The following is a 70721-nucleotide window of genomic DNA, read 5'->3' as shown; positions in this document are numbered from 1 at the left end:
TGTCTAGCTATCAAATATAAGATTTAAACTTTTAAACAATTCCTTAGGATCTTAATGAATCAAACCACCTTCTCGTCCTTTGCTAACATTAACATTTTTGATATTTATATTTATATTTATATTCATATTTATTCTTTTGACGATTAACAATTCTGGAGAAAAAAAATCGAGAAAAAAAAGAGAATCTTCTGCTTTTTGCACTATAAAAGTTACTGATTCTGTAAATCCTTTAAATGTGCAGCCCAAAAACAAGGATTTCTGTGCTAGCAGCACACTAGCAGCACAATAGCAGCACATTAGCAGCACACTAGCAGCACATTAGCAGCACACTAGCAGCACACTAGCAGCACATTAGCAGCAGGCTTGTTGATGCTAGGTGAATGAAAACTTAGCCTAAGTCAGTACACATGTTCTTTTTGATGATCAGACTCTTTAAATAATCAGACAGTAAAACGTCTGATTATTGTAGAAGAAACAAATCTACAGAAACGTTTTTAATTCCAAACAAACCCTACGTGAGCTAATGCAGCCTGCTAATACGTTTCAGTTAGCTTCAATTGAGCTAGCTGATGTTAAAGCATTAGCATACATGCTTGGACTTGTACTGTACATGAGCAGTATTTAAATAGAACAGTGCTAATAAACCTGTTCTACTGAATGCTAACTAGATTAGTTATCAGTGCCCGATCATGCATAAAGAAATGGCACCCCTTCAATACATGGAAAATAGTCGTACAAAGCGATACATTCACAGCATCAAGTTCGATGCATCATTTTCTTCATTTTTGCTGTATTTCATTAGGGAATAAAACTTTAACGCTGTGATTTTCTGATTCCGTTCTCAGAATCAAACACCTCTGCCACCTAGCTCGATCCGTCTGGCTGATGTCACCGTACAGCCGTGCGGCCAACCCGAGACCAACGGCAAAGTCCAGCAGGATCAAAGGAAATCCCGGGGCTTTCCTGAAGGAAAAAGTCCTCTGGACCCTCTGTCTATCAGCCCTGTGAAGCTGAAAAGAAATCAGAAAGAGAAGCAGAGGTACCGCTCTGGCAAGCTGTTCGTTTTGTTTTTTTCGTTTGTTTTTTTAATGAAAGGTCATTGCGTGCACTTTTCTGTAAATATCCATCACGCCATCGCAGACTTCGGAGAAGCCTGAAGTTACACAGGCGGTGATGCTGAGATCACACGGCGTCTAATTAAGGTGCTACGTTACCAGACGGCGTGTTGTGATAACAGACTGAGCCAGTCACAGCTGATCCGCCAGAACAGACCGCTCGCGAGGAAACGCTTCCCAGAGGTCCGTCATCCGCCGTGAATAGATCTAACGGCGAGGGATCTCTAGAGAGCAAACGCTTCAGGCTGCGGGTTAAACAGCGGATTAAAGGAATATGATTAGAGATATGAACGGATAAAGTGGAGGTCCTGTGGACCCCTGTTGTGGAAACAATCTACACTGGCCTACACACACACACACACATACACACGCTAGCATTCAGTTTATAGAATGAACTGACAGAAAGATTCCAAATGGCTCTATAGTTTTATATACTAGTGATGGCCAGTTTGTGAACGAATCGTTCTTTTGAACCGGTTCTTTTTAGTGAACTGGATGAACCGGTTCACCAAATCGGACTGATTCGTTCTAAACAGTTCACTTCTTGAGTCAGCGCTGATCCACAAGTTACAAAAGTTACTCACTTTCGGTCATGCCTGACAGCCCCTCCGACTCTAAATAAACTAATATCCCGGAGTATATGTAACTCCTGTACACTGAACTGAGACATGTTGTGCTGAGAGAACTGTGAGCTCGAGCTGTTGTTACTGCGCATGCGTGAATCACTGAACCAATACAGAGAATCATAGGTACAGAACTGAGAACTGTTTCTGTCGGACGCGTCTGAGGACCGATGAGCTGTTGATACTGCGCATGCTTGAATCACTGAACCGATACAGCGAATCATCAGTACACTGAACTGAGAACTGTTTCTTTCGGACGCATCCAACATACTGAGAACCGATGAGCTGTTGTTACTGCGCATGCGTAAATCACTGAACTGATACAGCAACAAATGTAAATGGTTATGATTGCATTAGTTGCATTAGTTTTTGAAACAACTTATGGAGCGAAAGAAACATTTCAAAATTATGCTTTTTCTTGTAAGTTTTTGTAAATTGATGAAGATTAGTTTATTAACTTTATATCTTTAAGACACGTAAAACACCCACGTTTGCACATCAATGCCTGTACTGGGTGTTTTAGTTGACGCATTCAACTAAAGTTATGATTACAAAGAACTTTCCAAATGCGTTAAATTGATTGTATTAATATCTGCCGGCAGCGGCGGGATGAAGGAATTTACGTCATTACGTCATTGTGAATTACGTCATTACGTCAGGACATAAAAGAACTGGTAAACTGGATTATTGAACTGGTTCATTAAAACGAACTGCCCGAAAGAACCGGTTCGTGGAAAAGAACCGAACTTCCCATCACTATTATATACAACCAGAAACTGCTTCTTATAATTTCTTCAACTGAGCTGCTGAATTGTGGATTCTGATTGGTTAGAAGAGATTGAACAATTAATCCTCTCTATCAACAGCTCTGACTTTACCACAGTTACAAACTGCTGGTTTATATTAATGCACTTGTTCTAACATGTTATGGTTCCCATAGTAACCACTCGTCCGTAGGAACTCGTACACTGAGTTATTAACACTTAAAAGAATGGACTAGCAGTGAGATATTTCATATATTGTATACACAGTGGGGGCACGGTGGCTTAGTGGTTAGCACGTTCGCCTCACACCTCCAGGGTTGGGGGTTCGATTCCCGCCTCCACCTTGTGTGTGTGGAGTTTGCATGTTCTCCCCGTGCCTCGGGGGTTTCCTCCAGGTACTCCGATTTCCTCCCCCGGTCCAAAGACATGCATGGTAGGTTGATTGGCATCTCTGGAAAATTGTCCGTAGTGTTTGATTGTGAGAGTGAATGAGAGTGTGTGTGTGTACCGTGTGATGGGTTGGCACTCCGTCCAGGGTGTATCCTGCCTTGATGCCCAATGACGCCTGAGAGAGGCACAGGCTCCCCGTGACCCGAGGTAGTTCGGATAAGCGGTAGAAGATGAATGAATGAATGAATGAATGTATACGCAGTGTCCCATATGATGTCCTACGCACTTCCAATATGCCATACGTAATCTATCGCCTAGCATACGAATGTTAGAAGAGTCGTATCGTATCGAATCGTCTCTAATGCCTGTAACACTGAGGTCTTCTTTCTAACATGATGTATACAATGTTTTCAAGTCGTTGGTGAATTATGTCCAATGCACATAATGTGTAGCTTGGGATCATTTCAAAGTTTGTAAGACGTCTCGTCCACTGGCGTGTTGTCGGCCATCTTGAAATTTTCTCAACTACCATCAGCACCTGGTAGCCAATGGTGTAGGGTGTAAGTTTATAATTTGGGACACAACCCTAGATTCCAACGCCACACGACTCCACTTGTGTCCGGTTTCTCTCAAGGTTTTGTCATCATATCATTTCTTCACCGTTGCCTCAGGCTTGTTTTTTTAGATTAATAAAAATGTGTGTTTATTCTTTATTTTTATATTTCTATAAAGCTGCTTTGTGACCCTTTGTCCATTGTTAAATGCGATAGAATAATCAAAGCGTATCAAATCGAACATTGGTTTAAAATATTTACCCAATGCTTTTACGACTATCTTCGACATTCAAACATTAAATAATTTCTATATATAGATTTTTATTCGCCAAACCAAATCAAATCATCTATAGAGAGAGAGATAGAACTGATGACCATATTGAACAATATAGCCATGTATTAATAAATCATCACACAGCTAAATCCATGCTAACTGCATTTATTCCCCCAGCAGGCGGCCCAAGGGCTCTCAGAAAAGGCGAGGAGGAGCCGGTTCACTTCAGATCACGAGCGGGAAAAACGCTTCGTTCACCGAGTTCAGATCTGAGCAGAGCGCGTCTGTAGATCCAACTGAAAAGACCAACAACACCGCCACCATAACTACCACCAGAAGCAGCCAGCAGCGTTTGGAGACATCCGGAGCCACGTCCATCACGAACACGGAGAAAAATCCATCTGGCAAAACGAGAACTTCCAAACCGGGGTCCAGGACCGGCTTCGTTCTTCCAATCGATCGCATCGGGCTCGGACGCCTACCAAGTGGAAGACGCTAGAAAATCAAACTTTTTTTTTTTTTTAGTTGTTTAGTTTATGTCTAAATGCTAAACTTTTAGGAGTTTCAGATTGTTTGCAGTGGAAAATCTGTTTATTGTCTGAGAAATCACTGTAATATCGTGTTGCACTGAGTATCCAATACAGGAAGGGTTTGATTTCATGCACGAGTAACATTGCACGAGTAGATCTCTGGGTGGATTTTCTGGTTTATTTAATGCAGATAAAAAACTATTTTCAAAAAACGAAACAAATAAATAAAAGTGGAATCTGTCAGAGAACGGGCGCCTTTACGAGAAAACAGAATCCAGACCCAAACGCAGGGACGGAAGACAGATGGGGTTTTATTAATAACAGCAAACAGTAATAAACTGGGAGAAAAAAATGAGCAACTAAAATAAAAATTAAAATACAAGAAAACAAAAAAAACAACATAAAACCGAGAACACCGGATAACAAACGAGGGAACTGTCCAAACCAACACCACCAAATCGACCATTTTTAAAAGAAAAGAATGTAGTGTTCATTAAATGGAATTAAAAGACTTTTTTCAATTGTGGTATTTATTTCTCTCACTCATTTTCTACCGCTTATCTGAACTACCTCGGGTCACGGGGAGCCTGTGCCTATCTCAGGCGTCATCGGGCATCAAGGCAGGATACACCCTGGACGGAGTGCCAACCCATCGCAGGGCACACACACATTCATTCACTCACGCAATCACACACTACGGACAATTTTTCCAGAGACCTACCATGCATGTCTTTGGACTGGGGGAGGAAACCGGAGTACCCGGAGGAAACCCCCGAGGCACGGGGAGAACATGCAAACTCCACACACACAAGGCGGAGGCGGGAATCGAACCCCCAACCCTGGAGGTGTGAGGCGAACGTGCTAACCACTAAGCCACCGTGCCCCTGGTATTTATTTCTCTCTATAACAAAAACTTTTTTATTCTTTTTCTAAGCCTATTGATAGTATTTACACTTTACTCTTTATGAAGACTCCATACCGACATGGAGAGTCATTGTCATTAGAATTCTTTTAACCTAAATGTTGTAGTTTGAAGCTAAATCTGAAAAACAAACGTATAAATGTATAAGTTTCATAAATCAGCTTCATATTGATAAGAATTCTTAATTTACAGCAAAATTTAGTTGTAAAAACAAACCAAAAAAAAAGATCAAGGCCAAAATCAGGTAAACTATAAAATTACTTTACTAAAAGTAAACTTTCAGACTTTCGTTTCTGTATTCAACTGTAAATCCCATCACAGAATAATCCACTTTTTAAAAAGAAGAAAAGAAACTTATTCATTTTTTAATCCTGGGATAACTTTGTACATCAACAAAAAGAAATAAAGTGATATCCTGCACCTCTTATATCATCTTCACTATATGTAAAAAAAGGTTTTCTATAGGCAACTGTTACATCCCAGCTGTGATATACTTATAGTTTAATTATACAACACACCTAAATTATAAAATACATCTTGGGCTTGATAGCAGAGGTAGTTTTAACAGAGAGGAAGCAAGAACCAGAAAACCAGCAAAGATTCAGGAAAAAAATGGACAGAAAAGGAACAGAAACATCAAGATCCTGAACTGTATTTACTGTAGTCTAACCGATGAGAAAAAAACACACCAGCGACTTCCCTACATGACTCAGCAGGAGGTGTAAAGCAATAAAATCCATTTAGCAAGATGTAGATGTTTCTACATCAGCGTTAGGTGTTTTCTATAAGATGTTCAATGACCATTTCGTATGAAATAAAATGAGGCTTAAAATATCCAAGCTTTGGAGAAGTGTGATGTTTTAAGGACCCTGGAGAGCTCCACACAGCAGCGAAGTTTCTAGCGACGCTTCATCCTGATCAGGGTCACGGAGATCCAGAGGAGAAGTGATGATACTGCCTGGAAGCGACACCAGTTTGTCACGAAGCAACCTGAACTTTCATTAGAAATGCTATGAATGTGAAGCGTGGATCTTTTCAACAAAAGTGCACGTTTAATTCACTAAGACTAGCTCCTGTGTTAGAGGATTTTATAGGTTTCAGCAATGTGGTATTCTTTGACCTTGGTGAAGTTTTTCACAAAGAAAATTATTAAAATTAAAAATCACTAATAAAGAATTTTTTTTCCAGCAAATACTGAAATATATTACCAGAAATATATTTATCTAACAATATGTTTTAGGATGTCTTTTGTACCATTGTAAGAGTAATAATGAGATCAGCAAAACTACATACATGTTAATGACATAATGAGGCTTCGTTTGCTTGAGGAAAATGGGACGTGTCACAAGCAAACGAGTCGGCTCATTGATTTTTGGGCTCATTTCTTTTTTATTTTCTGTCCGTTCTTTATTCTTTCTTTTTTCTTTTCTTTTCTTTCATTCTAGGCAATCTTGTTTTTCTTGTAGTGTAAGTTAATCAAGTTGTTTTTAAATGGTTGTTTTTCTTTCTTTCTTCTCTTCCTTTCTTGCACAGACACAGCAGCACAATGTTATGATGATGATGATGATGATGATTATTATTATTATTATTATTATTATTATTATTATTATTATATATTTTTTTTCCTTCTTCTTCTTCTTATTCTTCTTCTTCTTCTTCTTATCATTATTATTATTATTATTATTATTATTACTTGTTTGTAGTGCCATTCTGGCTGATTTTGTTTTCTAATTTATATAACTTAATATAGAAATTTAAAAAAAACAACATCACCGGTGGGGGCACGGTGGCTTAGTGGTTAGTACGTTCGCCTCACACCTCCAGGGTTGGGGGTTCGATTCCCGCCTCCGCCTTGTGTGTGTGGAGTTTGCATGTTCTCCCAGTGCCTCGGGGGTTTCCTCCGGGTACTCCGGTTTCCTCCCCCGGTCCAAAGACATGCATGGTAGGTTGATTGGCATCTCTGGAATATTGTGTGAGTGAATGAGAGTGTGTGTGTGTGTGTGTGCCCTGCGATGGGTTGGCACTCCGTCCAGGGTGTATCCTGCCTTGATGCCCGATGACGCCTGAGATAGGCACAGGCTCCCCGTGACCCGAGGTAGTTCGGATAAGCGGTAGAAGATGAATGAATGAATGAACATCACCGGTTACCCTTTCAGTAAGCCGTTTATGTCGACTAAGCTGAATCAAATGAGTCGACTCTCTGTAAAGAGCCAAATGAGTTTTCTCTCTGTTAAGAGCCAAAAGAGTCGACTCTCTTTAAAGGGCCTATCAATAAGACGTTTCGGTTCATGATTGTGACCTCACTGTTTAGCGCATGCGCTTTGCGACCGGAACGAGCTTCGTTCTCTTCCAAAACAGGCGACCGTGTGAGAGAGAAAAACAACAACGCTTAAATAATTTCACACGTATTGGATTGTTTTCAGCAACATGGGAGGCGGTGATCTTGTACGTATTTTACTAAGCTAACTAAATAATTTAAATAAATATGTTAGAAATTTTCCACCTCGATAAAGCTGTTTAGCTTAGCTTGTTGTGCTAATTAGCCTAGCAAGCGGCTAAAAAGCCTAGCATGGAGCTAATATACTATTAGGCTAATTCGTGTTCGGTTATTTCTTTAATTTTAATGATTAATATGTGGTTTATGACATAGTCACGAACATAAAAACGCCTAGGAATAAAATCTGTACTAAAAATGTGCGGTACTTTGGGGACTAAAAGACAAAAACATTAGCATTACTACATCCTGAGATTTTATGGCAAACGTCACCCTGAAACGATTTGAAACATTTATTTGTATTTTAATATGAGATCATGTGTGTTGGTGTATAGAAGGAAAGATGTAAAGAAGACTAGACTAAAGTAAAGATGAAGTGAGGACTAAATTCCACTGAACGCCTGATAGAATGACGTGTGACTTAGAACAGAATTTAAAAGATGCAGGTCATTCAGGATCGATTAGATGTCAATCAGAAGAGCTATTCAGTTTATAATATGTGAATTTAATCTGTGAGCACGTAATCCATGACTCTTTAAGTTTCATGTTTTATTTTATGTTTTTCAATTTCCTCAGAACTTGAAGAAAAGCTGGCATCCGCAGACGCTGAAGAACATCGAGCGTGTGTGGAAAGCCGAGCAGAAGCACGAAGCCGAAAGAAAGAAGATCGAGGAGTTGCAGAAGGAACTGAAAGATGAGCGAGCTCGAGAGGAAATCACGAAATATGCGCAGGAAACCGGCGCAGTAAAGTGCGTGTAGAGAAGTCTTAGTTTATACAGTAAAAACACAATACATATTCTGTACTATGTTGTGTCCGAGTCTCTTGTAAAACTGCATTATTTTGTACTTTCAGAAAAAAAGATGAGCGACTGGACTGGATGTACCAGGGCCCCGGAGGACAGATCTCCCGCGATGAATACCTCCTGGGCCGTCCCATCGATAAGCAGATTACAGAGCAGTATGAGGAACCTGAGAGCGGGCCGTCCGCTGAAACCGGCCTCTTGCCCGGCTCCATTTTCAACTCTACCGCCTCCGTCTCCACCCTGGACATGGCCTGTAAGATAAGAGAAGATCCGCTGTTCGAGATTCGGTGAGCAGAACCTGGGTCTTTTAAAATTTATGTTGATTAACAGTGTAATAAAGCTCTTGTGTGTAATAACATCTCTTCTGTCCATTTCTAGTAAACGCGAGGAGGAAAAAAAGAGGAGCGTTCTCACAAATCCTGTTAAAATGAAAGAGATCCGCAAAATGGTGAGTCATCTAAAAGCCCTTCAGGTTTTTACAAAGCGTACAAATCTTCGGCGATTACAAAGCGTCACGCTGTTGTTTTTCTTTCCATAGTTACGTGAAAATATAGAAAAAGACAAAAAGAAGAGAAGGAAGAAGGATAAAAAGGAAAAGAGAGACGATAAGGAAAGGAGGAAGGCCAAGAAACACAGGCGGAGGAGTTCCAGCTCTGATGAGGAAGACAGAAAGCACAGGTAGAGATGAACTTGTGATTACTTTTGGTTTGTTTGGTAATATCAATTTCCTTTTAATATTTCTTTTCATGCTTAAGGACGGTTTGACTCAGGAAAGTTTAGAATATTTCATAGATGCTTTAATTTGAGTTAATAGTACCGCAAATCCTGAGAATCCCGTTTTATTGAGATTAAATTGTGTTTGTTCCTTAAGGTCAAAGGAGGAAAATGGATTCTCAAAGTCGCATTCACATTTTCAGAAATCCGGGTACGGACTGCAGGTGTGTATCCTCGTTCACTCACACATCCTTTCAGCTCATGCAGTTAGTCAGGAGTTTTATTAGGTTTTTGTTTTGTCGTAGTTACCAGCAGGAGCATGGTCGGAGTCGAGCCACAGGAGGGACCGGAGTCGCTCTCCACTGTGTTCCAGAGAAGAAAAGAGAAATCGTTCACCTCACGATCCAGACAGGAAACACAAACCTAAAGCACAGAGTCCGAGCAGGCCCAGACAACGCTATCAAAGACCACAGAGCACCAACTACAGCAAGTACGATTTAGAGCACACACACTAACGATACTGCCACTGTTTAAATTTCTTTTTATATATATATGTATATGTATGTGTGTGTGTGTGTGTGTGTATATATATATATCTCAGTATATATGTTCCAAAGAATCTCCTTTTAGGTTAATGTGTGATAAAATGGTTATTGATTTACAAATGGGAACATAAAAGAAACGTTTCTCTTTCGTTTCATTCATTCATTTTACACTGGACTAAATATTAGAAATATCAAAGACCCATTTTGTATTCCCCCATCCATCTGCCTCCACTAAGATAAACTCACACTGTGTCTCAAATCGGATACTTCTGTACAATTCTAGACTGTTTTTACCTTCTAACACTGACCAATTTTTCTTATTAGAGTTAATATATGATTTCAAAAACCTCTCACATGACCTTCAAACCTACCAATAACTCTGGTTTATGTACCAGGACTCTGGATTTTTTAGATATTTTTAACTCACTTATATTACACACATACATGATAAAATGTTCAACAATAGTCCTACATCAAGAATCTTGCCTATATTATAAAAATGGGTTTGCAGAACACGTTCGGGAACATCTGATTAACTAGTTAAAATCTCCTCTCTCAGGCGTCTCTCGGCCGAAGAGCTGGAAAAAAGGAGGAAAGAGATGATGGAGTTCGCCGATGAGAGAGAGAAGGAGAGAGAGAGCAATGTAAAGAGGTACAAACAACAAGACGAGCGGGAAAAGGAGCGAGACAGCAGGACCAAGCAGAGCGACCAGGCCACATTCATACAGTAAGTGTGGGCTGGAACACGTGACCTGACGTGATGTAACGTCCTAATGTCACGTGCGATACATTCTTTCTTCTCTCTGTGCAGTAACGTGAAGCTGGAGAGTGCAGCCACCTCGTCTGTGGAGGATCGGGTGAAGAGGAACATCCACTCCATTCAGAGGACCTCTGCCTCTCTGGAGAAGAACTTCATGAGAAGATGAGCGGCAATTAGAAACAGTCGTGTTCACCAGCAGTCACGTTTCCCCAAACGATCAAATCTCAAACTTGTAGGGAAGATAATGTTGTTTATAAATATAATAATTTATTATTATTATTATTATTATTATTATTATTATTATTATTATTATTATTATTATAAAATGTGTATAATGTGCCTAGTGGTCCACTTTTACAGGGAAAAAAATGGTCCGTTTTTGTCATGGGTTGTCTTTTTTTTTTTTCCTCCCCCTCATTTTAATCATTCATTTCTGTATATTTTTGTATTTTTAAAGAGATTAAAAAAAAATCCATGTACTGTATTTTATTCACTGTACAGAATCCTCATGTCGCACATACACTATCATTGTATTTATCTAAAAAAAAAACAAAAAAAAGGTCAGTTTCTGATAGACAATAAATTCAGCAGTGAAATGTCTTATTTTTAAATACGTGATATGAAAAAATGATCTAAAATAATCGTTGGTTGGATGTTAGTCTTGTTATATTCACACTTTATCACACGATCCGATTATTTTCCTGTTTGTGAATCAGGAACCGAATCCTGGACTGTCAACAATCAATAAATACAATTAGAGAAAACCTTTGAACTAACTGAAGGCTGATTTTAGATGAAACCTGAGCATCAAGACCATGTAATTGGATGTTTTATTCCTCTTGTGAACATAAACTGGCCTTGTTTAAATATGGAGACTTTTCATGGTTCACAGAGATGCTAATCTGTTTAGCTACAGTTAAGTCTGTCCATGAGACGTGGCAGCCATCTTACTAAGCCTGGTGTTTATTGTTAAAATCTTTGCCAACAAAGCTAAGGATTTCTTTTTTATTATCATATCTACATTAGTCACTGTTTTGAGCTTTACACTCTACCTCAGTTTTAATTTAAACCCTGTTTTCTCATCTCCAATACAATACAATCCTTATTGCTAACTAGAGGCTAAGCTAATATGTTTTGGAAGCTTGAAAGAGGTTGCTTGTTAGCTAAGCTTAGCCGAGCGGTACCTTGAATTTAGTTAAGATTATGTTTGGTATTTTATGTTGTTAATGTCTTCTCTATCTTTTTTTTTTCTTTCTTTCAAATCACCAGTACAATACAGTCCTTATTGCTATCTACAGGCTAAGCTAATATAAATTTTAGCCTCTATGGCTAAGTGGTTGCTTGTTAGCTAGCTAGCCTTAAGATTTAGTTAAAATTGTGTCTGTTTAACATTTCTATCTGTTGTAAATGTTCTTAAGGTTTTACATAATGGTGTATTTTTTTTTCCTGAATGTTTTTGTAGATATGATCAGGGAATAACAGCGGATCACAAAACATCTTAGCTTCATGGGAATCTTCCAGAACCGAGCCTTAGCACAGACACACACACACACTTCTATTCGTTGATGCTGTATTGTTTATTTTAAGCAATTTTTAAGCAATTTATTGTGCTTCAGAGCAGGATAAAACCGGCACCCAGTATTGAGACATTTTCTACAATTCCTACAGCTGCTAAAATGAGAAGAATTAACAGAGGCTCTGGTGTGCTTGAAGTCAGACTATGAGCATGTCTGCCTGTGTCAGAGGTGTAAGCTGATGGGGAGGGAAACAGTGAGTGATTTCGCAGCATAATAACGGTCTAAATGGTGCCTCTTGCTCTGGCTCCTGGGTCTACATGAGCTCAGCATGCTGTCCTGGACTTCCAGAAGTAGTTCATACAGTTGACTGGTTTGGTCGTTGCCGTGTTGTCTCTCCTCACAAGCTCCATCCTGCCATGAGGGGCTTCTTCCACCTGAACGGGCATGAGCTCGTTGTTACTGAGCATCCACTGGAGCTCAGGGAGAGTGAGTCTCTCTGGTACCTGAACAAAAAAAAATAAACACCACCACAGATTCATTGTAAGAAAACCGGCTTAAAATTAAACTGAAATACAGTAAAGATCTTCTCGCAAGACCTTCTGCCCTTCAACACCACAATCATCAATGAATCCCTAACATCTGGTTCCAACTACCTTCAAGTGAGCAAGAATTATTCTCAACCTGAAGAAACCTGCTCTGGATCCATCAGACATTTAGAACTAGACATCAACCCGGTATCACTTCTGCATGACTGGTCCCACAGTCTCTCAGGGTAAGATGTACAGTAGATAAACATCAAGACTCTTTTCTGTTCTAGTGCTAGAGATGTCATGTCACTGACACTGACACAATAAATAAGAGCAGATTTAAAGCTTGTACTATTTTACACTTAACCATAAATATTAAACTGAAGCACGTCTGAAAAATACACGGCTAAACACTTGGCCAAAGAGCTTTTTTAATTTCAGTTTGATTCTTTCCACAAAGAAACCTGTTTTATGTTGTTGCTCTAGAATTGCTACGTCACTATCTATAGCGTTTTACAGACGTTCTTGAGTCATACCTCTTCTCCGAGCGGGATGTTGCGAGCCTCATCCAGAGCCGTACTCAATATCACGTGGGGTCGACCGCAAGACACGACACCGACGGCCGAGACCAGGCACATGAGGGCCAGTGCAAGACGGAGAGGTGAAGACGACATCTTCCTGGTCTGTTTTAAGTACCTTTGTGAGGATTTTGTGCTGTTTTCGATTTCTGTTGCTTGTTCGGTTTCTCTTCGGTTTGCGGGTCTGATATTTATACTCCTGCCTTGTTCACCTCGTAATGAAATCATTTTCACTTGGAAAAGTTTTATGACTCGGAGTCTAGATTTGACCGGCTTACTGATCGACTTTGTAATTTTTCCATCAGCTAATAGGTCCGTCATCGCTGCCCAAACAAAGAGTGCTGTCACATTCAAGTGACTCGAGTTAATAAACTGCAAACCGGCGTCCGCTGCGTTGCTGTGTTTCTACAGTGACCAATTCCTCAATGACCCCATCAGGTCATCATCAGGGCCGTGTTACCTGGATACATGCGGTCGACTGTGGCTGGTTTATATCATCCACTAGCATCCAGATTTAATCGACTCATCTCGCTGGTAACGGTGCTGCGTGGCCTGTCCATTTTAAAAGAACGACATCAGAATCGCATTACTTAATGCTGACTTACTCATGGCAGTTCTGCACAATCTAAACCTAATTAAAATGTAGTTTTTTCAGCCTAAAGAAAGGAAAAGAAATGTGTTCTATTAGAAGATTAAATTTTTCAGTGTCAGCGTTTTTGTCGTCTTATTATTATTACTGATTTGTCTTATTTGTCTTATTAACCTGAAAGAAAATAGCTTGTATAGTGTACATGATGCCATGGCTAATCCTGGGCTTGGGCTTACTTTAGGAGAAACTTATAACTTATGTAAAATGGATTTACAGTATCATGGGCTTTGACCTTTCCTAAACATCTGGACAGTAGCTGAAGGAGTCGAGGTAATGGATCCGTCTGCCACGGCTATAAAACTTAATGAAGGGTATTTGAACGGGGACTGTGGATGTTCTGATGCACATGTGTGTTTACTGAACTGTTTAACACAAACATTATGAAGGTCTTTGCAGCTACTAAGACAGCTGACTCCAGAATGGACTAAACTGGTGGTTCACGTTCACCTTTCCGCCCAAGATTGAACTTTGGATCTCCTGGTTCTGGTTTGATTGAGTGCAACAAACCCGAATCTCTCGATTTTCTCATTTACTGAACTGTCAGTAAAGTGCAAAGTTTACAATCAGAGACTTGCATTTCGAGTCTTTGTCAGTTTTCAACAAAAATATAATTTAATATAGTATGAGCTTTGGGGTTGGCATCTCTGGAAAATTGTCCCTAGTGTGTGATTGCGTGAGTGAATGAGTGTGTGTGCCCTGCGATGGGTTGGCACTCCGTCCAGGGTGTATCCTGCCTTGATGCCCGATGACGCCTGAGATAGGCACAGGCTCCCCGTGACCCGAGGTAGTTCGGATAAGCGGTAGAAGATGAATGAATGAATGAGCTTTGGGGTGAAGTATTTGCTACTGCTGCTGTTATTACATGTTATAACATGCTGTTATTACATGTACAAATAACTACATGTGACTGCCCTTGAAGACAAAAGCGTCTCTCTAATTTGAGCCTTTTCAGTTGGGTCACAAAAAGCTGTAGTATTATTTAAATCTATTATAGTTTGTATTGTGCATGTATTATATTTTGAGATCTCAATCTCAGTTATAACAGAAGCGTTACATCACCATGACTGGTTCACAGGAGCTCGTTCGACGACTCATTCATGTACAAAGTCATGAATCGCATAGAATTTATTGCTCAAAAAAATAAATAAATAAATAAATAGATAAAGGGCAAATCACTCTCCCCTCACAAGGAAGCCATGGAATCCCCAAGTCCTCTGGATTATTAACTGAATATCTTATTTGTAAATGAGCAATAGTTAGATACAGAAATCAGAAAACCTTAGAACTACCTGAGAATTTAATTCACAGGTAATTTAACTCTTTGGATAAGGTTTGAAATCATTTTAATAACTTTAATAAAAAGGCAACAGGTGAACATTTCATTAAATCTTTTCAAATGTGCCCAGTGTTTTCTCCACAGTGTAATGTTGGAGGTCTTGCCAACACTCACACACTTTCACAGTTTATATGAACATGTGTATGTCACAATCTTATACACTATCTCATGGACCTGCTGCTAAGAAACTGTGTTCATTCCAGTATTACTGCGCGCACTATTATCTGAACATACAGTATTGACACTGGTCGGTCGGTGCTGTTTTTTGTTTACTGTCTTTTGTGTGTTGTCTTTTTTGTATTTTGTGTATTGTCTTGTAACCTTTTTGTCCTGCACTGTCTTGTCTGTCCTGTCCTGCACTGTCTTGTCTGTCTTGTCCTGCACTGTCTTGTCTGTCTTGTCCTGCACTGTCTTGTCTGTCTTGTCCTGCACTGTTTGCACCAGGTCACACAGATGCACTTTATGTATCTACAGGTAGGACTAACTTACTAAGTCCTCAGCTCTGTCTTTGTTTTATGTAGCTCCCTGATCCTGGAGAAACGTTGTCTCATGTCACTGTGTACTGCGACAGCTCTATATGGTTGTAATGACAATAAAAGCTTCTTGACTTGACTTGTGTAGGAATTTGGGTCACACTTTATTTAGATATGGCAGGACAGGAGGTGCAGCTTGAACGCAAACTAAATGGACACGATCTCAACTGAACCGATTCATTCGGGTTTAGAGAGCATTGTGTCATCCGCAACCCCAACCCCCCCACCCCCACCCCAAACTTTTCCCTGAGGATTTTCCCCGTTTATGTGCGTCATTAAACCTGTACAATTTAAACTCCTGTTCTGAAGATTTACCTCACGGCTTCACCTCTGAATGTTACTAAGCCCTGACACTGGAGACTCCTTCCCTTCCATAAATGTTAAATGAACATCTCCAAAAAAAACAAAACAAAAAAAAAAACATAATAAAGATTACATCCATTTCTGTAGACCAAATTAGTTCATATAGAAATGATAATGTGTCGGCTCATTGACATTAATATTATAGATTATAATTAATATTAAGATTCATTCTAATGTTAAGAGAAAATGGACCAATTGTCTCTAATAATATACATATATTGTAGATATATGTGTGTATATTACAGGAAATATACATGGAAAAATATTTTTTTTTATCTAGTACTACTACTGATAATAACAATAATAATAATAAAATAAATAAATTAATAATAATAATAATAATAATAATAATAATAATAATTATAATAATAATGTCATTTTATTTTTTTTATTTAATAAATTTAATACAGGGGGCATGGTGGCTTAGTGGTTATCACGTTCGCCTCACACCTCCAGGGTTGGGGGTTCGATTCCCGCCTCTGCCTTGTGTGTGTGGAGTTTGCATGTTCTCCTCGTGCCTCGGGGGTTTCCTCCGGGTACTCCGGTTTCCTCCCCAGTCCAAAGACATGCATGGTAGGTTGATTGGCATCTCTGGAAAATTGTCTGTAGTGTGTGATTGCGTGAGTGAATGAGTGTGTGTGTGTGTGCCCTGCGATGGGTTGGCACTCCGTCCAGGGTGTATCCTGCCTTGATGCCCGATTACACCTGAGATCCCCGTGACCCGAGGTAGTTCGGATAAGCGGTAGAAAATGAGTGAGAGTGAGAAATTTAATACATCTCTTATCCTATGTTTCTCCTGTTATAGTACAGACACACTTTGGCCACTAGGTGGCACTACAGGAAAGAAAAGAAAAGGCCTTCTCTTCTAAAGGCTGGTGTGGCTGGAAGCTTTCATTCGAACCAAACAGGAGCATCATCTGATATCGTCATCAGATATCAGGTCCACCTCCTGTTTGTCTGGAACTCAAGCCTGAAGTCTAACCACCTCTTTGTGGAGAAGACCGAGGAACCATGTGCTGGGGTCTGAGATGTTCCACTAGGAGTTAGAGCTCAGGAAACGAGCACGATCGTCATTATACACTGCGTTCAATCAGGACAGACAAACAAAAACAAAAAAGTGACTTTAATAAGAAAGAATGAATTAATTTGATATTGGTTTAATTTTTTTTTAAATCTTTCATCAAAGCGTAATGTGCAAAATGTTAATACTAGCAAATAATAATGAATGTATGAAATAATAATAACAACAATATTATTATTATTAATAATAATAATAATAACAATAATAACAATAATAATAAATATAATAATATTATTGTTATTATTGTTACTATTATTATTGAAGTAAATAAATCTAAAATCACCCTAACATAAGAGTTTGTTGGAAGGTATTTCATATTTTGCATATTTCATATTTAACAAAAGTGTTTTCTTAAAATTATTATTGTGTGCTGCTTCTTAGCAAATATCTTGCAATGAGTTAAAAATTATTTTTATTTAACATGTTAATTACAGGGGGGGCACGGTGGCTTAGTGGTTAGCACGTTCGCCTCACAGGGTCGGGGTTCGATTCCCGCCTCCACCTTGTGTGTGTGGTGTTTGCATGTTCTCCCCGTGCCTCGGGGGTTTCCTCCGGGTGCTCCGGTTTCCTCCACCGGTCCAAAGACATGCATGGTAGGTTGATTGGCATCTCTGGAAAATTGTCTGTAGTGTGTGATTGCGTGAGTGAATGAGTGTGTGTGTGTGCTCTGTGATGGGTTGGCACTCCGTCCAGGGTGTATCCTGCCTTGATGCCCGATGACGCCTGAGATAGGCACAGGCTCCCTGTGACCCGAGGTAGTTCAGATAAGCGGTAGAAAATGAATGAATGAATGAATGAATGAATGAATGTTAATTACAATCAATAAAATGATCAAAAGCATCTCTGAATTAAAAAAAAAACCAAAACTACAGCTTGCATCCGGTAAGTCTTATGAATCGAGAGCAGGAATTAAGGTGCAGCTCTTTGGAATAAAACTAAATGGAATAGTTTGGTGAAAAATTCACTTAGCCCAAGACAGATTTGGTGTCCTGAGTTTAACTGCTTTCTACTTTAGATCTGCTCCAGAGCTGCAAGGAAGATCTACTGTATGGTGCAGATCGCTAAAAGGCCTCTTCTGCTTTTCTCATGCTCTCGGGATGTTCAATAAGCACTCGATTATCCTCAAACCTGATTTAGAGCACAGCGTGTCTCGCTTTTCTGAGATGTATGAAGGTGCTGAAAAACTTTAAGAGCTTTAAAAACCAATAAACTGATTGTGAAATCAATTCTAATTGAAACAGTCAGAGAGTGTGGAGATGCTTAAACAGATAGAACGGAGAGGTTTAAAGTGATTCTCTGAGACACTCGCTGGCTCCGACTGCAAAGTACCGAACACGATATTGAAAGACTTTCAGCCGTTCCTGGAAATAAATCATTATAATAGTCTAAGTGAGAAGAGATTAAAGCGTTGGGAGTCTTATTAACTCATACTGTTAGCTTGTGCTAACTGAATAAATACAGATATGCGAATATTAAATCTGACTGAAGAATGACTTCAGGTCAGTTCCTGGTCTCCTGCTACAGCCTGTACTTTACTTTACTTAAATTTTCTTTCTTTCTTTCTTTCTTTCTTTCTTTCTTTCTTTCTTTCTTTCTTTCTTTCTTTCTTATTATTTTTTCATTTTCATTTAATTTTATTTGTTATATTTCTAAGAGTTTACATTGTTGTCCTCAAGTTTTTATCATTTCAAGTCTTTTTTCTTCTTGTCATCTTACCGGATTGACTCCTTATTACTTCCGTGGTCATTAATGATGAAGAAGTGAAACACAAGTTAAAGTGAATACGTTTTTATATCATTCTGACTTTGGAACCATTGGTCCAGATTTACAAGTTTATGTTAAATATTTCTGTAAGTTAAGAGGAGTTTTTTTGACATCTCTCGCTCTGCTTTTCCACATTCACTTTTCTAGGCCCCCCAGGGCCCGATGGAGAGCCAGGTTTTTCAGGGCCAGTTTTAAGCACTGTGCTCACCCTTCTCTCGCTGTAACTTTGCCAACAGTTGCAATGGCAAATCCTAATGGCTGAGCACCAATAACCCTTTTTCCATAATTCTTGTATCATATAGAGCAATTTATGGATACATCAGCTGCTGTGTGGTGTAAGAAGCTCCGGCTCCAGCAGTTGGCCATCCACAGCCAGAACATCAGCATGCCCAGCTGTCCAATCGGCCGGCACAGTCTATGGCTTGGCTACTCATTCCTCATGGCGAGAGTGTCCTTGCTGTTACCATGTACTCTTATTGCTATATCTGTGAGCCAAAAATGGATAATAGAAAGAAAGGCAGTGCTTGTGGAAGGGAATTTTTTGGAAGGCTTTGTTCGGTAGGTTGACTTTCCCCCTAATGAGGTCCAGTGTCTAATCAGGTCACCTTTAAAAGCCCTTCGCTTAAGTTTTCTATTCTGATGGTGTAATTTGTATACATTGTTTGATATTTGGGCCAGATTTCTTCACATCATTAACATCCTTGTTTGTGTTGTTGTGTTTTGTTTTTCCGATTATTCTTTATATTTACCGATCCCCATGAATATTTCTGTCTGGATCTGCTTTTGGATTTAAACCTGAAGCATCAGATCTGAAGCAGTTCAGTCCTTCACCTCAGCCCATCTGGAAGCTGGGTGAAAGACTTCAGTACCCAGAGTTCCATGGAACATGTGGAACCTAACATTTCCTGGCCAATGTCTACAGCTTCTGCCATGTTTGTATGAAGCAGTAATGACCTGAAGTGACCGGGTCAGCGTAGTTCATTTTCCAAACGTCTTCACTTTATGACTCTAGAAACGCATCTTTAGTATTCTAAACATTGTGAATTCACACATTCAAATCACGCTACATGTTTACCTAAACATAGCTATTTTCATCATTTGTTGTTTACTTAATTCTCCGTTTTTTGATTCCTTTATTTGTGGTATGTATTTTTGTATCTCATTTATATGCCATCAGTAAGGTTTGGAACATTCCAGAAACATTTCAATGCGCTAATCTTGTGCACTTGCTAAATGAGTGAAAGTTTTTTTTTTTTTTGCTATTATTTATAAGTAGCTATCTTTTTAAATAATAGACCAAATTTAAGCGGAAACTTTGATGTGCTAGAAAACAGGTTATCTTCATGGAAGCTTGGCTGTGGTCAGCAAGATACTGATCTTATTTGTAATAAAATATGAGTATTTGTTTCGTTTTGTTATTATTTTTAAAATGACGATCCCTCTTTGGTACTGATGTTCAAACATAAGCTACATAACTAGCAAGCTACTGAACGCTCGGTCCGGGCAGCTAGTGTAAACTTTAAAGCAGATGGATTTGGGGAAATTTCAGACAGAAATTCTATTATTTCTAGCATAAAGCTGTATTCGAGCTGCACATACAGTACAATTTAAAAAAAAAATAAAACAGAAAGACTCGCCGTAGGTTTAATAGCAGATTGAAGTTCATATTTATTTCTCTCAGAAAGACCCTCGTGACAACCAGCATTCTTCGTTTTTTCCTCAAACATTACTATACAGATAAGAGAACACTCAGTGCAATAAGACAAAGGACGTAGTCTTTCTACCGGTCACAGTGCACATTTTACATACAAAGAGATTGTACATTGTTACAGCGTTCCTTAACCAGCACCCTCAGGGAACTCCGGAGTAAATGTTACAGTAAATGATCATGTAATAAATGAGCTGCATACATCGTAGACACACAGAATTAAATAAAAAACATACCATAGTATGGCCACAGAGTCATAAACCTTTATTACCTCAAGGAAATACAGCCATGAACGACTCCAAACATTTCTCTAGGTGTAACACTGCTGAGGGATCGATCTTCTGTGAAAAATCTGACATGGCCAACATAATTTCTCAGTCTGTTACTGAATTCAGCAACATATTTATTTCGATCACCTCATATATAGTGTGATAAATAATAACACCAGGCTATACCAGGCTATTACACCAGGATATACACAAGCTTCTTAAGATCACTAAAGTGACCATGAGCCTGCGATTACATGTGTAAAATAAAATTTTTTCTTAGAAGCGTGAACACAGTTTTTATTTCCACCAATGTGAACTGTCCATTAGCTGTAAGCTAGGCTGCACTGTTTGATACCTTTCGGTCCTTTTGATTGTACAGCTATTACCTTTATCTACTTGAAGAATAAACGGGGATCTGTTTCACTTAAAGGGGTGGGCAAATCAGGAGCCTGACACAAGCAAAAAAACAACACTAGTGCAAAGTAGTCATATAATAATACTCTTGCTAGCACAATGCATAGCCACTTTGTTTCTGAACATATCGAAGGGAAATTATGGACATTGGCGACTCGGTGACCTTTGCGTCATCCATCCTAACACAGTGTGCTACATCAAAAATCAGACTACATCAGTAGAGGACGGGTACTATGGTTACGCATTCGTCCCCTTTGTGGCAATTCATGCATTTAACTAAATAACTAGCTCTCTATACCTTATACATTGTTAGCTGCCACTTGTCAATTAAATTACCAGGCAACCAAAAGAAAGGACTGGGCAGGAATTTAATTGATTAATTTATTGATTGAGCATTCAGTTTTGAATTGGGCCAGCTAATGAACCCTTCATTTGTCCACCCCTGATTACAAACTCTCAGAACCATGAATACTTTGGAGATGAATAACCACTTAAACTAATCTGAATGGTTGAGGTAGACGGAGGGTGACAAGTATCCAACCAAATGATGCAGAAGATTATGGGAGTGCATTTCTTTCCCTCTGTTATTCCCAATTACTGAGTGATGTAGCTACAGTTGCTACGTCCTTTAAGGCTCAAGCTGAGAGCCATTGAGAGTCATTGGTTTCAAATGCCCAGACAGGGCTGATTGTGTCCATCACAAATCCATCACATCACACTTAATAATACAGTAAGCGTGATCATGCTAATAAATCACTTCCTTCTAAAAAAACTCCTTGAACAAGCACAAAACATTTTAAATAGTGTTTAAAGAATACTTTAAGATTACAGATTGTCATAAATCTCTGGGCAAACACAGGCCCAAAGTAACAGCTACAACACCTTCTGCCATTTACAAACAGAAAAATCATCCAATGAAAATAGGGTCCCTAGGGTCAAAGGGATCCTAGTCTACATCCCAGTCTTATCTTCCATTAGCCTTTCATAAACTCGCACTGGTTGCCCTTGTGCTGTGCCACGTTTGTACATTGAATTCAATCATGCTTACCCAGCATACAAAACCTTCGATTTTGACTTGCATTCTAAATCCAAAGCTCGCATAAAAACATAAATAATAAATAAAAATCTCATCAACTTTTAAATAAAACTGATAGCCATTAATTGCACATTTCTATCAAATCCATAGTGTGGCAAGGCAGCGAAAAGGAAGCTAGCCCTACTCCGATTTCACATCCACTGTGAAAATACACTTTTCTATTTTTATATGGCAATATACCACATACATTTTGAGAGGTCTGAACTATAAAGGCCTGTGAAAGTTAATGGTTGCATTTTTTAGTTTGCGTTACAGTGTAAAAAAAAAAAAAAAGGCAAAAAGTAAAAAAGAACAAACTGTTTTGTGCTAACTTTACATAATCTTTGCAAAGATATTCCATTTTATTTAGAAAATATCTGTTAATGCTAGGTTCCATTTACAAGGAATCACAATACAAAAATATTAGATAAAGGATAATACAAAAACCTGACGATCGGCACGCTCAGAAATATTGCTAGGTTAATCCCATTGCCTGTATTTTAGCAGAAACAGTGAAGGGGATGAATGGGTGCTCCCCTTGTCCTGGTGACCGTGGGGGGAGCAAAGCTAAATCCTGAAGTGCTAAGCGACCAATCAGATTGCAGTGTCCCAAAAGACGGTAGTCTGAGTAGAATAAGGGGGTGGGCCGTATTTCTTTTGCCCGTTGGCTTTCTTGCAGCTGGGCATGCTTTCCATCTGGCTCCGTTCAGCAGGCTGCTGACGGGACCGGATCTCACGGCACAAACGCTGTTTCCTTTCAATTGTCTCCATCATGGTGCTGTCGCCACATAGCCAGGGGAAGGGCGGCATCTGCAAGTTTTGACAAAGAATGAATACAATCTTTCATATCAGTGTGATTTTATGGCAGGAGTCTTCGAATTTCATGCTACTCAAACACTTTAACGGTACCTCTTGGGCCTCAGAAGGTCGTCTCTGTGGTGTCCCTAATGGAGAAGGTGCAATTGGTGCATACAGGAACTGGGCTACCTTTGGGACCATCTTTAAATCTGCAAAAACAAATGGAATTCCGTTATAATAATTTAGATTAGTCAAGTAAACTACACAGTTTTATCATGAAAAAGTGCCCCAGAACATAATTTTTGTGAAGTTTGTCAAATTCTTCCAATTTGTCATGTACTATGGGCTGATTTTCTTATCCCTTAAGAGCTAGTGGTGCTGATTATTTCAATCACGTAGAAGCCACACCATAAGGCAATGGTTTATGTAACTGGTTCTGTATTAGCCAACACTGATGCAAGAAACCTGATGATCCGCATCAGATGGCTCCTAAAGTTCCTAGGTTTACCTGTGGTTCCTATTCAGGTGAAATGAAAACCTATTCCTAGATTGACACCCCCCAGCTTCATTAGTTCTTCCACAGAAGAATACATGCCTCTCAGATAATACTATGCATTACTATGATTTGTGGTATAGGCTATGCTTGGAACACTTGATGTATGGGATGCCAGGCCATCACAGAGAACCTGGCAGAAACTCATTTGTATGCTTGCTCATATTTACGACCAATTTACAGTGGCCAGTTGACCTATTGGCATGTTTTAGGGGGGGTTGAAGGTAATTGGTAAGAATGAGGGGAGAACATGCAAAGCTCCTCACAGACAGTAAATTGAGCTCAGCCTACCTGTGGTAGTGCCATGCCACCCAGCAGTCACACCAGCCCTTTTTCAAATTAGGGGATTCTTGTGATTAGGGGTTTCTTCATATGATGCTTTTCATATGTTTGTGAGATTAACCACATGCCTAGTACCCTGATGCTATATTTTACAAAGATAGCCAAAGCTAAAAATTATCCAGGCGACCAATTATCTTCAGAACCTGTAGGGTACATGTAGGTAAATGGACCCCTCAGATGCAGGACTCTACTCACCAGAATTCCCCATCATTGTGGTAGGACTAACAGGTGATCGTCTGCTCCGGCTGGACAAACCGGATGGAGGTCCAGACCTTGCATCCCAGTCATGTGCTTTAGGGGATTCTGTACCATAGCTGCTCTTGTCCTTACTCTTGTGATGGGGTTCTGTCAAGTGTATTCCTTTATCTTTGTAGTCTCTCTTATTTACAACATCTGTCCCATTACTCACCCATTCCTTAGAGTCCCATCCAGAATCTGCTATGTTGCTGTTACCCTGAAGAATATCCACACTGTTCTTTCTTCCTTCTTTGCTGTTGCGCCGAGCCTCCGGACCAGTTCTTCCCTGATCCTTACTACTGTGCCTGATTACCAAGTCTTGCCCATAACCACTTCTGTCTCTGCTATCATGTCGTTCAAGACCATTCCTCAAAAGGTCTCTGCTGTCTTGTCGGAGCATGTGCTCCAAGCCATTGCAGATCCTGTCCCTGCTGTCATGTCTAGGTATAGGTTCGATATTGTTACTGATCCATTCTTTGCTGTCATGCCTCACTATGGGCTCACTGGTGCTGCACCCCCGGTCTTTGCTGCCCTGTTTTGGAAGTAGCTCTGGACCACTACAGAACTTGTCTTTACTGTTTCGCCTCACTATTGGCTCAACATTGGTGTTCTTGTCCTTGCTATTTCGCCTAACTATTGGCTCTACATTGCTGCCCTTGTCCTTGCTGTTGCGCCTGGACCCTGCCTCCACATTGCTGCCCTTGTCTTTGCTGTTGCGCATTGAAACTAGCTCCACATTGCTGCCCCTGTCCTTGCTGTTGCGCCTCGGTACTGGCTCCACATTGCTGCCCCTGTCCTTGCTATCACGTCTCACTATTGGTTCTGAATTGCTGCCAGTTCTGTCTTTGCTGTCACGTCTCTGTAAGGCCTCAATGCCACCAGGCTCTCGATCTTTGCTTTCACGTCGATGCGAGGATTTCCCGCTGCGGTCCTTGTCCCTTTTGGACTCCTTGTTGTGATGGCTCCTCTCCTTATGCTCCCTTTTGGATTCGGAACCATGGCCCTTCCCTTTGGCTTCACCTTTTGGAGAACAACAACATCAGATTACAGACCTTCATTTGTCTAACGATAAATTCCTTTAAAGCAGAGGCCTTAAATCTGGTCTTGAGTGCCACAAAGATTTGCTAGAATTGTTTCTGTAAGGTTTCCCTTGACCGGTAATAATCTAGAGGTTACTTATCGAAGACTATAAATCGACCATAGGTTACAAAAAAACGACTAGAATCATTAGAATATATTGTGGGCAGGAACTAACAACACAGATAACTGCAGGAAGAGGTAATGTTGGTCAGACATCCTCCGGACACATAAAAAGTGCATAACTCTAGGTTAGACAGTTTAGCTATTTTGTCATTTGTTGTTGTTTGTTTGTTTTATTCATTTACACAAGATTGCTTATGAATAGCATTTGACCACTTGGTGTCACTTTGCTCCTAAAGATGATTTGAGCTTATTTTGCCATTTAAGTTTGCTTTGCAGTTCATATCGTTGACGTCTTTAGTGTTTTTTTTTCTGTTTAACAGCTGCCATGCTTACATGTCAAGAAATTTGGAATAATTCATGCTATGACTATATTACATCTCTGTATTACAACAAATCTTGTTAAAGAAATATTTAACAATTGTTATTACAACATAATATGAAACAAAGAGTGTCTCAGGTTATAGAAATGTTCCTCAAATGAGCTTTTAATTGCTGATAAATGTCTGTCATTATTCTTTGCACTCTCTCAGGGCTTCTTAGTACAGTTTAATTTGCACATTATTGATTGGTGGCCTGATAAATGAGTCACCGATGTTTTTCACCTACAACCAAGACCGATGATGTTCTGATCAAACACGCTCCCTAATAGAGTCCAAATGCAAACCGACGTTAATCCATATGAAAATGACAACAGAGTCAAATCAGGTGACCACATGCCACAAGGCAGGACAACAGAACATAATAAATCTGCATTATATACGAATATTTGCTTTAAGGCAGCACAAGGAAATTAAGCTTACATGATGATGAACAGCCGGGAACAAAAAATCAGGCCATGGACATAATTAACACTGGACTAATTGCATGAGCTGAAAGCACTATGAAAAAAAGCAGTACTTTTTTTTTTAGCTTAGTGAGTGCATGTCTGTGCAGGTAGTGCATCACTACACTATCCCAATCAGAGCTTGTTTTCTCCTCAGAGAACTTCATATGTTTGCTGAAACCTAGTGCCTGTGACCTGCATCAGGATTGGTCTGCTGTTCCTTAGAGAGTGACTCAGTAGGGAGTTCCTTTCCTCTGTTACCATGAGGAGCAAAAGCTTGCCAACAAGAGCTGCACTGCATGCACGTGACTTTATCCAGACACACACACACACACATCAGTGCTGCATCTGTACAAATTCACCAATGCTCATGCAGATCAATCGGGACAATTTAAAATGATTTTTTTTTTTGTGCTTTTAATGCTTTCAGTGAGGTCAGTGCTCTAGAGAGAAACTCTACCAGAAGCGACAGCTTGCAGTTTGTCACTTTTCCCTGAACCTGAATTCCATTTTCAGGGTTGTATTAAAATACCTGCAGTGTATAATAAAATTTAAAAGTTCAAGTCTCACCCTTGATTTCACCATTTGTTGGACCGTCTAAATTCTTCCCTTCAAAATGTTTTTTAACAAAAAAAAAATCACAACAAACAGGAAAAAAAAGAATTTGATGTCAAATATCCTAGAGCATGTTGTGCACAAAGCAACAGTTAAAAAAAAACAACAACTAAAAAAACAAGGACACAAGGTTTCTGATGCCCCTTTTCCACCGAGGCAGTTTGAGTGCTGGTTCGGAGCCTAATTTAGAACCAGTTCTTTCTTTTTCGACAGCCAAAGCACCGGCTCTGAACCAGGAAAAGTGGTTCTTAAGTAGCACCAAAACATTGCTGGTCTAGACTTAAGAACCGCTTGTGGGCGGGGCTGTGGGCGGGGCTGTGGGCGGGGCTACTGTTAGCGCATTTGATAATATACCTTAAGTATACTAATGTTTAATACACTTTAACTTTACCGCGATATGATACATTATCAGCACACATGATAGTAAGTAGCTACATGCTAAGGCTAACTTTATTTTGTGTTAATGATAAAATAATGTTAAGTACTTTCTCGATTACAACCTCCGTTTATACAGATTACATGGAGCTGAACGTACACGTTGGATTCGTCACGTTTGGATGTTAATGTAGGTTCACAAAGCCATGAGCATTAACAGTAAAGCAACATCCGCCATTGTTGATGTGTTTGCGTTTGCCGCTGCTGCGCTAACATTGCTGTGTAACATGACACGTATACGGTGACGTCAGACTCGGCTCTGTGATGCTCTCTAGCCGGTGGAAAGGCAAACCGGTTCTTAGAAGGTTCGCCAGTGGAACCAAATTTGAACCAGCACCGGTGCTAGCTCTGAACCAGCACCCAGTTCTTTTTTGGTGGAAAAGGGGCAAGAGTCATGCTACTTAACCACCTTATTTTTACCAAACATGGAGCCAGCAGTCACATCTATATAAAGTTGTGCAAAGAAAAATGATCCCCTAATATGCATCCTTCATGTCCCACATCCTTTTCGATTTCATTCATTTCTGGTTTAACAGAACAGCAAGGTTTGAGGTGTCTGCTGTAATGTTGTACCGAAGAGTCAAACATCCTAAAAGCTACTACTAAATCGTCCATGTTGCTGCATATATTTTACTGTGGCTGTACACAAACGGCCATGTAAAACACCACCATGCTCTCTGTCAAGCTCAATGCAAATCCGTCTGATACACATGGAAGATTCCTTCAGCATTGTGGATCTCAGGTTTTAAACACTGTTCATATATGTAGGCATAATATGCTGCCGTAGCTTAATGCTTCCAGAACAGGCCACAGAGTTATACAAACTGCTCCAGCTTTTAATCTCCACGGATTAAATCATATGATCTGCACTAGCCTATTCGCAGCTCCTGGATTAAAGCAGCTCAAAGAGCAAGCAGGCCAAATAAATAACCCGAACACTGACAGGAAAATGGATGTCTTCATCTGCACTGTACAACTTGGTGTTTTCTCTCCTCTGACTCGCCCGAGTTAACCCGGTTTAACCCAGACCTGCTGATGATGTATGATACGATGAGTTGAAAACAGCAGAATGTGCTACTCAACTGTTTCAACACAAATCAGTACCTAGCATAAGTATTCACCTCCAACCCTTTTAAGCCTTTCTGCTTTTTTTTTTTTTTTTTTTACACAATCTGGAAAAGAAATGCTGAAAAGATACAAACCATGGGCAAGTTAGAAAGTTTGGTAACATTACTGAAATAAATTTTTGTTGCCCTTTAATGCTAGTTGTAGTTGATAGTTTATGTTGGCACGTGACCGCTTGACCGTTTACACTTTAAAAAATTTGTTTTAGCACTTTATTATCTGGTAACGGAAGGCTTTGGCTGAGACATATGACATTTTATTTATCTTGCGAGCTCTATATTCTCCCTCCAACTGCACTGATTGGTTAACACAAAACTCAATTCCTTTGATCCGGCCATTGATCCAGCCATTCATTCAGTGTGTAAACAGCGTTGAGGCCTAATTAATCATTTATCTCATTGACTGCTCTATTAAGTCTCTATTGATTAACCCATCGATCGACAGGCATTAGTGAAACTCACTCTCAGAGGGTTCTTTGCTCTTCCGGCCGCTAGAGCTCTTCTTCAGCATATTCCTGCCACTTGTGAACAAGTTGGTGAGTTCATCCAGAGGGCTGGTGGGAGTCCGTGAACGTCCTGCCGCAACGTTCTGCGTCGAGCTGTGGTGTCGTGGCAATGCAGCTCCGCTAAAGGACCCTTCAAAAGTTGGGGCCCTCATGAGGCTGAGTGGCGTGAGGCAGCGGCCCATGCTGACCGGAGATGGGCATGCCGAGTGGCTCCGCTGGGCCCCTGCAGAGTTTGAGGAGCCCCTGTAGAGAGCGCATGGCAACGGTGGTGCCGAAGAGCGACCTGAGACTGTGATAGTGGGTGTGGCTGTGAGTTCCCTCTCAGCCCGTCTGAGGTGAGAGGATGAGGCAGAACTAAGGGGCTCCATTGAGGATGAGGAGGACGAGGGAGACTTTGAGTAGGCTGCGTTCTCTAACATGGCCAGCTTGGTCACGTCCACTGGTGTGAGTGGGGATTCGTCGGAATTAGGCGAACACTGCGCAGGCACTGGTGGGAAGACCAGCAAAGGTGGACGGTGTGTTAGTAGGTTGGGGAACGGGGCAGGGATGTCACAATGGGATGCACTACGAGGAGTTTGGGTGTAGTTCATGGCAGCATGGATATCCATATCAGATGGACATGGTGTGATGCACTGAGAGCGGTACCCCATAAGATCCCAGCGCGAATCAAAGTCATCAAAAGTGGGGTACTTCATCTCCTCGTAGACTGCCTCACCCGGTTCCTCAGGCTCGGCGCGAGAGGACGTATCTCGCACTGTGTTCCCTGACATCTCGATATAAACGGGTTCCTCTGACTCTGAGTCCTGCTTTGGGCTCTGAGGTTGTAGAGGAGAAACAGGGGAAATGGGAGAAGGAGCCATTGGGGGAGAGTCTTTCGGGTTCAGGATGTAGGACTCATCAAACGAAGTGCTCAGCTGTGTGTTGGGATTCCTCTTGGGCTTTGGAGGTGGAACTCGTCTACACTCCTCGCTGCAGCCCTGAGTCACTGGATGAATGGGGAGAAAAAAACAAGGAGCAAATATTAGCATAAGCATTTTAGCATCAGCAGTAAAGTCACCTTTAGCACCTGTTTTGGAATCTAAAATAAGTGCCGAAATAGTTGGTTACATGATTTGCATTTGGTGCATAAGGTTCCCTAGAAAGAGTAAAAGGATATAATGCTATAATGTAAGTGATAACTTAAAAAGACAACAACGAATCATTGGCTGTTAGAATCGATGTTAAGAATCATGTTCGCTTTTATCAGAAATTCAGCTCATTGAAATAAGGTGTAATTTATAAGTTGAACAGTTTTCCTATTTTTCTATAAAGAGCGCTTTAAGAATTATACACTAACAAAAGAAATCGGTCTGATTTCTTTCGACATTTCTGTATTCACTCGTTTGTGTTTAAACACGTTCGACCGATCAGCTAGCCGTTTGTAAATGTTACCTGATTTAGTTAACTAACACTCATTTTCATATCTGTTCCTGTGCACCATGTGACCCGTCGCTCGTTCTCCACCATCGTGCTCTTCTGAAGTTAAATCAGGAAAAGTGCAGCGATATCCCTGATTTGCTGCATTGATTACCAGCTTGATAAACTATTCTCTCTTATCTTTGGAGAAAAAGAAAAGAGGTTGAGGGCGCAGATAAAACTGAGAAGGGGGTGAAACTGCACTGCAACCAGATTAAAGTCATTTTTCAAGCCCCTTCACAAGCCTGTGCTCTAATAAACATCACTATAGATGTGTTAATGATGTGTAAAGGGGGGAAGTGCTGGGGGGGGTCTGGGTTTCTCTATTTCTGTATTTCTGCATTTCTGCATTTTGGTAGGCCAGTTTAGCCCCGCCCCCTTTCCCAGATCTCTTCTAAATCTAGGTCAATCTCTCATTCTGAATGAATTCCGCCTGACCTCATCACTCCTCCCCTTTCCGTATATCCCACCTTCTTTTCCTCTTTCTCGCAACACACAACTATCAACAACACACATCCTATCGTTGTCAATTCCCTATTGGATTAGGCCACACCAAGCTCAATCCCAATTGGTCGCTGTCTCTCCCTGACATCCTGTCAGCTTGTTGATGATTCGCTGAAGCTGATGTCTGATGTTGGGATTGGTTTAGCACCGAGAGGGGGGTTCTCTGTTTCTGTGGGTCGGTTGCCGTGGCATTGAGGAAGATCTGCATGCATGCTGTGCTCCCTACAGTAACACACGCCTCACTACGCTACACTTAAATCCTGCATGCTGACATCAAAAATTTTTGCCTGATTCTTATCTGATTACTGTGACTAAACCACGCATGAAGATCTTTTTTTTGTGCACACGAATGTTACTTTAATCACATTGAAAATGCACTACACCATCGATATTACACATAAAAACTAATTGTTTTTTTCCCCCTTTTCTGGTTTTCTGGATTTTCCTCTCCAAAAATAACATCTATAACCCAATAGCATGCTCTGAAATCCAATATCTCGCTCGGCACAGGCTCGTAACCTGATTAGTGAAGGTCTGCTGTAAAAATATCGCACCAGTATTAAAAACAGACCCGTGCAGAAGTGTGTAATTACCAAACAAAGAGAAAACGAACAACTAAAACAATCTTTTATTCAGAGACGAGGCTGTATATCAAACCGGACGACACAAGACGACGCACACGAACACAATTCACACCTGAGACATAGGTTCCTTCGTTCACTGCCAGACATTTGATACGAGATCTCTAAGCAGGTTCGGGGTTATGATCGCGTCCAGGTCGATCGATGACTTCTTTCTTCTTATTAATGTCGATGCCGTAATAATAGTTACGGCTCGAGTCTTTAGTACCGTAGTGTGCAGTAGTGTTAATTAGATGGACGTTGGGGAGGTGGTAAAATTTATAGCAGTGCAATTTTATTTGTAGGAAAAAATGATTGAGGAAATTCTCTTATGATCTTTGTGTATAAGCAACTTTTTTTAGTTTAAGTTTCTGGTTTAAAAAAATAACTGTTTGAAAAAACATGCGGGGGCACGGTGGCTTAGTGTTTAGCACATTCGTCTCACAACTCCAGGGTTGGGGGTTCGATTCCCACCTCCACCTTGTGTGTGTGGAGTTTGCATGTTCTCCCCGTGCCTCGGGGGTTTCCTCCGGGTACTCCGGTTTCCTCCCCCGGTCCAAAGACATGCATGGTAGGTTGATTGGCATCTCTGGAAAATTGTCCGTAGTGTGTGATTGCGTGAGTGAATGAGAGTGTGTGTGTGTGTGCCCTGCGATGGGTTGGCATTCCATCCAGGGTGTATCCTGCCTTGATAAGTTCGGATAAGCGGTAGAAAATGAGTGAGTGAGAGAGAGAACTCAACACAAAGGAACTCTAATATAAATAAAATTTAAAAAAATGAACAGATAAATAAATAAAAAAAAGTAAATAAGAAATGTACCTAAATGAACTATGTAAATGAAAAAACTATAAATTATGTATGTATGTAAGTAAATCACATAAATACATAGATAGATAAATAAATAAATAAATAAATAAATAAATAAATGCAAATGACAAATCGATAGAGTTCAAAGAGTAGATTAATGTATAACTAAATAAAAGTTATACATAAATAATTAAAGAAATAAATACAACTAAGTATATGTAAGCATGTGAGTAATAAGAAGAAAATTATACAAACTAATATTAAGAAGTAGATGAATGAATGAATGAATGAATGAATAAATGAATGAATGAAAAAAGAAATATATTTTAAAAAATATAATTGAAGTATAATTATGTGAATAAAGTACAAAAAAAGTCAAACAACGAAAAGTGTCATGAATTAACACGCAATCTCTTCATTTGTCCGTGTTGGTTCCACAATCTTCACTGTTTCTGGTCTGATGCTCTGGACTGTAAACTTACCATCCCACTTGTGCGAGTGTCCTCCCTTGCAGGTGGTGGCGCTGTGGTCCACGGCTTCAGAGGAGGTGCTGAGTTTGGTGTTGGGGTCACGGCGCGGTTTGGGTGGAGGTTGTTTACGTGAGTTCGGGCTGCCTTCGTCATCCTCAACTCCTCCTACAGAGTTAAGAGACTGAGAGCGAACGGAAAACTGCTGCTGCTCCGACATGGTTGTAGATCCCATGCGCAGGTGTTTGCCCTCTACGGCCACCTCCTCACTTGTCCTACAGAGAGAGAGAGAGAGAGAGAGAGAGAGAAAGACAAAGACAGACAGACAGTGGAAGAGAGAGAAAGATGGAGATAGACAGGCAGAGTGAGAGTGAGACAGAAAGAGAGAGAGTGAGATTTCTGATATGGTGCTGATACATGATCACCTTCATCCTCATCGTCACATGACCGAGATCATCCCTACATTTGTTTAAAGGTGCCATCTGTAATAAGTAAGATTGTTTATAGAACAAAACAACCTCGGAAAATTTGTGATTTCCAATCTTTCCATACAAGAAGTTCACAAACAGACAAGAATTTCCGACTTCAAAAGAAATTTTGAAGCAGAAGCAAACGTGTGTTTTTTACATCCTGCGTTTGTTTTTTTTTTGTTGTTTTTTTTTTAATTAGACTGAAATGTTGTAGTGTGAGTGAATGAGAGTGTGTGTGTGTGCCCTGTGATGGGTTGGCACTCTGTCCAGGGTGTATCCTGCCTTGATGCCCGATGACGCCTGAGATAGGCACAGGCTCCCCGTGACCCGAGGTAGTTCAGATAAGCGGTAGAAAATGAATGAGTGAGAGAGTGAGTGAAATGTTGTATACGTGAGTACTGTTCAAGGGCAATAAACCGTGCAGACGTTGTATTGCACTAACTGTCCGGTCTTATTGTGGTGAGGAAACAATGTGTAACAGCTGCGAAAAAAAGTTAGTGCAACACATTGGGAGAAAAGTGCTATGTAGTAATCTGCATACGTGAGCTCACCGGAGCCTGTGATTGGTGCAGAGAAGTGGGTTATGCCCCTCCCACCCAGGGTGATCACTTTACTGATCTCAGCAGAATCTGTACATTCCTTGTGTACACTGTGTGTGTGTATTTGTGTGTATGTGTGTGTGTGAGTTTGTGTGTGAGTGTGTGTGTTTGTGTATGTGTGTTTTTGTGTGTGTATGTGTGTGTGTTTGTGTTTATGTATGTGTGTGTGTTTGTGTATTTGTGTTTGTGTATGTGTGAGTGTGTGTGTGTTTGTGTATGTGTGTGTTTGTTTGTGTTTATGTATGTGTGAGTGTGTGTGTGCTTGTGTTTATGTATGTGTGTGTTTGTTTGTGTATGTGTGTGTTTATGTATTTGTGTTTGTGTATGTGTGTGTTTGTGTTTATGTATGTGTGTGTGTGTTTGTGTGTGTATGTGTTTGTGTGTGTGTGTTTGTGTGTATGTGTGTGTGTTTGTGTGTGTGTGTTTGTGTATGTGTATATGTTTGTGTGTTTGTGTATGTGTGAGTGTGTGTGCTTGTGTTTATGTATGTGTGTGTGTTTGTTTGTGTATGTGTGTGTTTGTGTGTGTTTCCTCAGCACCTCCGTTGCTAATTTATCCGGTTCTGGAATGTGAGTAAACGACTCAGTCAGAGGAATCGATGGCTCCGTAGCGCACAGAAGGACGCAGTGAAAAGCACAACACAGCAGGAGATGATTTGTGTAGCAGGATGACTTCGCTGATACGGAGGGGAATCTGTGGTCTTGCTCATGCACCACACTACACTGGGGTTTTCTCTTCAAAGCGCAATCAGAAAGCGACGTATGCTAACACACACACTCACATCTTGTATATGTGAAGTGGGACAAAATATGCAGGATGTCACAGTACAACACACATCAGGGTACAGATTCGGCGACGAGCGACATGGGGGGGGGGGGGGGTCACAACACTGTAGAGAATCTGCTCTTTCTCTGGAACCGATTATTTCCCTAAAACTCCAGATTCTCACTCAGAGTTATTTTTCTTATACTGCACCAATTTGTCCATTTTTGAATCATTTATGAACATCACACGTCTGCAACACAGCAAAGATTTCTGTTTTTTTTTTAGAGTCCGGCTCCGAGTTATTAGATTCTCACCAGAACGTTCCTTTGTTTTGTTGTTGTTGTTGTTGTTGTTGTTGTTTAGCAAGACACCAGAAAAAAAGGCAGAATCAGGTGGATGTTCATCAGTTCATGTCCTGCTCATGTAACCACAAGGAACTACAAGGCAGGTTTCCTTGTATGATCTGAGCGTGTGTCTGTACACACACACACACACACGTATACGCACACAGCTGGTGAACAGCAGGAGTTGGAAGGGAAGAGTTCATTGGTCAGGGGTTTAACTTTGCCTGGCAACAAGGTCCCTGTACAAACGCAGACACCAAATCTGCTACTGCTGCTCGGCACAACCGGTCCACACACAGACACACACACACACGCACGCACACACACGCACACACACGTGACAGACCAGGCCCTTAAGCTCTCATTAGGAGGAGGAGTGCGATGTTACAGCAGCTGTGTGCTCGGCTTGGCTCGGCTCGGCCTCCGAGCTGACAAACTTTCACTCTGTCAAGATTTCCGCCTCCTTAAGCCGTCACTTTACTAGCCGTTAATTTTCGCTAACCGCCTACTACCGTATTTCTATGAAAATGTTAACGATTTCAACCCGTATGCAGGGGTACAAATAAATTAAATCACGCATCATAATCCTGAAAGAAATATTTTACAAATTGTTTTCACGAATATTTTTCTCAGTGGTTAATTATTCGTATTTATTTTATACCACCTTCTTAAACCTGTGATTACTTCTACAGTCAGGGAAATTCACCGCGATTGTGAAGGTTTCTGTAAAGAGATTCAGTTTAATTTAACAAGAGAAGGAGTCTCCAGTGTCAAAAGCTGTTGGTGACGGTAACAAGCTGCATTGATTAATATTACCTGCATGAAAAGGAACACGAGGGAACGACTGGTTTATTGAGTAAGATGTAAACGAGCAAGCTGATGGGGAAAAAAAAGACGTTTTTAAGTTTTGTCTGATCAATCGTAAGATAATTAATACCTATATATATATATATATATATATATATATATATATATATATATATATATATATATATAAATAAGAAATATAACTGATCATAGAAGAAAGAAAGAAAGAAAGAAAGAAAGAAAGTAAGAGATAAATGTGAGAAGGCACTAGATGTGTTTCCTGGACCCCTGGGGGTCACCAGACCCCATTTTAAAAACCACTGATCCAGATAACCCAGGATGATTTGATTAGCGAACCCATTAAAGCACCACTACAGCAGCTTACCAGCGAGCAGCAGACTTCAAATATCATTACCGAGAAGTCACATGAGCTTCACGTGTTCACGTGCAGCGTGTTTTCATTTCCACACCATGTTTTTACCCGCATGATTTGTTTATATTTACTGTACACGCCTATTATGATTCATACAAATCCCATATGATTCATTTCGCATGTGATTCATTTGCACATTTCACATAAGAGGTTTGTTTTCATGTGTTTTTTTTTTCTCCACAGATTTTTCTCATACAATTCCTTTGGTTTTTTTTCACATGCATTGTTCTTTTTCATTTGATTAAGACATATGGTTCATAAATTCCCAGATGTTATTTCCCACATGATTCATTTCATTTCACATAAATAAATTCATCTGATTTCGCTCTTTGATACGATTCGTTTGTTTCAAACTCACCTTGTTTACTTTCGTGTGTATTTTTTTTCACAAATCTGACGTTCTTTTATGATTCTTTTTTTTTTCATGATTAGTTTATTTTTCGGCTGAATTTGTTATTTGTGATGTTTTCCCTGCACACGATTCATTTATATCCAATTGTTTGTTCACATGATTCAATCTACAACCTCGTCACATGTGATTCGCGTCATATTAATCATTTTGCACAATTTATTTGCGTATTTTCTCTCATCATTTCACATAAGATTTTCTCATATGATTCATCTATTTTCGCAACATTTTGTTTGTTCATTTTACATTATTCGTTAATTTTTATACTTTATTGTTGTTGTTTTTTTTTTTTCAAATGATTCACTAGTTTTCAAAGAGATTCATTTACTGCCACGTGTTTTTTTCACACGATTAATTTTTCTCAATTCATTTCACGTGTGATTTTCACATATCGTGTCACATTTGATGACTTCATGCCATACTGTGGCATCGTGGTCGATTTCACTTTCACCAACAAACATGTGGAATTGATCTGATTATATTTTCCATAAAGGAAACATTGAGGATCAGATACAAACCCTATCAGGATTGCAAGCAATTTTGGTACAGGTACGTGTGTGTGTGTGTGTGCGTGCGTGCGTGTGTGCGTGTGCGTGTGCGCGTGTGCGTGTGTGTGAGACAGCCCAGTGTTTTATTTATAACATGTCTACCCGTTTCTGCCGGCAGCTAAAGACCTCAGAGCAGGTGCAATGTAGATCACGGGACGTGTTATTACCGTATACAAGCCTCGGGTCAGGTTCTGCATCACACCTGACACTCAAATAACAATAACAAACTTTGTGGAGTTTACAAAGGAAATAAGATGACAAGGAATAACTATTCAAAACACAGGAGAGCGTTTGTGTGTGTGTGTGTGTGTGTGTGTGTGTGTGTGCGTGCGTGCGTGCGTGCGTGCGTGTGTGTGTGCGTGTGTGTTCTTCAGTATTTTCAGTTCTTCATCTGCATCAGTATTTTGGTGCACAGCTGTTCACTCCCAGAGACACAAGGAACCAATGAAACGACAGAACATGCACCAACTCCCGCCTCTCTTCAAAGGAAAGGAGCGAGCTCATTGGCTCATGGCTGCTCCAGCTGTCACCAGGCAGAACAACATCGCCTGCTAGCACGCTTTTCACACTTAAGTCCTTACTGACAGCTTTTCTCTCTCTCTCTCTCTCTCTCTCTCTCTCTCTCTCTCTCTCTCTCTCTCTCTTTCTGTCTATCTCTCCTCCTCCTCCTCCTCCTCCTTTCTATCGCTCTCTCTATACAAAATCTGGGTCGTCTCACTGACCCACTTATATGCTTCATAATAAAAATCTATTTTTTTGTTTTTTTCCTTTATCCACCGTGGATGAAATATTTACATCACAGCCAGCTGAGAAGAGCAACATTCGAATTAGGACAAAGAAATTTTGCCATATACAGTCACAGTCACTTGCATAAGTATTCACCCCCTTTTCCACAGTTGATTAATACCTTTTCAGATCTTTACCTATTAATAATTTATTTTTTCTTTAGAAAGCTTATTGGTCTTCATGCGCCTGCTTGTTTACGTTCTCTAGGAACAGGTGTGTTATGCATTATGGATGTCGACTAACAGCGTGTGACTTCTGACGGTTCCACGTCGATGGAGGTGAATAGTTTTTTTTTTGTTTTGTTTTTTTTTTTAATTTCCCCGTAATTCTAGGTTTGAGTGGGTACTGTAGAAATGTTCAAGGGGTGTGATTACTTATGCACAACCAGGCTGAAAAATACAAATGTACACAAATCTGCAGTCAAATCATTTTTCTTTTTTTTTGCATTATGCAAATTTTTTTTTTGGAAATATGAGACAAAGTGCTGTGAGAAACAGAAGGCCAGGCCACTTTTCCTGGAACTGACGTGCATGCAATTCGTGAATACATGCTTCTTTCCACAGCCAAGGACAAAAAGAGTCACAACAGAAATGAGTCCTAAATATGTCCACTGCTGAAATATTCATCACGCTCAGAGGACAGAGGTGAGAGGACAACCGCACCATCGCTACACCATTCCTTATTTTGTCGTCTGCTTGTTGCTAAAAGCTATAGCTTTACCACCGAACTGTTACAAATTGTTCACACTGGAGACTCCTTCTGAAAACGTTCGACCTTACGACCAATCAGATTTGAGCATTCCTCATGCTAAATGAATGACATGGATCTTCACACTGACCTTGAACCCACCCCAACCCCGTCTTGGGATCTCCATGGATATACTGTAACTTCACAACTTTCCCAGTTTCAGAGCGATGATGTTCACTGACCTTTTAGCGACCTCCTCCTGCTTTCTCTTCTTGTCGTTCTTCTCCGGCGCAATCCTGCTTTTCTCATTCCACACCAGGTCACGAGTCACTATTCCGCTGTACGCCCTCAGGCCGCTGTCTTCGACGTACTGGAAAAAACGCAGTGCTTCTTCCTCTCTGGAGCTCATCATGGTCAGGGGCATGCCAACTGCACTTCCTGGAACATACAGAACAACACATGGACAACACGGTTCTCCGGTTTATTGATCTGATGGTTCTTGTCTTATTGTAGCCTGTGTGTGATCAGTCACATGAGTAGTGTGATGTGGTAATTAGGGTTGCATCATTGCAGACATTAGAGGTTACATCACTGTCTCTGGGGCATTGTGGTAACACTCTGGTTGCATTTATATTGGCCACCAATTTCATTTAGATTTCACTGGCGTCCGAGCAGAAAACACTGAAATACACGTAATTTCATTATAGTACTTAAGGACACGGACGGCTGTAACAGCACTTTCTTTTGTTCGCTTGAGTTTTTGTTCAATAAAATGTTCAAATTTGCTTGCAAATTGTTGAAATATAACAATTTGTTCAACAGCAGAAGATAAGCCCATTGAAACCAGGTATGTGTGTATTTAAAATGGTTCAGTTTGGGTAATGAACTGAAACCACAGTCCCGCTTTAGGTCCCAAATGCAGGAGTAGCAACGTCTGAGACGGTGCAGACATGTCTGATGAGCTTAACTGGGAACTTATGTAAGGAAACACATACAGTTTTTTTCATTAGCTAGCTTTGAAGTTCGTTAGCGGTTTCTAGGCGAACGTATCAAAGTGCTTAAAGGTAACGTCCAAAGATTTTACAAACTATGTAGCTAGAAATATATATGAATCAGTATGGGCGAGCTAGCAAGCTAACGAATCTAGTGAAATTGACCAGACAGCTAAGATTAACTAATATTCAACCTTTATTTTGAGTTTGTAGAACCTCTTCTCAGGTTGGAGGTCACGTGACTGACGGAAAACCGACAGAACAAGAAATCTGACCGGAATCTTTGAAACCGTTCATCAAGAACCACAATACAAAAGCAGTCCGGAAGCACAGGAAAGGAAAAACCGTCCAACATGAGAGTCAACACAGATCTGATACCTCAGAGACCTGGGTTCTTTCTCCGTCCTAGAAGTGACTCGCACTAACCCAGTTGTTTAGAAGTGTGCTATTTTAGCTGCTCCCTGTGCGTATTTGTTGCGTGAGCACGTTGGAATTCTGGGTCAGTGAGATTCTCACGCTGTCAGTTCTCACGCCTCGGTTTATCTCGTGGGCTCTGGAGTCGTTTCTCATGTGCAGGACAGATTCTCTTGCTTCTGTTACCTGATAAAGCTGACTTTACACTGCGATATTCAGCCTGGTGTTGCAGGAAAAATCACACGCTGTACAAGAATTCTTTGGTTGGGAGATCTTACGGTGTATAACGTGTCGTGTTGTGTATATTTCATGCTGTTACCATAGAAGACTATTATTATAGACTATTATATAGGGGAAGTCGTGGCCTAATGGTTAGAGAGTCTGACTCCTAACCCTAAGGTTGTGGGTTCGAGTCTCGGGCCAGAAATACCACGACTGAGGTGCCCTTGAGCAAGGAACCGAACCCCCCCAACTGCTCCGCGGGCGCCGCAGCATAAACGGCTGCCCACTGCTCCAGGTGTGTGTTCACGGTGTGTGTGTGTTCACTGCTGTGTGTGTGTGCACTTTGGATGGGTTAAATGCAGAGAACGAATTCTGAGTATGGGTCACCGTACTTAGCCGTATGTCACGTCACTATTAACGAATTTAGTTTCTGCTTGGGAGTTGCACGCTTGCACATTTGCCCTGCACTGCTAGGTTTGGGGGCTTGATTCCCAACGCTACTTGTCCATGGTGTCCCTCAAGTCATGTGCCCTGACCCCCCTTGTATAGACCCCTGCCTCCAAGTGACCTCGTGTAGGATAAACACTAAAGAATTTTAAACACTGCTTTGCTATGATGCTCATCTAAAATCCACCAATTGGAGAACAGCAAAATTACAGAACAGCTACAAATACGATAGCAGTAATGAGCGAAACATGTTAATGGAAGAAGAAATCTCTTTATTACCAGAAGCTCACGTTTCCTGAACACACAAGGTCACAGTCAGCTATAGAGTTCATTAATAAGCAGTTATATGAAGGACATAAGCACATATGAGTTTGCTGAGTACTTGATTTTACTGCAACCATGGCAACAATCTGCATGTTTAAGTTCACAGAGAAACCACACCAATGTTTGTTCCCTGACTGTGTTAATGTATGTCCCATAAAGGTAAAGTGGGCGGGGCTAATCTGGTATTAACCTTACGTTAACTCTCGCCAGGACAATTGTAACCTTTAATTGTTCTCATTTTTGAACCTCGTGTTTTGTAGCATGCTGAGGCATTAAACAGGCTGTCAATCAAACATACTCATTAGAATTTTAGGCCACACCCACTGCTACTTTATTTTGGTCAGTGGCAGTTCTGGGGTTTTCTTTTAATTCCTTCTTAATCTTGCGTTACAAACTGATGCAGTCTCAACAATTCAAGTGCACTTTCTGGTATTTAATTCTTAAGCATGTAGACAAGAATGCAAATGAAAAAAACAACAGTTTATATTGTATAGAAGGAACCTGGGAGCGCCGAATCTGCGACGTGCGCTGGATTGTTGATGTATGGCAGATCTGTGAGGTGTGCTGGATTTGTGACGTGTGCCAGATTTGTGACAATCTCTGGATGTGTGATGTGCACCAGATCTGTGACATGTGCCAGATCTGTAATGTGTGCCAGACCTGTGATGTGTGCCAGACCTGTGACATGTGCCAGATCTGTGACATGTGCCAGACCTGTGATGTGCACCAGATCTGTGACGTGTGCCGGATCTGTGACATGTGCCAGATCTGTGACATGTGCCAGATCTGTGATATGCACCAGATCTGTGATGTGCACCAGATCTGTGACGTGTGCTGGATCTGTGACGTGCCAGATCTGTGATGTGTGCCAGACCTGTGATGTGCACCAGATCTGTGACGTGTGCCAGATCTGTGACATGTGCCAGATCTGTAATGTGTGCCAGATCTGTGATGTGCACCAGATCTGTGACATGTGCCAGACCTGTGATGTGTGCCAGACCTGTGACATGTGCCGGATTTGCTACATACGTCAGATCTGTGATGTGCACCAGATCTGTAATGTGCACCAGATCTGTGATGTGCACCAGATCTGTGACATGCCGGATTTGCTTCATACGCCAGATCTGCGATGGAAACTGGATCTGTGATGTGCGTCGGATTTATGATGTGCACCGGATCTGTGATCCACGTGTTTGTGTTTTTGTTGACTCAAGCACTAAAATATGCCCTTGTAGCAGTGCGGAGATGCGATACGTCATTCACATCTGAGAAAAAGAGCGTCAGCTTGCCTTCATACTTTTATGTAGGTCAGGGTTTAAAAGCAGCCCGGAGACTTGCTTGTTTATGTGTGTGTGGGATGGGGGGTGACTGAATGTCTCCAGAAGGGTAGGAATATCAGAGAGGTTTTAACAAATGAAGGGGCAATTATGGCTAGGTGTCCTAAACATGATAGAAATATCTTGTCCTTGTGGGGTCCAAACAAGGACAACTTTACTTAGTGTTTTTAAACTTTTGTTGAAGAAACATGTACAATGTTTTATCTGTGGTTACAGAGTTAATGACTCGACTTAGCTGCATTAGTGTGTCAGTGCGTGTGTGTGTGTGTGTGTGTGTGAGAGAGAGAGGGAGAGAGAGAGAGAGGCTGGCAGAGATGGAGGAGGGGGTTAATGAGGGCAGCCAGATGGGAATTATGCTGCCAAAATCTGACACACAATTGCATGAGATTTCTTCATTTTCTAATCATCCTGATGTAAAACAGGTGTGTGATCCAAAGTCAAACCCTCCGACATGGTGCAGTGTTATGAGTCATACCAGATACCCGAGGCAGGTAGCTCTGTGTGTGTGTGTGTGTGTGTGTCTTTGTGCATCTGCAGCAGCATTTCTAAAATGATCCCCGTTTGACTTCACGCCCTGCAGATGTTCTCTCTCATTAATCCAGGCCGCTCGGCTCCCCGCGAAACTTCTGCCTCGTGTCTACATCCCGCTTTCGCTTCACTCCTTGCACGACAAGCGACTTTCTAAAACCGGAGAATGTCACCAGCACCAGCAGCGTGTAGCTAAGCAACAAGGAGCTGGATGGAGGATGATGCTGGTGATGAAGGTAACAAAAAAAGGATGCTCAAGATCCTAAATCTGACTGATGATGACGGTGATGTCGATATTGCTATAAATTGCATCACGATAAGAATCAACACCGTCATCAGCACTTCTCTAACACCCCGAACAACCTGCTTGTTTCATTCCTCTCTGATTAATCACTCACCACTCGCTCTTCTTCTGAAGGACGATAAAAACTTACGTTCTTTATTTTTAAGAGAGTTCAATTCAGATTACAATATCACTAATATTATAGTTTTTTTTTTCTTTTAGTTTAGTTTAAATGTAGTGCAAATCTTTACTCATCAAAAAAAAAAAAAAATCTCCAAATTTTCGGATTAATTTTTATGACTTAAAATGAAACGTCTTAAATTAACATTTCTAAATAAGTGAGAGTTGAAAGAAAAGTGCCTTATGCTTTGCTAAGTGGGATTAATTTAAAAAAAAAAAAAAAAAAAAAAAAAGGAGAATTAAAAATAATTAAAAAATATGAATCGTGCATTTTATTAAATCTCCTCGTGCTGTATTTATATATCTAAACCTATTTATAGAAATGATTCGTTTCATATATTACAAATTAAAAAAGATCGTTTTTTTAAATACATTTAAATGAAACATTAAAATAACTCACGTTATTAAAATGAATATATGATCGATATTATTTTAGATTTTTTTTAATGACGATTTTTGTTAGTTTAACTTTACAAAAATTTATATAATGTTAAAGAAAATTCCCGAATAAAAGAGCCTTTTTTTCGGACCCGTATATTAACAGAAAACAGGAATATTTAAGCAATTAAATATAAAAGACGTGAATGAATGACAATAAATAAAGCAACAGGCATCAACAAGCTACACATCCAGTAAGAGGATTATGAATGTAAACGTAGCTTGTATCTTAGAACCGATGCGAGTTGGTGAAGTTGTGTAATGCAGCATGTACAGCGATACTCACAGAGCAGCTGCGTCCCTGCAGGCCGTGCATCACACCTGTTCAGGTGAATCCCGTGCAGCAGCCGTGCAGCCTCGGACGAAGCCTGGGGAAATTCCTGAGAATCCGACTCCAGTCCCGAACGGCGCACACTGGCCATCGTCCAAGTCGCACAGCTCTCCTGATTTCCTTCAAGCTGCAGGATTGGCACGGTTTGGGCTCGAGGTTCTCCAGAACTCCTTAAACCTGCAAAACACTTAATCCAAGTCTGACAAATTGTCAGTACAGCAGGCTGAGCGGGAAATCGTCATGGTGACAAGGCGACGGCGTCTTCCAGCTCCTTCACCTGAGTCGAGTTTCAAAAATCAAAAGTCTACCAAGATGTATCCGAGAACGTGGAGCTCCAGATGATATCCTTATGCAAGCATCATCTCACCCTAGTGCTGCTTTGCTCCTGCGTGTGTGTGTGTGTATGTGTGTGTGTGTGTGTGTGTGTGAGAGAGAGAGAGAGTGAGCGTGTGTGAGTGAGAGCGGATGCCACGGCAGATTAACTCACTCACCAAAACACAAAAAAACACGCCTCCTCAACCCTCCTCTCTCTCTCTCTCTCTCTCTCTCTCTCTCTCTCTCTCTCTCTCTCTCTCTCTCTCTCTCTCTCTCTCTCTCTCGCTCTCTCTCTCTTTCTCGTCCACTCACTCAGTGTTTTTGCTCTCAGTACCACGGACAGCTACACAGCTGCTCAAGGGCTATAGTAAAGGGGCGGGGTCAAGTACATGTCATTCAAACTCAAGGGGGCGGGTCAGGATGGCCGCAATGACCGCCAGGGTGTGACCTGATTACCTCGTTTGGTTCAGCGCCCTCACCGTGGCAACGGGACGAGCCACTCCCAGGGTGTTCAGCCATAAAACGTGACAACAACAACAACACATACACACACACACACACACACACACACACACATGTTAATCTATTGACATAATTATTAATTTATTCATTGAGTTTTTAATTGAGCTACAGTTATTCATTAATAAATTAAAATATAAACAAATAACCTTTTAAAACTGACAGGTATTTCTGTCGGTGTGGGGACATTTGCCTGGTTCTTACTAAGATATACAGTAACAAAATGACCCCTACACACACACACACACACACACTTTTTTGTATTACTTCCCTTTTTATGACTTGATTAATAATTTAATAATCTTGTACATTTACATATGAAAACATTCTTTGTTACGTATCGACAACTCCAAGTTTAATTCCAATGTTTAAATGTTTAAAAACAACAGGAAGTGAAAAAGAAAGTAGGAAAACAGCAAATAGAAGTAAGCGAGAGAGTGTGTGAGATTTGTTTACGAGGCGAGAGTGGACAGGAGCCTGAGCTTGGTGGATTAACACCGTCGACACAAAGGGATAAAGAGGGGAAGCGATCTGTTGTTTTTCTTCTCATATGTCCTCTCTCACCTTCTCCCTCCCTCCCCCTCCCTCCCCCTCCTTCCCTCTCTTTCTCTCTCTTTCTCTCTTTTTATTTCTGGGTTTGTTCCTGAACAAGCATCCAGCAGAGAGGAGGAGGAGGAGGAGGAGGAGGAGCAGGACGATGACGATGTCATGAGCAAAAACAGCCAAAATATTCTGTGTACACACAAAGAATGAGGCCACCCACACACACACACACACACACACACACACAAACACACACACACACACACAAAGCAGGGGTTTACTCAGTCTGACCTTCTGTTCCATCACATTGTCCTGGGTCATCTATCCTCTTCTATTAAATTTAAGGCTTTATGAAGGATTATATATATATTTTTTTTAGACTTTTATGTTTTATTCCATTTGCCAACGGTTCCATTTTGTTAATGACGTTAATAATGACAACCAAGATAAAAAAACACCTTTATGTCTGACCGACGCTGACACTGGAGACTCCTTCCGTAAACTTTAAGAATTAACGGTTACTATAGAAACAGTAACGCAAGCGCATTAATCTCCTTCCTCAGCTCACAGAGCACTGAGCTGCTGACCCTATAATATTTCATGCGTTTTGCGGTCTGCACAAATTCCTAATAAAACCACAGAACTCACTGCAGCAGTAAACATAGCGACCAAAATTAGTCAGAAAACAAGCTAGCTAGCATTACTAGCTTTGCAGCTAATATTAGCATACAACAACACATGTGCAGGGAAAAATATAGCAGAAATTCAGTACGAGTGTTTTGGGTTTTTTTTTAAAACCAGGTTTTAACAATTACAGCATCTTTTTGTGCTTTTTGTGCTTTCTGGATAAATAGCGATTGTTCTCTGTTTTGCGATCGTTAGCAAAACAGCGTAAATACAAAGGGAAATGTTTTTACGTTCAGATTCCTGGAAGCAAAATCTCTCGTGAATCGAAACACTAAGCTGATATTATTTCAGACGGCAGGCTGTCATTAAACTTTCACAGCCTCTTAGTTCCACGTCCGTGGCTCGCTGACCAAACTGGGACACCGTCTCCGTGGCGCTTTCACTACTTTCTGTTCCTGGATTTCGCAAAAATAAAATCTCTTCCACTGAACAAGACGCCTCCGCGTCTCCGGTTTTCCTTAATTAGCCGACAGAAATGATTACATCGTGTAAACTGGCATCTTTCAGTGGGTGTGAGAACTACAACACAACACAGCACACATGCAAACACACACAGACACGAACATACGCTCAGCCCACGGCAGTGACTTAACACATGCATGCTGTGCCCAGAGCTCACGAGGTGCTAATACGAGAGCGCGAGCGATAATCCTCTAAAGAGGGAGCTGACTGAAATGATGGGTTAACCCCTAAGCCCTTAAACCCATTTTTCAGGGGCGACAGTGATGCGAATGTCACACACACACACACACACACACACGCAGCTCTGACAGTGACATGGATTTGATCCAGAATGAGTAAACGTAAGTGATGTTCAGTAAGGGCGTGTGTTAGTGTGTGCTAATATCCTATGAAGCTAATTTGTGTGTAAATGTAGCTACGCCATCCAGAATCACTATAACACTATAGATCGCTCCTGCTAACGTGACCTAATATGAATGTGCGTGTTCCAAAACATTTTCGTTTCTATAGTAACAGCTAATTCACATTGGACGCCATATAAGCATACACACGTTTACACGCTTCATTAACATCGACGAAATGAGTCTTCAGTGTCAGCTGTAACGTTTTCCCAACATCTTAAACTTTAAATGTATTTACAACCGGATAAAAAAACACAGCATGTTCAACAACAGTGATTTTCTTTCCTGTTGCCGTTCAACTGTGAGTGAGAAAGCTTGTAGTAATCAATAATTAGGTACAAATGTGTTGTTTGTGGACCCCTGACCCCTGTATGTTCTGCAGCTTTACATTTTCCCTTCACTAGAACTGAGTCCAAACCCTGTTCCAACATGACAATGCTGCTGTGCACAAAGGTCCAGAGCTCCATGAAGTCATGGTGTGGTGGTTAAGTTTGGACTGGAGGAACTCGAGTGTCCTGCACAGAGCCCTGACTCTGACTCAACCCTTCTGAACACCTTTAAGATGGACTGAAATTAGTTCAACATCCCAACATTTGATCTCACTAAAGATTGTGATTAATTGATTGATTGATTGATTGATTGGTTGGTTAATTGATTGATTGATTGATTGATTGATTGATTGATTGATTGATTGATTGATTGATTGATTGATTGATTTGTTGGTTGGTTGGTTGGTTGGTTGGTTGGTTGATTGATTGATAGATTGATTGATTGATCACAAATCCACACAGCCACATTCCAAAGTCTAGTAAAAAAAATCTTCCCAGTGAAGTGGAGAAATTGTCTTCCATGAGATTCCTACAAGCACATGTGGCTCTGATAGTCAGTGGTACACAATATTTTGACGCTGTTGTGTACGACTTTGGACGATTATTAGCAATTTTGCGCCACCTGCTGTCGTTTCGTGATTTCACCACTAATCTGTAACCCAGAGTTAAGCCTGTAACCCAGACTGTGAACCAGAAATAACAGAGACTTAAAAGCACTTTTTATACGTCACTCTGGATGTTGCCAAATTCTGTAAATGTAAATGTATAAGAAAACAAATAAAAATGATTTATTTCTAAACCTTGTGTTGGGCTACGTTGCAGTCTGTTGTTTACAATGACACGGTGAGTTCGTTTAAGAGTTAAAGTGTAAATTCAAAAATGACTAAATGTTAGAAATAAATCAATTCGCTATTTCCTTAGTATAAAAATATAAAAAGAACAAAACAGCTGTTCCCGCCCGGTTTCGAACCGAGGACCTTTCGCGTGTTAGGCGAACGTGATAACCACTACACTACGGGAACTGAGCTGGAAGCACGGTGTTATATATTAGGCATATATAGGTAATGTATATACAAAACATTGAGTATAAATCTATTTGGCTAGCATATACCAACTAACCAGTTAAGCTAACTAGAAAAAATAACAACCCCTGGCTTAGTTGTCGTTAAAGCGCACTAAAGATGGCGGCCGGTTTTTCGCCCTAAGTAGGCGCCCTAAGTAGGAGCCCTAACACGAATGCGGATTGGAACGCAGCCCCGCAGCAGGTTGGATGGAGGGATGGAGGGATGGATTCACGCCTTTTACACACCACCAGGTTTTACTCGCTTTATTGAACTCGTCAAACAGATTTTGACCGACCTGTTGATCTCGTTTGTAAACTAATCCGGTAAGTGAAGCTTCTGTCATGTAAAAGCGGAAGTGGAGACGAACCACAACATCCGGATCAGTCAAGCTAGCAGGTAATTAGCTGTTAGCTGTCAGGCTAAATTTAACATACATATTTTTTTTATTATTGATAATAATAATATCATTGATGATGCTAGCTGTAAAACATGCCAAAAAATCACTAAATTGTCTTTTTTTCTTTTTTACACAATAATTTTTAAATGTAAATTTTGTCCTAATAATTAGTAATAATTTTGTCCTAATAAATAATATATACATATATATTTATATATATATGTATGTGTGTGTGTGTTTGTGTGTGTGTGTGTATAAATATATATATAATAAATAAATAAAGTATTATATAAAATCATAAACTATTTATTATTTACATGTATTTAGCATTTTTTTTACTATTTAATTAATGATTTATGTACTATTTGTCAATAATCACTGTTTTTTACGCATCATTGCTGATATGACGCCACATGAAGCGTTAACATCAGAATCAGAATCAGAATCAGGTTTATTGACCAAGTGCGTTCACACACACAAGGAATTCAGTTCCAGCTGTTTGTGACTCTCAATAGTACAGGCATAAATAACACTATACTATACAATACAAGATAATACAGACTATACAAGACTATGTAGATGTGATACAGTAGTTAATACATTATGAGTATTAAATATGAATACAGAATATATGACTGATCAGTTATGTACATAAAGTGTGAGAAGTGCATGGTAGTGTAAATAACAATATTGTACAGTATTATGCTTTTTGTACAATATACAGCAGCGGTAGTGTGTGTAACGTATACGGATGATGTGATGACCGACAGTTCTGATAATGCAGTACTTATAGATATGAAGCAGGGAATATAATTATGGTGAGTTGTTCATCAGGGTGATTGGGGAAAGAAACTGTTCCTGTGTCTGGCAGTTTTGGTAAACAAAACTCTGTAGCGCCTGAGAGAAGGGTCACTAGTGAAGTCCCGTGGAGTGGGCAGATGAGCACCAATGATATTTTCTGCTGTTTTTACTGTTGTAGTGTGTTCCAGTCCTGTTTTGTTGCTGCACCAAACCAGATGGTGATGGATGTATGTGCACAGGACAGATTCAATGACTGCAGTGTAGAACTGCATCAACAGCTCCTGTGGCAGAACATACATACTTCCTTAATTGACGTAGAAAGTACATCCTCTGCTGAGCCTTTTTGACAATGTAGTTTATGTTGCACTCCCATTTCAGGTCTTGGGAAATGGTAGTGCTCAGAAACTTGAAGGACTCCACAGATGACACCGGGCTGTTGGATATTGTGAGGGGGGAGTAGTGTTGAGGGGTCTTTCCTAAAGTCCGTTATCATCTCCACAGATTTGAGGGTGTTTAGCTCTAGGCTGTCCTGACTGCCGCTTCACCTCCTGCTGGTATGCAGACTCGTCGCCGTCTTGGATGAGACAGATGAGCGTAGTATCATCTGCAAATCTCAGGAGTTTAACAGTTAGTTCACTTAAAGTGCAGACATTAGTATAGACATCCAACCAAAATATCAGAACTCGATATTCTACGATACATGAAATAAATCATGGCGCTGTTAAGGTAGCTCTAAATGGATAAAAAGTACAAGATGTCTTTGTAATTAATAAGCATCTGTAATCATCATCAAATTGCTGTATTAAAGAGGATTATTAAAACAATTCAGGGCCTGATGTCATGGGGAAAATAATCAGCTTTGAGGTTGACAGAATCTTTGAAACAAAAGTCAGTGTATACGTTTATCTCGCAGCTGTACAGAACATGAGCGAGGCCGACTTCGCCGTCACGGGCGACATGGCTGAAATAAGCCGCGTGCACTACGAGATGGAGTACGCCGAGGACATCAGCCTGCAGATGAGGATACCGGACAGGCTTAAAGTCGGACCGGACTCGTCGATGGACAAACTTCTACTGGACCAGTTTTCTGAGGAATCCCACAGCACCATGATGCAGGTTCCAGACAGGATCGTAGTGGCAGGTAGTAGATCAAACGAATCTGATAGGGCAAAGTGAACATGCAGGTGTTTTATCACTGACGCATAATGTTGAGATAAAGTCAGCTTGAAGAGAAAGTGACTTTTTCTTTCACGTACTTTCCCTTTTATTGGCTTTTCCTTTTTAGCTGAAAAACAAAGTTTTCAGGTGTTTTCTGTCTGTCTGTAAGAAAAGGATCAGAATTCGAATGAGCCGCAGGATAAATTTAATATGGTACACAAACGTGCCGTGTTAAAAAGATTCTAGTCGACTGTCAGCTGTGTGACTAACGAGCAGCAGATGAACATCTCATTAATCTCCACAGTCGCATGTTTCTCTGACTGTAGCTTTGTGTGTTATGTTTTTTTTCTTTGCTCCAGGAGATGAAGCTGATCTTCACTTCAGGCCACGAGAGCTTGATCTGATCCAGACCATCCCAGTGGAGAGCGTGGAGCTGAAGGCTCCTCCACGGGTTCTCACTCTCCAGGACCAACCTCTGGACTTCCTGGAGCCTGAGCAGCTACCAGAACCTTCTCAGCTTAAAGAAGAGGTGAAGAAATGCGTCGAATAAACCTCATTAGGACCGAAACATAAAGTCCTTCTGAAGTATTATGGTCTGCTTTTAAAACCTAAACGTAGATGCAGTTTATTAAATCAGGGGATTAGATGAAAATTTAAGACATGGTCCAGAAATATGGTCCGAAAGTCTGGAGTCTGATTTGTACAGAAGATATTTTTAGTGTTTGTTTTCTCTCTCTCTGTGTGTAAAGATTCACTCTCGCACGAGATCCCGGCGTGAACGTTACACCAACGAGACTCGTCAGAACGTCCAGATCGCCAAATACTACACGTAAGAACACACACACACACACCGGCCTCACGCTGTGTGTGTGTGTGTGTGAATAAGGTTAAAGTGCGTATACAATCCTCTATTGTATTACACGTGCATGCGTTTCTAGTTCTATGTGGAATGTTCTGGAACTGTGACGCTGTTTTAAAGCCTAGCGCTAAAGCTGACAAAACAACCGATTAAGCTAAGTGTTAGTGCGAGCGCCGCGTTTACAGCTGATCACTTTATTAGATCCAGTATCACGTAAATATTAAATAAAGCTCCAGTCAGCTGTGTGTAGGATAGAAGACTTTATAAACAGTGTTTGGAAGAATGACAAAGATTTAGAATTTAACGTTAAGTTTAATATTGTCGCTGTCAGGAGGAATCCTCGTATCTCCAAAACCGTTATTTTTCAGGAGATTAAAAAAACGCCGTACCTTATCTGCAGTGCACAGGGTTTAGTCCGCGTTGCAGTGGATTGTCTTGCACTAAATTCCTGTCCTCAGACGAGCACCAGAACTAGCAGGGGTCAAGATTTTTTTTTTCTTTGAGCCCAGTGTTTTGAAGACATTTACCTCAGAAGACGTGTTGATTCGTTGCGACTCTTCTTGAGGAGAAATATGCCGTGAAGCTCTCCCACGGAGTGAGGAAGAGGCGGACAGTTGAAGTGTCCAATGGAGTTATGAGATTTGCGCTCAAGCTATTTTCAAGACTTTAGATTGGTTAATAACTTGTAAAAATAACAGACCCACGTGGGGACTGACCAATAGCATCGATATGTGAAAAAATATGAAATTGACCAAATTTGGACATACGAGGTTTCCGCCCGACAGCGACGATATGTTGATTAGCCGTAGAAACCTAATGACCGAGACTAAGCAGCGGTAGCTAATTAAAGAGCACTTAATTAGTTAAGCGCTTTAATATCGACTCTGCTAGAAGAACGTGTGTGTGAGTGTGCAGTCCTTTAGCGTCTTTAGTGCTAACGTGTGATTCCTCCCCCTCCCTATGTGTGTGTGTGTGTGTGACGGTCAGCGTGAGCCCGTCTCCCAGCGCTCCTGTGCGTGTTCGTCCCCCTCTTGTGTCCCCCGAGGACTGGCCGGGCGTTGGCACTGTGGGCGGAGTCCTGTCCTACATCCAGCTCACCACACGCAGGGCCTACGACCTCGTCCTGGCCATGCTGGATGACTCGCACCGCAGGTGAGCTCTCGCACGCTGGGACAGAGCAACCGCCCCGCATAGTTACTTCCTGTTTATGGATGCTACGCTCTATAGTCATCTCCATAGAAACCATTGCTTGTGAATAACAATCTAACTCACAGGGCAAACACAACTAGATCAAATTCAGCCACCTGCTGCAGCAGCTTAACGTAAGTCAGCCCTAAGAGTAGCCGGAGCAGCACCTACACAGAATTCATTGCGCTTTTACAGTTTAGATTCTTCATACACACGATCTTTCAGACTGGGCTTTATGTAGAAAAGTCTGTAGTGAGGTTTGTAGTGAGGCTCAGTGAGTTGTGAGTGTTTATTTTGTCTCTATATCAGGACCACACTCGTGACTCTGGATGCTAATTTGGAAGGAACTCCCGATGACCTGGCGTTAGCCGACGCCCCAGCACTGAGACGACAGGTACGAACCAGCTCGGTAAACACGAGAGAAAAAAAAGAGAAAGAATGGAAGCACTGAACACAGAAAGAAAGAAAGAAAGAATTGAGTGCTAAAAGGAAGAATGAATGAATGACACAAGAACCGAGTGCTGAAGGAGGGAGTGACAGAAAGAAAGAAAGAAAGAAAGACAGAGAGAGAGAGAGAGAGAGAGAGAGAGACAGTATTTATCTTTGCGTCTGTGTATCTGACTTTTGTGTGTCGTGTCGATTCAGATCGTGAAACTGAACCGTAGACTTCAGGTCCTGGAGCACGAGCAGAAAGAGCGAGTGAGGAGGGAGATGGTGGTCTACTCCCTCACCGCCGCATTCTGGCTGGTCAACGCGTGGATGTGGGTACGCCGCTGACCTCTGGAGCCGTCGACCTGCATCTTCTCATCGTCTCAGGCTGCTTTTAATCAGACTCTCAGAGCTTCTTTTTGTATATAACTGTAACTGTAACCAATATCGCTGGGATATTATTCTTAAAGTCTAAACTCAGACATAGGCTAGAAAATAGATCGTTATTAAAACGATCGTTTTAAATAATATAGTGCGAGCAAAAAAAAAAATGAGAGGGTGCCAATAGTTTTAAGTAAACAGAACTGTATTGATGTATATGGATATGACTATTGTAAAAAAAAATGTTCAAACTTCATGTACAAAAAAAAAAATCATTTCTTGTAGGTGATTGGTGCTGAGAACGTGTTTAGAATAGCGTCACCTTCACGGTTACGACATGGTTAAGTAAAGAATGAATCACTTCAGGATGTCCTGCTGTTCCTCGTCTAATAGCGTAGCAATTATTCCACCCTTTAACGTGTTAACTGACGACACGTTGCGTTTTTTATCCGGTTACGTTTACTTTTAACGTGTCACTTACATTCCAGCAGCTAGAAACAGCCACTGACACCGGAGACTCCTTCCGTAACTCCTACATAAACATCTGCTTATAGAGCGAGAGTCGAGCGTCACAGGAAAGACGAGAAAGGAGGAACGAACGAAAGAATACGGAAAGAGAGACCGAATTCAATTAAATGCTCAAAGAAAGAATGAATTGTAAAAATAAATAAAGGATTAAATGGAAATACATGGAAAGAAAGAAAGGTAGAAAGAAAGAGCGAACGCTGAGTGCTTGAAAGTACGAACGTTACAAGGAGAAGCTAACGAACGAATCAGGAGTGTGTACAGTGTGTGTGTTACAGAACACCAGCAGATTGTGGTGTATGTGTTGTGTTTATTATTTATTTAAATAAACATTTTGTGGATCTTGAGGTTTTTCTTTCTGTTGTTGATGATGATGATGATGATGATGATGATGATGGAATCCAGTTAATATTCTTAATCTCTCCTAAATCCTATGTCGTTGTTTGACGCGTGCAAAAGTATTAGCACCCCACTTTTTTAATTATTATTTTATTTATTTATTTATTTCAAAAACGCTTTTTTTTTATATATATATATTTTTTTTGTGGAAGGTGTTAGTTACCATGGCAACGTTAACGTTTTCGGAACAAACAAAAAAAAACGTACATTTATTACACTAGTTCTATTGGTAGTTAAAATGTTTTAAAAAAATAGCAATAATAAATAAATAAATACATAAATCAAGTCGACAAGGGGTCGCTGTGTTGAAGGTGAAAATAAATGTCCTAACTTCCGGGTCTGAACCGGAAGTGTGTGCTGCTGTGTAGCAAACCGACCGTAGACGTGGAACAGGATTAGTTGCTATCGCTGCAGCACGAGATGTTGGTTTATCAGTTATTTTAATTTTATTTACCCTACTTTGTAATTATATTTATATACTTATTTATATCTATATTTATATATTATGCTATGACCGAGTAACTTATTGGACGTTTGAAGACGACCTGAGGAGATCTTTCATTAGCTACATTAGCCGCTAGCTGTGCTAAGCTAATAGGATCATGGAAGCTAATGCTAAAAGCTAACGCACGGACACGTCGGTGTTGTCGCGGTTCGATATTAACTCGTGTTCAGGATCGTCCGCGGTTATAGATCCAGATCTCAGGTGCTGTCATGGCGCCTATGGGGATCCGGTTGTCCCCTCTTGGTGTCGCCGTGTTCTGCTTGCTCGGGCTCGGCCTCCTGTACCACCTTTACTCCGGGGTCCTGACCAGCAGACTGGCCGCTTTGAGACAGAGGAAGACGGTGGATCTGAGGGACCTCCTCGCCTTGTCCATAGAGGCTGCTGTACAGGGAGGATGGGAGGTGAAGCGCATCCGTATGGAGGACACGCTGGAGGAAAAATCCAAGGGCAAAACTAAAGAAGGAGCTTTGGAGAAGTTCACCATGGGGGATTTAAACTCTCACAGGAAAATGTACTACCTGATCAGGAACACGTATCCTTACATACAGGTATCATCATCATCTAACATCATATACACTCACTGGGCACTTTATTAGGTACTGATACCGAATGGGCTTCTGAAAACCTTCTCCTTGTACTCTTACATCTCAAAGATGTTCTACTGAAGACCTCATGGTTCATGAAACCATTCTGACCACCTGCACCAGCTTGGGTGGTTCACACCTGGGTTCGTGAAATCGGAAATGTAGAGTTTTATTATACGGGTGAATCTCAGTAAATTAGAACATCGTCGAAAAGTTTGTTCATTCAGGGTTCCCACACGTCCTGGAAATCCTGGAAAATTAATGACCAATGTTCCAGTCCTGGAAAACACATGGAAAATGAGAGAAAACATAAATTGTCCTGGAAAAAATCTTGTTGTCCTGGAAAATTATTATTTTTAAATGTTCTTGATCATTTAAAGAACAGTTTACGACCGGTCGAAACAATTAACGTTAGTAACAGAAAGCGATCTGTTCAGGGACGACGAGTTTTGACGGGTTTTTTGTTATGCTGTTTAATCTCGCTGTGACGGACGACGCTGTCTTGTGTTGGGTGCTAGGAATGGTTTAAGTGCTCGAATGTTTTCAGCAAATGGTGACGGGTAAGCAGGTTATATTAACCTTGTTAATTTGAATATCATGTGCAAGGGGAATGCACAGCAATCTAAAGCATGCATGACGGCATTGGCCTGAGAAAGGAAAGGGTATTAATATGTGCGGTCTTTTTATTTTATAAATGTTGAAATTTCATTCACTTGACAAATTGTCTTTAAAAGTATAGTTAAGTAATAGCCATAAAGTGTACGCTGTTTTTAAGACTTCTGGAGAGAAGAACATATTACTTTAGGCCGTGAATCTGTGATCCTTGTCTTTTTTTTGCTAAATTTGAAATGTCCTGGAAAATGATCTCTGAAAAAGATTTGGAACCCTGTTATTTCATTCATTCAGCTCAAATAGTGAAACTTGTGTATTATATACATTCAGTACACACAGACTGAGGAAGTTTACGGCTTTGGTTCTTTTATTTGTGATGATTTTGAATCACATTTATCAAAAATCTCAAGAAATTAGAGTATGTTGACGTGTCAATCAGCTAATCAACTCAAAACACCTCAAAAGGTTTCCCGAGCCATCAAAATTGTCTCTGAATTTGGTTCACTAGGCTACACAATCATGGGGAAGACCGCTGATCTGACAGTTGTCCAGAAGACAATCACTGACACCCTTCAAAAGATGCACAACCAACCGAGAGAGAGAACGGCAGCCTTGAGAGGCTTGTCAAGCAAAATCCGTTCAAGAATTTGGGTGAACTTTACAAGGAAAGGACTGAGGCTGGGGTCAAGGCATCAAGAGCCACCACACACATACGTGTCAAGGAATTTGGCTACAGTTGTCGTATTCCACTTGTTAAGCCACTCCTGAACCACAGACAACGTCAGAGGCGTCTTAGCCAGGGTAAGGAGAAGAAGAACTGGACTGTTTCCAAGTTGTCCTCTTTTCATATGAGAGCAAATTTTGTATTTCATTTGGAAACCAAGGTCCTAGAGTCTGAAGGAAGGGTGCAGACGCTCATAGCCCAAGTTGCTTGAAATCCAGTGTTAAGTTTCCACAGTCTGTGATGATTTGGGGTACAATGTTATCTGCTGGTGTTGATCCACTGTGGTTTTTTTTGAAAACCAAAAAGTCATTGCCCCCGTTTACCAAGAAATTCTAGAGCACTTCATGCTTCCATCAAAAAGCTGGTCAGCTTTCATTTCCCAGCAGGATTTGGCACCTGCCCACACTGCCATAAGCACCAAAAGTTGGTTAAATGACCTCAGCAGTGCCACCTTACCTCCATGCCACGCTGAACTGAGGCAGTAATTAAAGCAAAAGGAGCCACAACCAAGCATTGAGTACATATACAGTAAATGAACAAACTTTCCAGAAGGCCAACAATTCACTAAAAAATGTTTTTTTTATTGGTCTTATGACATATTCTAATTTTTTGAGAGTGAATTGGTGTTTTTTTTAAAAAATGTGAGCCAAAATCATCACAATTATAAGAACCAAAGACTTAAATTTCTTTAGTCTGTGTGTACTGAATTTATATAATACACTTGAGTTGAATTGAATTCATTTGAGTTGAATTACTGAAATAATGTAACTTTTCCACAACATTTTAATTTATTGAGATTCACCTGTATACACTGATGCATCATTTAGTCATGTTGCTGTGGGAAAAACCTTTGTTTTTTCATACGTTTGTCATAAATCGCTCCCTCCTTTCTTGAGTTAGCAGGAGGCTGCTCTCAGGTTTTAGTCCTTGTTGAAGAAAACATAAAGCTTGTTGTAGACGCCCATATTTACACTGAGCTCAGTAACATCTACAGAAATCTTCCTGCTCAGTGACTTCTCTTATTTATTTAGGAATTCAAGACGTGTTTTAACAGCTCACACACACACACACACACACACACACACACACACACACACACAGAGTCTCTCTGTTTCACTGTATTAAAGGTTGCACATGAGCCTTACAATAAGCCTGTGAGGTGAGGTGAACCTGAATCAACACCTTCTGACCAATCAGAGCCTTGAGTTGTTAACACGCTTCACGACTATTTGTCAGGTGAACTCCGAGGAACACGACAACTCGGACGGCGAGGCCACGGTGTGGACGCGTAACATCCCGGACGAGGTCCAGAGCAAGATCCCTGAGGGGAAAGTGGTGCCTGCTGAGAGCGTGACTGTCTGGATCGACCCGCTGGATGCCACGCAGGAGTACACGGGTGGGTGTGGGGGGGTGTAGGGGTGTGTATGGATGGATGGGTGGGTGTTTGTGTGTGGATGGGTGGGTGTGTGTGGATGGATGGGTGTGTGTGTGTGTGTGGATGGATGGGTGTGTGCGCGGATGGGTGGTGGTGTGTGGACAAACGGGGTCCGTGTGTGGACGGACGGGGTCCGTGTGTGGGCGGACGGGGTCCGTGTGTGGGCGGACGGGGTCCGTGTGTGGGGGGGCGGGGTCCGTGTGTGGGCGGGCGGGCGGGGTCCGTGTGTGGGCGGGTCCGGGTGTGGGTGTGTGTGTGGACGGACGGGTGTGGGTGTGTGTGAGGACGGACGGGTGTGGGTGTGTGTATGGACGGACGGGTGGGGGGGTGTGTGTGTGTACGGACGGGTTTTTGGTGTACGGATTGTACGGACGGGTGGGGGGGTGTGTGTGTACGGACGGGTGGGGGTGTGGATGGACGGGTGTGGGTGTGAATAGGTGGGTATTTTGGGGGGGTGGATGGGTGGTTGTGTATGTGGGGGGGGTTGTTGGTGTGTGTGGTTGTTGTGGGGGGTGTATGGATGGATGGGGGTGTGCTTTACATGGATGGGGGTGTGCTTTAACTTGCTTTACAGGTTTACGATATGTTGATGTGTTTTTTAAGCCCCGCCCCCTAGAATTTCTGATTTGTGGTATTGAATTTTAAGTCTTTATTATTTGGCTTTAGGACTTTAGAGCTGCTTAAAAAGGCTGCTGTTAGAATTCATACTTGTTCCTCCAGAAAACCTGAGGAAGTACGTCACGACCATGGTGTGTGTGGCTGTGGACGGGAAACCTGTTGTAGGTGTGATCCATAAACCTTTCACCGGCTTCACAGGTCTGTATTGGTGTGTGTCTGTGTGTGTGTCTGTTTGTGTGTGTGTCTGTTTGTGTGTGTGTCTGTTTGTGTGTGTGTCTGTTTGTGTGTGTCTGTCTGTGTGTGTCTGTCTGTGTGTGTCTGTCTGTGTGTGTCTGTATTGGTGTGTGTCTGTATTGGTGTGTGTCTGTATTGGTGTGTGTCTGTATTGGTGTGTGTCTGTATTGGTGTGTGTCTGTATTGGTGTGTGTCTGTATTGGTGTGTGTCTGTATTGGTGTGTGTCTGTTTGTGTGTGTCTGTCTATCTATTTGTGTGTGTCTGTCTATTTGTGTGTCTTATCGTTTGTGTCTGTGTGTCTGTTTGTCTATTTGTGTGTCTTATCGTTTGTGTCTGTGTGTTTATTTGAGGGCATGTAGGTTTTTTGTGTGTATTCGTGCATGTGTTTTTGTGTGTATTCTTGTGTGTGTATTAGTTACTGAACAGTAAACTCAGTCAGTCACACGTGTAAATCCTTCCTCCATCTTGTTCCTCTCTGTTGTTTGTCTCAGCGTGGGCGATGGTGGGTGGAGGAGCGAACGTGGCACCGCGAGACTCCTACAACACCCGCAATCCCAAGGTCATAGTGTCACGCTCACACGCGGGTAAAGTGAAAGGCTTTATTCAGCAGGCATTCGGGAACGACACAGAGATCCTACCAGCAGGGGGCGCAGGTGCGGCACTGTTACATTTTTATATACATACACACACACACACACACACAGCTCTCTCTCTATGCAGGAAGTTTGTAAAGCTGTATCAGTGTGTTGTGATATTCTGTAGTAACGACTTTAACACATTAATAAACAATAAATAATCTTCAGATTGTCATTGATTCTCTCTCCCTCTCCCTCTCTCTCTCTGTCTCCTCTCAGGATATAAGGTCCTCACTCTGCTGGACGTCTCGGACGACGATTACGAGAAGGCAGACATGTACATCCACGTGACCTACATCAAGAAGTGGGACATCTGTGCCGGAAACGCCATTCTAAACGCACTGGGCGGTCACATGACCACGCTGAGCGGGGAGGAGATCGACTATTCCGGCTCGGAGAAGAACCCAGGCGGCGTGCTCGCTACGGTCAGCATCGACCACGACGCCGTGGTGAAAAAGCTGCCGGCCCGGGAAGAGAACAAAAACTGATGACGGTTCGGGAAACAGACCAAACGAGCAGAACCAGTGTTGGACACACAGATACGCCAGCTTCAGCCGGACTGCACGTGACTGCGGCTGCGTGGCGTGTTTAGCGTTTAACTACTCCAGGAGTCACACTCGACGGGTACAGGAAGGGCTCTCAGCGTGGACGTGTTCTTTATTTATCTCCACATCAGACACACACTTTCATGATCACATGTACATTGGATACCCTAAAGAACAGGACACGTAGCTGCGTACAGATATTACATCTTAATAATGTAACATCACAGACCTATGAGATCCTCAGAGTCTGACATTATCTCCCAGATTAAGGAAGTCTGTCTCTCAGGAGCACAAACCCGTCCCAATCGGGGGAAGCGGTGGCACTGAACACTGTGTTCATGTTTCCCTAATAATCTCACGACTGGAACCTTTTTGCTTTACAATAAGACACGCTGTCATGTGCGTGTCATCAAACCTCCACAGTCCGGTCAGTCAAAGGGACGGTTCAGTGTCGTAGAAATCATCTTCATCTGCATTCGGAGCTCCACAAAGGACTCGTCAAGCTCTGTGATCTCATTACGTTCCACCCACTTCCTCTTCCAGGATTTTCGGATTCTCGATTCCGATTGGCCAGAAGCTCTAACAGCATAATAATAATAATTAACCTGGCCTAACATCGCCGTATAACGTTGTTTCCATGGTAACAGCTCCTTCACAGGGGCAGGCACTTGTACGCATACACACGTGCACGTGACCACACGATGCTTTATTTAACATTTATGGAAGGAGTCTCCAGTGTCAGAGCTTTGTAACAGCTTGTAACAGTAACTCCGCTTCAACACAAAACCACGACGTTGATTATTTTCCAACAGCACGACCCCGGGTGTGTGTTCTCTTACTTCACCACGTCACTTCTGCCGACGGACCGAATTTATTAATAAAATTAATAATAATTATTAATAATTCTTTTGTTTGTAAGCTGTTATAATTATTCTAATGGGATGGTTGATGGGTTTTTTGTTTTTTTTTAAAGGTGTCTTTTTTTTTATATCATAACCAATCAGCAGATGAAGGAACAGGTGATGAACAGGGTGTTAATGTAGCAACGTCCCATCGTCCATGGCTCCTCTCTCCCTGACGTGTCGTGCATGAAGTGTAAATACACACAACACACGTTAATCAACGTTTATTTGCTGTTGAAAATCCTGCATGCGCTCGGTTAGATATGAGGCATGTGATGTTATCGTGCTAAATTAACGTTTGTTTTTTTGGTTTTTTTGGATTGTAATAAAGAGCAACTTCGTTGTTGTTGTTTGTTGTTGCTTCGTGTTTTTCTTTGAAGAGGATTTTTCCGGGTGGCGGCTCGACCTTGTGGGACGATGATGCGAGTTAACGTCTCAGGAGTGTTTGGTGTTTGTGGAGGAAGTGAAGAAAAAAAGCGATGTAAGCCGGAACCCTTCTGGTGAGCTCTTTATACAGTGTGCCACATGTGCACTAGGTGGCGCAAATGAGTTTCAGTGAGTCTGAGTGCACCACAACACACACCAGAACTTTTTTTTTTGCCCGTGAGACGAAAAACGACAAAACTCCTCCGTCCGTTTTTAGCGCCGATACGAGCGGACCAGCTGTTGCTATAGCAACGAGTACATCGATACGAGTCGGTGGTTTGTCAGAGCTGCTGTTCTAGAAAACACTTTCTGACCAATCAGACTCCAGAACCTGACGGTCTGTACACGGTGTGTGGTGTTTAAATTAAATTGCTGAACCAAAGGACTCAAATATGGTGATTGTGTAAGAATAAATACTCTAAATATCTTCAGGAACAAGATGTTTTTTTCTGAGATTTTTCCTGCCATTAAAAAAAAAACCTTAAATGAATAGGAAGAAAATTGCAGTGTGCTGAAATGTGCTTTTAGTAAAACCCAGGAGTATTAACGACTTTCTGATCTGGGAATAAATCCAGACTCTAATAAACGACTGAAAAGCACTTAGGGTTTTTTTTTGTGTGTTTTTTTAAATCTCTGAATATTAGATTAGATTAGATTAGATTAGATTCAACTTTATTGTCATTACACATGTACAATTACAAGCAACGAAATGCAGTGTAGGTCTAACCAGAGTGCAATAGCAGCAAGTGCAGGATATACAGTGTTTACATGAGTTAAATAAGTTAAATAAAATGGTAATATAGGAGTAATTTACAGATGTGTGTGTACTATGAACATAATATACAGATGGCTATAACTATAAACTGAAATTTACGGAAGAATATACGGAAGCTCGAGCGTATCAATGATGCTGCGGCGGAAAATGAGCGGGATCGCTCGCACGCTCGTTTGCGTTAATTCGGTCTCTGCGGGTGATGCGGTGTGTTGAGCCTCGAGCTCAGTAAGTTGCCACCTCCTGTTAGCACCATGTTGACATTTCATTGTAGTCTTTCAGTCCTGTTTACGGAGGACTTGTAAAAAGTTGCAGAAAAAAACTTTTCCCAGACGTCACGTTTACACGTCGCCACGCATCATTTAGCCATGATTTTAGTTCCAGAGTTGCCAGTTTGTCAGGCCAAACTATCATACAGGTCACCCTCAAACTATGTATTTACAGACTACTGAATGTTTTTGTTGATTTGCACAAAGTATTACTCGAAATCCTTCATTGGTAGAAAGTATTTTCACGAATGGATTGATTAAAGGGGCAAATACTTTTTGTGCAAAGCAAAATAAGCATACAGTCACTTAACCTGTAAAGGAAATGGTCCTGATAAATAAACGGGGAGCCTGTGCCTATCTCAGGTGTCACCGGGCAGTAAGGCAGGATACACCCTGGACGGAGTGCCAACCCATCGCAGGGCACACACACACAGACTCTCGCAATCACACACTACGGACAATTTTCCAGAGATGCCAATCAACCTACCATGCATGTCTTTGGACCGGGGGAGGAAACCGGAGTACCCGGAGGAAACCCCCGAGGCACGGGGAGAACATGCAAACTCCACACACACAAAGTGGAGGCGGGAATCGAACCCCCAACCCTGGAGGTGTGAGGCGAACGTGCTAACCACTAAGCCGCTGTGCCCCCTACCCCCCCAGTTTAATACCAATAATATACAATTAAATATTTTTTCGAGATTGTGAGACGAACCCTTCTGATCAGTAGCTATAAACTAAACAGTACACTGGAGCAAACCAATGTAACAAGAACCCTTACATTTTTAAAGAGCCCTTAAAGATCTGAGTGCACTATTGAAAGCAGGTTGGTTCAGCCATCCAGTGCTGAACATATAAAATATAGAACCTTTAAAAATTCATTAGATGTTTCTTTAACATAGTATAAGTCCTACGCAGAACCGTAAAACACTGTGTTTTGAATAAGAAAGGTTGCACGGAGAACCCTTTATAATCGAACAAAGCACTAAAGAAAACCCTGAAGGATTCGTTCAGGCTTTTCGAATCAATTCATTTCAGAAGAGTCGTTTCAAAAGAACGATTCGTGAATCAGATGTTTGTGAAGAGCAGCTTTAAAAGTCTTTCTCACTGCGTTGTCTCTACAGAAATCCTTAATGGTTCCTCGAAGCGACCAGAAACTGTTGTAATGAGATCGTTCTTTACTTTTTAGGAAGGTAAGCTAGGAAAAAAAGAAAAAGCCTCAGCATTATGACGTGCGATAAAGCAGATGGATTAGAATGTTAGCACTTAACTGTCTTGTGGTGAAGTGTGCTGAACGATCGTTTAAGTGTGTGTCACGCTAATCAGCATATATACAGTGCATACAGCCAGCGTGGATAAGATGTTAAATAAAAATAGTGTGAAAGTTTAAGTGTGAATAAAAAAGATGTTACAGAGCAAGAGAATTCAACTAGAACCTAACCTGTAGATCTGATATTAATGCACTTATTATTGTCACACGATATGAGTTTCTCGCTAATAAAACTGATAGAAAAATATAGAAAATAGGGCTTTAAGGAACTCCTAAAATGCACCAATGGCGGTTCTAGGATTTTTCTGTAACAGGGGCCACAGGTTACATTCAGGGGCCAAGTACAGGGTACATTCAAGCACACTAAATAATTTATTCATTACGGTGCAAATACATTTCGGCAGTCGTTCCTTTTTCAAACGCTCGAGTGCCGCCAATTGTTTGGTGGTGGAATTGCATCTGTGATCGTTTTGAAAAATTCTCCGGTTGCTCTTCTTGTCGACGTTTGATGGAACAGGGGCCAATCAGGGCACAATCAGATTTCAGCAGGGGCCAGGGCCCCTGTGGCCCCGCCTCTAGAACCGCCCCTGAAGTGCACTCACACTAAATGGAGAACCATTGAAGGTTCAGTCTGAAGCTAAGAACCCTTAATGATCTTTTAGAAAGCACCTGGAGAACAAGTTAGCTAGTCAATACAGTGCGCTTTTAGTAAAGTAAAGAACTTCAGGGTTCCTTGGTTGTTCCTCTTCGGACAATTCTATGTAGAACCCTAAAATTCAGAAAAGCTTCCAACAAAACCATCTTAGAACCTTTAATCATCAAGTGATCACCTTAAAGAACACATAAAGGAGCACAATTTAATATATGTTCCAAGACAGCTCATTTCTTCCTTTTCAGAAACTCTTAACGGTTCCACGTAGAACCCTACAGTAAAGTGGTTTTGTTTCAGACTAAAACTAAAAGCTAAAGCTAAAAAGCTAAAAAAACAAACCTTTATATACAACGAACCCTTTAAAAAAAACCCACAGAAGCATAACATAAAAAACATAAGCTCCTACAATTTATACATTTAGAACCAATAAAGGTTCCTATAGGTTTCTTTAGAGACTACTCTATGAAAAGAGGATAAGATCCTACGTAGAACCTCGAAAAACAGAAAAGGTTCCAATAGAACCCTTTTGAAAATCTAGTGATTAACCCCCACCCCACTCCACCCCCATATTGGTGCATTAAAGGGTTAATATAGCGTTAGTATCCAAAAAATATCCTTGTCCTCTCATGGAAAATCAAAGATCTGACGTCTTTCGCTCGTTCGTGACCGCCGTGTTTTTTTTTTTTTTTTTTGTTCTTTTTTTTTAACAGACGCTTCCTTTGAAGTGCAAACAGAGCTGGAGTTTTGGAGCAATTACAACATGGCAGTCATGCAGTCACAGGCTCTATAAACTGGAGGGCTCACAGCGGTGTAATTATCTTCAAACAGGCAATGCGGAAAATGATAATGTCTGTTTTGTCACCTTCGTCACGGTCGCCACCTACGTTTAATACAGTACGACTAATTAAAATAAAAGCCGAATCTATGCAAATCCTGGACAGCTGACTGGAGGATTTAATTAACCAGCTTTATTTATCAGATGCTGAACGCTTGCTCTTGTGTTATATAGGATATGGATAGATGATGCGGAATAAAGCCAGAACACCGGATCCAGTAAGTGATGAGCTCTAATATTACCCTCGGACTACTAGAGCTCATTTTAAACTATATCTCACTGACAGGACGATATCAGCTACATCATTATTATCACCGATCTCTCCGTCTGCGTCAGTGATACACAGTTAATCATTTCTCAAGAATAATTGACTAATAAAATCATCTCTAAAAATACATTAGCATTAACATTTAATAATAATAAAATTAATAAAAACCTTCAAGATCCTCCGATAGTATATAAAATAAGAAATGTCAATTTCCTTGATGTCCCTCTTTGTAAACTCTTAAAGATTCTATGTACAGCTTTAAAAATCACAAAAAGTTCCAACAAAATCCTAACGTTTTAAAAAAACAACAACAAAAAAAAAACATTTAAAACAATTTAATACATTTCTATTAAATTAAAAACTCTTAAGAGATCATTGGTTGTTTCTCTATGGAAAGGATTCTATGGAGAGTCTCTTTGGAACAGTTAATTATCTAGTGAGCCATTAAAGAACCCCTAAATGTACAAAATGGAAAACCAGTTCCTAGAAACCTTAAAGGTTCCTTTGTTTTTTTTTGTTCTATAAATTTAGAACCCAAAAAAGATTCTAATGGGTTTCTCTTGAGACTCTTAGATTAAATCTCCTGTAGAACCTTCGAAAAACAGAAGAGGTTCCAATAGAACCAACCCTCTTTGGAAGCTAAGAACCCTTAATTATCTTGTGATCCCTTAAAGGATCCCTGAAAGTTTATACTCCCCGAATCGGTGCATTAAAGTATTAATATAGCTTCAGTGTCCAAAAAATATCCATGTCATAACCATTGGGCCATTAAGGAACCCCTAAAAGTACACCATAAAAAACAAGTTTCAAAAAACCTCAAAGGATCCTTGGTTGTTCCACATTGGAAAATCTTCAAGGTTCTACATAGAACCAATAATGAATGCTGTAACTTTAAATTTAGAATCCTTTCAGAGTTCTTCAGTTGTTCTTCTGTAGAACCGCTGTTTGAAGAACCTTTAATAATCAAATGAACCCCTAACGATCTTATCCTTAATTATGACGTTAAAAGTCTTTCAAAAATGATTCACTTAAAGGAGTCATTTAAAGAGAACGACTCACGAGTCGTTTGTGAGACGCAGCTCTGTGGGACATTGGAGGTTGCTGATAAGCAGAATGTTTAGATAGCCTCATGACGTACGTTTTCCACCTCGCTGACACAAATTAAGTTTTATTTAATAGGAGTTTGAAGGCAACATTCGAGCACGACTCAAAGAAAAACTTTCTCCAATGTCAAAGTAACGCTTCGTCCTTTCTCTCATGACGACACTCATGTGCTAATCTGTAGGTCTCGTCTCCTACGTAGCGTGTCCCTCCCCTGCAGCCAGCTCCAGGGCCTTTTAATTCCATTGTAACGTCTCGTCATGTGGTAGTCGGCATGTCTGTCTTCCTCAGGCATCAAATAATTATCCAGACCATCTGCCTGCAACTCAGATACAGATGGAGGGAACTTGACACCCCTGTGCTTTGCCCATAAGATAAAAAAAATGTCTCTCTGAATCGATGAGACAGACATTTTTGGTCAGCAACAAAATCTGAACAAAAGATGAAGCAAAAGAAGTGAAAAGTTAACAATTTTTTTTTTAGCGTAAAAAATGTCTTGAAATGTCAGAAATCTCAGACACAGAGTCGTGCACAGAACATGTGTTGTTTTAGGGAGAATCGTTCATCGCTTCGAAAATATTTGGAACCAGTTCATTCAAAAAATATATAGAAAGTGGCAGTGCTGTTAGGTTGAATTTTTAACACAGTGCATTTTTATTTAGCATCAAGTCCAGCATCAAAAAATGCCATAAAGATATTTTAAAAAAGCTGTTGTTAGCCAGGGGGGGCAGGGTGGCTTAGTGGTTAGCACGCTCGCCTCACACCTCCAGGGTTGGGGGTTTGATTCCCGCCTCCACCTTGTGTGCGTGGAGTTTGCATGTTCTCCCCGTGCCTCGGGGGTTTCCTCTGGGTACTCCGGTTTCCTCCCCCGGTCCAAAGACATGCATGGTAGGTTGAATGGCATCTCTGGAAAATTGTCCGTAGTGTGTGATTGCGTGAGTGAATGAGAGAGTGTGTGTGTGTGTGCCCAGTGATGGGTTGGCACTCCGTCCAGGGTGTATCCTGCCTTGATGCCCGATGACGCCTGAGATAGGCACAGGCTCCCCGTGACCCAAGGTAGTTCGGATAAGCGGTAGAGAATGAGTGAGAGTGTTGTTAGCCATTTCAAACAACCATAAAGATGCTTGCTATAACTTTGGCCTGTTTTTTTAGGGGTGTCAAAACTTTTGGAATCAACTATATTTGAATGTGGTTGATATTATTTAACCTTTCAAGAGAAAAATGTAGTTTAGTTGTGCCTCAAAACCTACATAATAAGAAATTTTTAGAATCCTGTTGCAGCTGCTGTTGTTAGCTGTATGCTAAAGCTGCATTAAGAGAGAGAGAGGGGGCGAGAAAGAGAGAGAGAGAGAGAGAGAGAGAGAGAGAAAGAGAGAGAGAGAGCTGGATGAAACATTTTGCTCAAATATCCATCATTTGGTGTAATCAGTGCCTGTTTTATATTCCTTCGAGAGCCTTTCACCATCCAAAACATAGTTAGCATGACTTCAGTCAGCAAAACAATTACTGTGAGGCTAAAAATAGCCATGAGAAGCTCATTTACACCATTACTGCGGCATTGTTTGTCAAAACCTGTGCAAGTTAACAGGTAATTGTTTAAAAAGGATTAAAATCTGTCTGATAACAAGGTACTAATTACGGAAAATGTATTTGACTTAGCGAGCTGCTTTAAACTAGCTTGGCTTCTCCATCACACTCCCAGGCCTCCATTCTTACTGTAATGTGTTATTATAAGACTTGATCTATGAGTAGACCATTTGTAACAGGCCGTTACTGTGAGTAATTATTTAACTGTATGAATAATTCTTCCCACTCTCAATCTTTCAGGATCCCCCAACACGCACACACACACACAAACACACACATTCCCGCTGGATGAACCTGAAGGCTGAAATATGGAACGACTCTCCAACAACTGCGTTATTGTGCACTTAAACACCCAACATGAATCAGAAACCTGACAAAAACAGCCCCAGTGTGTTTAGCGGGTGTGAGTGACGATCGTGACTGAAGATTGTGTCTGAACGTGAAAATGGACTATTGATGGATGAGAAAGACAGAGGCTCTGCGGTAGGTTTTCAGGCCTTCGGGCTGTGTGACGGTCCAAAGAGGATATGAGAAAAACTCTGACTTCTGGTGACAGAAACTTGTTCTGTGAAAGCTGGTGACTTCTAAATGTATGCAAAAAGGATTCCTGGTCTCATCAGAAGAGGAAGGACTTCTTAATCATTGTAAAATGGCATGAATAATAATCAGAGGGTGCAAAAGGAAAAGAAAGGACACTGCGTAATAACAGGAAATGTGCCGCAATCCTTCCAGAATATTCTATGAGATTGGAGATTTAAAGGTCCCTCAGGCCTAATGTTTTTGTTAATGTTTTATCGACCATAAGGTACAAGCCACCCCCATTTTCACCCTACTCCCATTTTAGCATCAGTTCAGCTTCATGGCATAAAAAATGGCATAATTTTTTCCATTTCAGATAAATAATAATAAAAAATAGAAAATATATTAACAAAAAATAATAAGTCCAGATAAATGTACTATATGTATAAAAGTACACAGGGGGGTAAAAACTTATGCAGTGAACTGCACCATGATGTACTGGACTGATTCTTACTGGATTCTGTGGAAAAGGAAACAGAAGAATTAAAGGTGATGACCGGGCAGAATAAAACTTTAACACATTTATCATAAATCCTAATCTGATTACGCTTCGTAACGCGATTCAGATGTGTGGGTGCTATCGATAGTTCTCTCCAATGAGACCTTCTAGAAATTTCCCCATGATTCTCAAAGAGGATCTGAAGAGGTGGACACCGGATGACCGGTCTCATGACTCATGTCTCATTATTCTGAAGACCTCCAGTCTGATGTATTATGCACTCTATTCACAGGGGCATGCTGATAGCTGGAGAAGTTATTATTCAGTGAGAGCAATCTAGAAAATGATAACTGTTAAGTCGATACAATCGAGTGGGCAGACACAAGTGGGACGGAAAAGCAATCTGCACCTTTCAAGCAGGTCTGAGAAATGTGCGGAGCATCAAGCCGAAGATTGGTTGTCTTTATTGTCTCGTCAGCCTGTAATAGATTTATTAACAATTTAGTCGTTTCTTTTGTACGGACAAATCTCCGTCAGTCTTTCTCAAAGCCATACAGGGAGCTTTAAAACCCGAGTGCTGCGGCGTTCGTCTGCTTTCTGACAAGACTGATGGTGTATACGATGCCGATCAAGAACTCGTTTCGAGCCTTGAGTAGCGAGTGGTGGTGCTGAACGTTTAATGGAGAAAAAATGGCAGCAAATTGGAAGGAAGTATACTTACCTTCAATACACAAACAATTTTGATGCTGAGAGGTGTTTGGAAAAATGAGAGCTCTTTCAGACAATCACTGTTTAAGATGTTCAGCTCTATCGAGCGGCTCTGGTTAAGTGAAGCTAAGTGTGTTTTTAACCCTTAAAGACCGGAAAAACAGATTCGTACATACACGATACAGAAGTGTTCCTATAATGATTCACAAAGATGAGTTTCCTCCATTGTTTTTGTGTCCATGTTGATCACTGAATGTCTTTGTGGTTAATATGAAGCTTATATGAAAGACTTTATCGTGTTTAATCAGTATTCCTGTTTTTCCCTAGACTGCTATGGACAATATGTTCATAGAAAAGATCCAAAAAAAAAAAAGAACGGTTTGTTTGTTTCCACACAAATGTTTGTATCTTCAAGCTAAATGTTGAC

General features: G+C 40.9%; 6 protein-coding genes and 1 non-coding gene across 9 annotated transcripts in view; 4 read left to right on the top strand and 3 right to left on the bottom strand.

Annotated features, from left to right (window-relative positions):
• The window catches only part of LOC132859398 (uncharacterized), a 7079-nt gene extending 2305 nt beyond the window's left edge, over positions 1-4774 (top strand). The window contains exons 3-4 of one of the 2 annotated variants that reach the window (XM_060890202.1): positions 846-1039; positions 3901-4774. In XM_060890202.1, the coding sequence (XP_060746185.1) occupies positions 846-1039; positions 3901-4219 (513 nt within the window). In that variant the 3' untranslated portion in view covers positions 4220-4774. Of the gene's footprint in view, positions 1-845; positions 1040-3897 lie in introns of both variants that reach the window. The other variant, XM_060890175.1, reaches the window with a different exon arrangement.
• A 2705-nt stretch (positions 4775-7479) lies between these two features.
• cwc25 (CWC25 spliceosome associated protein homolog) lies at positions 7480-11252 on the top strand. Its single transcript, XM_060867590.1, has 9 exons — positions 7480-7617; positions 8243-8415; positions 8520-8756; positions 8848-8917; positions 9008-9147; positions 9341-9407; positions 9489-9673; positions 10288-10455; positions 10540-11252. The coding sequence occupies exons 1-9, from the start codon at positions 7600-7602 to the stop codon at positions 10652-10654; spliced, it is 1173 nt and encodes a 390-aa protein (XP_060723573.1). The 5' UTR covers positions 7480-7599; the 3' UTR covers positions 10655-11252.
• Positions 11253-12041: 789 nt separating this feature from the next.
• sst2 (somatostatin 2) lies at positions 12042-13285 on the bottom strand. Its single transcript, XM_060890064.1, has 2 exons — positions 13069-13285; positions 12042-12508 (listed from the first exon to the last, which is right to left on the bottom strand). The coding sequence occupies exons 1-2, from the start codon at positions 13204-13206 to the stop codon at positions 12329-12331; spliced, it is 318 nt and encodes a 105-aa protein (XP_060746047.1). The 5' UTR covers positions 13207-13285; the 3' UTR covers positions 12042-12328.
• Positions 13286-22190: 8905 nt separating this feature from the next.
• On the bottom strand, positions 22191-44528 carry nyap2b (neuronal tyrosine-phosphorylated phosphoinositide-3-kinase adaptor 2b). Of its 2 annotated transcripts, XM_060867566.1 has the most exons (7): positions 44092-44528; positions 38883-39078; positions 32808-33067; positions 28895-29923; positions 24191-25252; positions 23212-23309; positions 22191-23112 (listed from the first exon to the last, which is right to left on the bottom strand). In XM_060867566.1, exons 2-7 carry the CDS (start codon positions 39062-39064, stop codon positions 22897-22899), a joined length of 2847 nt encoding a protein of 948 aa, XP_060723549.1. In that variant the 5' UTR covers positions 39065-39078; positions 44092-44528; the 3' UTR covers positions 22191-22896. The 2 variants fall into 2 exon arrangements, with proteins under 2 accessions (XP_060723549.1, XP_060723558.1); XM_060867575.1 differs by lacking the exon at positions 44092-44528 and having other exon boundaries at positions 38883-39222.
• A 3813-nt stretch (positions 44529-48341) lies between these two features.
• trnav-aac (transfer RNA valine (anticodon AAC)) lies at positions 48342-48414 on the bottom strand. The gene has a single exon. It is a non-coding gene; the product is annotated as a tRNA-Val (tRNA).
• A 240-nt stretch (positions 48415-48654) lies between these two features.
• mffb (mitochondrial fission factor b) lies at positions 48655-54541 on the top strand. The gene is made up of 7 exons (XM_060867556.1): positions 48655-48852; positions 50568-50795; positions 51172-51341; positions 51562-51641; positions 52659-52823; positions 53169-53253; positions 53505-54541. The coding sequence occupies exons 2-7, from the start codon at positions 50579-50581 to the stop codon at positions 53634-53636; spliced, it is 849 nt and encodes a 282-aa protein (XP_060723539.1). The 5' UTR covers positions 48655-48852; positions 50568-50578; the 3' UTR covers positions 53637-54541.
• A 414-nt stretch (positions 54542-54955) lies between these two features.
• Positions 54956-61739, top strand: bpnt2 (3'(2'), 5'-bisphosphate nucleotidase 2). Its single transcript, XM_060867542.1, has 5 exons — positions 54956-55646; positions 58255-58414; positions 59174-59269; positions 59798-59959; positions 60161-61739. Exons 1-5 carry the CDS (start codon positions 55308-55310, stop codon positions 60427-60429), a joined length of 1026 nt encoding a protein of 341 aa, XP_060723525.1. The 5' UTR covers positions 54956-55307; the 3' UTR covers positions 60430-61739.
• The last annotated feature ends 8982 nt before the right edge of the window (positions 61740-70721 follow it).

This window comes from Tachysurus vachellii, chromosome 1 (genome assembly GCF_030014155.1).
Source record: "Tachysurus vachellii isolate PV-2020 chromosome 1, HZAU_Pvac_v1, whole genome shotgun sequence".
Lineage (NCBI taxonomy): Eukaryota > Metazoa > Chordata > Actinopteri > Siluriformes > Bagridae > Tachysurus > Tachysurus vachellii.
Note: the sequence above shows the minus strand (reverse complement) of the source record. Positions and strands in the feature narration are given on the sequence as shown.

Bases quoted from the DNA above. Each gene is read 5' to 3' on its own strand.
- cwc25 (XM_060867590.1), top strand. The intron at 8,918-9,007 runs GTGAGTCATCTA...TTCTTTCCATAG, and splicing joins TGAAAGAGATCCGCAAAATG to TTACGTGAAAATATAGAAAA. The intron at 9,148-9,340 runs GTAGAGATGAAC...TTGTTCCTTAAG, and splicing joins GAGGAAGACAGAAAGCACAG to GTCAAAGGAGGAAAATGGAT.
- sst2 (XM_060890064.1), bottom strand. From the start codon at position 13,206: ATGTCGTCTTCACCTCTCCGTCTTGCACTGGCCCTCATGTGCCTGGTC. The intron at 12,509-13,068 runs GTATGACTCAAG...TTTTTTGTTCAG, and splicing joins ACATCCCGCTCGGAGAAGAG to GTACCAGAGAGACTCACTCT.
- nyap2b (XM_060867566.1), bottom strand. From the start codon at position 39,064: ATGCCCCTGACCATGATGAGCTCCAGAGAGGAAGAAGCACTGCGTTTT. The intron at 29,924-32,807 runs GTAAGTTTACAG...CCATTCATCCAG, and splicing joins ACACTCGCACAAGTGGGATG to TGACTCAGGGCTGCAGCGAG. The intron at 25,253-28,894 runs GTGAGTTTCACT...GTTCTCCAAAAG, and splicing joins GAGCAAAGAACCCTCTGAGA to GTGAAGCCAAAGGGAAGGGC.
- mffb (XM_060867556.1), top strand. From the start codon at position 50,579: ATGAGCGAGGCCGACTTCGCCGTCACGGGCGACATGGCTGAAATAAGC. The intron at 51,342-51,561 runs GTGAAGAAATGC...CTGTGTGTAAAG, and splicing joins CTTCTCAGCTTAAAGAAGAG to ATTCACTCTCGCACGAGATC. The intron at 53,254-53,504 runs GTACGAACCAGC...GTGTCGATTCAG, and splicing joins CCCCAGCACTGAGACGACAG to ATCGTGAAACTGAACCGTAG.
- bpnt2 (XM_060867542.1), top strand. From the start codon at position 55,308: ATGGCGCCTATGGGGATCCGGTTGTCCCCTCTTGGTGTCGCCGTGTTC. The intron at 55,647-58,254 runs GTATCATCATCA...ACTATTTGTCAG, and splicing joins ACACGTATCCTTACATACAG to GTGAACTCCGAGGAACACGA. The intron at 59,960-60,160 runs GTGCGGCACTGT...GTCTCCTCTCAG, and splicing joins CCTACCAGCAGGGGGCGCAG to GATATAAGGTCCTCACTCTG.